This window comes from Theropithecus gelada, chromosome 1 (assembly GCF_003255815.1).
Source record: "Theropithecus gelada isolate Dixy chromosome 1, Tgel_1.0, whole genome shotgun sequence".
Lineage (NCBI taxonomy): Eukaryota > Metazoa > Chordata > Mammalia > Primates > Cercopithecidae > Theropithecus > Theropithecus gelada.
In genome coordinates this window covers 7,256,676-7,328,764 of record NC_037668.1, presented here as the reverse complement: position 1 = coordinate 7,328,764, position 72,089 = coordinate 7,256,676, and the positions used below count along the sequence as shown (strand labels likewise).

Here is a 72,089-nt window from a genome sequence, read left to right as displayed (position 1 = left end):
CAGTAAACATCCTGCCTCAGGTCCTTGTTGCCCATAGAAAGACAGCCTTGTGCTGAGCACTGGACTGGGAACCAAAAGAACTTATCATGGTCCCAATTCTTCCCTTAATTTGATTGGTGTCTGGGCAAATTATTTCCCCTCATCTATATAAGGAGTCAGCCCTTTGTTCTGAGATGAGGCAAGAAATTGAGAGGCCATCGGGCGGAGAAAACAGGGTCCAGGCCTGCCCATGATCTCACATCATATGCGGCAGAAAGGGTAAAATGCACCTCTGTATCTGGCAAAATGACATGAGGCTCCCACAGGAAGCCCACCTTGCTCAGTGCACATTCCCCAGCCCAGCAGCTGTCACAGGACATGTGATCCCAGGGAATTTCTTCTCAAGGCTCCCTGCCGCTCACCAGCCCTGTGCCATTTCAGGAAATATGGTCCCTTGAGCAGGCAAACAGCACCAAGGTCCCTGGGGTTTTGGCCCCAATGGGACCTACATTGTTTACAAAGTGCTGAGCCCCTTAGCCCTAGTTCAAGCATCTAAGGTGTGGCAGTGGGAGGGGACACAAGTCCTACCTTCAAGGAGCTCCCAGTCTGAGGAAGAAATCATCCATTATGATTCTTCTAAACAGGGGGGTTAAGTCCCTGCAGTCAGGCTAGAAGCCTCCCCGAGAAAGTAAGTTCCTGAGTTCAGGCAGGGCCCCTCTGATGGGGGAGATGAGAACAGGGTTGCCAAGTTTACTGAATAAAAATACAGGAAACCCAGTTAACTGTGAATAGAAATTTAGTGAATAAAAATATAGGGCATTCAGTTAAATTTGAACTTCAGATAAACAAGGAATCATTTTTTAAGATGAGCATAACTCATGCAATATTTGGGGCGTACTCAAACTTAAAAAGCAATATTTGGGACATACTTACACTTAAAAAAATGATTCCTTATCTATCTGAAATTCAAATTTAACTGTACATCTTGCGTTTTATCTGGCAACCCTAGGACAAAACAAAGTCACAAGGCGAAAACCTAAGATAACATACGTGAGCAGGTAAAAAAGTCACAAACTGAGTCATAATGCTGATGGGGACAGGAAATAAAGGCTCACTCAATGTCTGCAGAGTGCTGCTGGGGTCTGGCAAGCTGCCCAGGAAAGCACAGGTCGCCTGGAAGGCCTCAGACTCAGCCTCAGCCTCACACTGCTGCTGGCTCCATCTCTGTATGGGTGGCAGAGTCTGGGACCCTGGGAGGGCATTCCAGGGGCTTGGCATTCCAGCTGCAACCTCTCCAGCCAGAGGTGAGGCAAGGCCTACTGTGGGACAGGATCACAGCAGGGCCCATGAGGGAGTGGGTGCCAAGACCTGGGAGTACAGATGGGCACCCAAGGAATGGTGTGTGCTTTCAAAATAGAGTGATGAGACGTTTTCTTTCTTGCCAGGAAATAAACCTCTGTGAGACTGCTGCTAAGGGTGCTGGTGACTGGGGGACCTGAGAACTAGGGAAACTACAAAACAGGGCACGGGTGCAATCCAGAGATGAAGGCCCATATTCCAAAGGTCTCGGCTCCCCAGGAAACTGGAGGACCGAGGCCCAGATCCAGGCTGTCTCGTCCCAGAAGTCTGGCACCAAGAAGTACCCAGACAGCACTTCACCTCCACACCCACGGATTCCCTAGCACCCAGCATGTGAAGGAAGGCTGAGAATGTCTGAACGGCCCAGTACGTTCAGACCAGCTCTCACCACTACTAAGAGGTGGCCAGTGCAGCCCAGCTTTGAGGAGCTTGAGGAGGATGGGGGGGGTGACCCTAACAACAAGAATTACCACTGCTATTCTCACTAGTAACCCAGCTCTAACTGTATGTCAGGCACTGCTAAGCACTCCATACACACTGTCTCATTTAACGCACAAACAGCCCTGTGCAGTGGGCACCGTTGACTTCATTTTACAGACAGGGACTTGGAGCCATGGTTATCTACCAGTCTGGACAGTTAACACTCAGAACAAGTCAGGTAGAGTTAACACTCAGGACAAGTCCCACTGGTAGAGAGCAGTGAGACTAGCCCATATCAGACTTTGGAAATCATGATCCATTGGGGTTAAATCCCTGATTCTTGGGAGCACAGTAAAAGGCTCCCAAGGTCCCAGACCCTGCCACCCACACTAGGAAGCAGCCAGCAGCAGCGTGGGGCTGGGGCACTCAGAGGCATTCCAGATGACCTGTGCTTTCCTGGGCAGCCCACCAAGCCCAGCAATACCCTGAGGACATTGAGCGACCCTTTGTTTTCTGTCCCCATCAGCATCATGATGGTTTGTGAGCCAGGCTCCAAGTCCTTGCAAAGCTGCTGTCTGACAGCAGGGGGCGCCAATGTCTGGGAAAAATCTACCTGCCACAGAAAATCTAGACAATTGGTGCTGAGGAATGTAAATGCCCAAAGGAAAAGGTGGGCAAAGTATGATCCCCTGGGCTTGACAGGCCCCAGGAAAGAAATTCAAAACAAAATTGTCTTGTGGTGCGGGCACTCAGCCCCAGATTTAATCAGTGTTAGATCCTATGTTATTGAGCCTCCTTATCGGCATCCCAGAACTCAGCAAATGTCCCTTGGGGAAAACCTCTTACCTTTAGGGCTCCTCTGATTTCTAGTCTGTCATACCAGCCCCGAAAGACTGCCACAACCTCTATTTCCTCTCTCTCTGTCTTCAGAGTCTCTGCTGGCTTAGGTCAAGCCCTCACCCAAGCTCAGAAAAGGCAAATGCCCCCAGAAAAAAAGTGAGGCGGGATGAGGGCTTAGGAAGGATGCTTCCTTCTCTAGTTCAGTTGTCCTGCTCATTGCTTCCACTGGTCTCCATTGTCTTTAAACATGGGATTTTCACAATTGATCCACTTTTCTCTATTATTGCAGTAGTAGCAGTGGGGGCCTGTTGCAGCTTTCTGTATCCTATCCAGGGGCGACAGTGCAGGCTTTCACTCTAAGCTTCTGTTTCCTCATTTGTGAAATGACGATAATATGTAAACATTAAGTGAGGGGAAGTACGTGTATCAGCCTGCTTAGTGCCCAGAACATAAGAGGCCCTCAGTAAAGTATAACTTTTGGTCTGCCCCGGAAAGGATGTGCAGGGTAAGGGCAACTGTGTGGACCCTGGTGAACAGCGATGCCCTTGGAGTCAGTGGCTTATACTTGAATCCCAGCTCCCCAGTCTGTAAGCTGTGTGGCCTTGAATAAGTCGCTTAACCTCTTCTAGCCTCATTTTGTCCTCAGTCAAATGAGAAAAACTAATGTCAGTTCTATAATATTGCAAGTATCCGTGGAAGCAGCACATGCGAAGCCCTTAGCTCCGTGCCTGGCTCTTGGTAGGTACTCAGGGTAACTAGTAGTACATCTTATTTCACTGAATACCTGAAATAAGTGCAGCTACACTAAAGCACTATAGCATTTGGAGAGTGCCTACCAGAAACCAAATCTTACTATGAATATCAGAAAGGTATTGTCTCAGTACACTCCGGCTCTCAACAAAATATCGTAAACTGTATAGCTTTTAAACAATAGAAATTTATTTCTCGAAGTCCTAGAGGCTGGAAAGTGCAGGATCAAGGTGCTGGCAGATTCAGTGTGTGAGGGCCTGATTTCTGTTTCATGGATGGTGCCTTCTGTGTCTTCACACGGTGAAAGGGAAAGGGGTTTTCTTTCAGACCTCTCTTATATGGGCACTCATCCCATTCGTGAGGGCTCCACCCCATAACCTAATAACCTCCCAAAGGCCCCATCTCCTAATACTATCATCTTGGGGGTTTAGATTTTAACATGTGAATTTTGGGGGGACACAAACATTTAGACCACAGCAGGTGTAAAGTAATGATAAATACTTCTTACATTATATGTTAATTTAGCAACTTTCTGAAGTGCCTTGATATTCATTATCTCTTTGCATTCACAGGTTCAACCTTTTCTTTTAAAAAATGGATGTGTCTGTACCAAACATTTTTTCTTGTCATCATTTCCTAAACAATACAGTGTAACAATTATTTACATAACATTTACATTGTATTAGGTATTTTAAGTAATCTAAAGAGTGTTTGAAGTATACGGGATGATGTGTGTAAGTTATATGCACATACTACACCATTTTACATAAGGGACTTGAGCATCTGTGGGTTGGGGTGTCTGCAGGCAGTCCTGTAGCTGCTCCACCATGGACATCAAGGGACAGCCATATTTAGTGGAACAGATATTATCCCCATTTTTAAAATGAGTAAATTAAGTTTCAGTGAAATTAAATGAATTAGCCAATGTCCACCCAGCTACAATGGGGCAGAACCAGGAAAAGAGTTAGCCTTTAACCCCCTAGTTCTTGCTTTCAAGAATGTAACCATTCTATCACAAAATAGGCCTCAGTAGGAGAACATAATCAAGTGGTAGGAGGTCAACATTAGACAGGAGTACAATAGGAAGCCAGAGAAAGAACTGCAGGAAAGCGTGTTAGCAAAAACCATGCTTATGTATTCTATTAAACTATTCCAGCCGTAAAATGCTAATGCAGACCAGAGCCCTAAAGGCAGCAGAGGAAGCTCAGAAATCTTATTGTGAGAAGGCTGGGAACACAGGTTCATCTCTCAGGTGGTCTGACAAGGTCAGATTCTAAAACGTATTAATTCCACAAAAATTTTTTGGCATTGGGTATACATAGAGATGAGAACAACAGACACTGAGGACTTCAAAAGTAAGGGAAGGAGGCAGGGGGCAAGGGTCTAAAAACTACCTATTGGGTACTATGTTCACTATTTGGGTGACAAGTCCAATTGAAGCCCAAACCTTGCTATCACACAATATATCCATGTAACAAACCTGCATATGTACCCATGAACCTATAATTAAGAAATTTAGGCTGGGCGCAATGGCTCACACCTGTAATCCCAGCACTTTGGGAGACCGAGGTGGGCAGATCACGAGGTCAAGAGATCAAGACCATCCTGGCCAATATGTTGAAACCCCATCTCTACAAAACATACAAAAATTAGCTCAGCGTAGTGGTACGTGCCTGTAGTCCCAGCTACTCAGGAGGCTGAGGGAGGAAAATCGCTCAAATCCGGTAAGCAGAGGTTGCAGTGAGCCGAGATGATGCCACTGCACTCCAGCCTGGTGACAGAGTGAGACTCCGTCTTAAAAAAAAAAAAGAAATTTGAAAGATGTTTTGGGTTTTTCATATGTACATCTGTTGCAAACACCAGAATATAATCATGGACAGAAGCATAGTTCCTGTCCTCATGAAGCTTAGAGTCTACTGAGGGAGATAAGCAATAATCAAATAATCAACATGTAGATATCCAATTACAAATTGAGGTGAGTGCCATGATGCAGGAGTACCAGGTGCATTAAGAAAGCCCCTAACCTAATCAACCCTGCCAAGGGCATGTGGAGGGCATGGGAAGGCAGATTGAAGAGCACTGCAGGCAGAGGGGAGCGGCTGTGAAATCCCTGTGATGAGAGAGCAGGGAGCACCCAAAGAAATGAGAGAAAGTGAGTAGGGTGGAAGAGGGAGCCAAGAAGAAGTCAGGGTGGGAGGGTGGGCAGAGAAGTCCCCATGGGCCAGACAGCCAGACAGGGCTGGGCCTTACAGATTGTGGTTGAGACTTGGGTCTTATTCTCATAGAAATGTGAAGCCATTTTCTGTCATCTGAATATTTGTGTCCCCTCAAAATTCACATATTGAAACCTAATCTCAATGTGATGGTATTCGGAGGGGGACTTTTAGGGGTTGATTAGGCCATGAGGGTTCTGGGTTGTGATGGGATTAGTGCCCTTATAAAAAGAGGCCTGGAAGGCTCCTCTACCCCTTCCTCCACAAGAGGACACAGCTAACAGACTGTCACCGATGAAGCAGGAGGTGGGCCCTCGCTCTTCAATAAATCTGCCAGCACCTTGATTTTGGACTTTCCAGCCTCCAGAACCATGAGAAATAAATTTCTGTTTTTTATAAGGCACTGACTGTATGGTATTTTTTTTATAGCAGCCCAAATGGACTAAGACACCACTAAAGAGTCTTAAGTTGGGAAGAAGCCTAGAAGACGACTAAGAAAACGAGTAGAGGATGGATTTTTCAAGTTTCTTTGATTATAAGCAACAGTAACAAAATCTGTTTTACTTCATTAAAAAAAAAAACTAATTTACTTCAAGAAGACGTGGTAGCATCAAAGGAAAGGCTGAACAACTGGTCCTTGAGATGGAAGGAAGGAAAAAAGGTGCTGCAGATCCGGGTGGCAGGGACTGAGATACACCACCTCAGGATAAATGTGCTCCAGCCATTCTTGAACCCTGTGTCACTCTTCTCAAGATTCAAGATCCACAGAGACAGACTCTGATGGGCCACACTTGGGTCACATGCTCATTTCTTTTTGTTGTTGTTGTTGTTGTTCTTTCTTTTCTTTTCTTTTCTTTTTTTTTTGAGACAGAGTCTTGCTCTGTCACCCAGGCTGGAGTGCAGTGGTGCAATCTCAGCTCACTGCAAGCTCCACCTCCTGGGTTCACACCATTCTCCTGCCTCAGCCTCCTGAGTAGTTGGGACTAAAGGTACCCACCACCATGCCCGGCTATTTTTTTTTTTTTTTTTTTTTTTGTATTTTTAGTAGAGACAGGGTTTCACTGTGTTAGCCCGGATGGTCTCGATCTCCTGACCTCATGATCCGCCCACCTCCGCCTCCCAAAGTGCTGGGATTACAGGTGTGAGCCACCACACCTGGCCCAGTCACATGCTCATTTCTTGCCAGAAGACAACACACCTCAAGTGACAGTTCCTTGAGAAAAAACAGCTTCTGAGGGGGAGGGTTGTTCCCACAGGAAAATCACAAAGAAATTGTGGTGATGTTTCCAAAGAACTGAGAGGGATTCTGGTAAAACAAACAAAATCCATCAGATATCTACTACAGGTTCCAAAGGAAAGGTGGGAGGATCATCAAGGACAAAGTGGATTTACCTGTGGTTTTGCCTAGGCAGCAACTCTTTCAGACACCATCTTTTCAGGAGGCAAGCCATATGGAGGCTTGGGAGATGGGAAGTAGACAAAGAAGCTGCTAGATGGCGCCTCAGATAAGGTCACATGTCATACAACCCTTCCCCACACCCTCTGACTTCTCTGTAGCTTTCAGAGAGATAGGGCATCACTCAACACACAAGCCACCAAAAGTAGTAAGAGGCGGCAGAGGAAACTGAGGAGTGTACTTATTCTGCTAATAAGTATGTCTAAACCTATTCATCTAAGGATGAAGGTTGACCCCGAAGTGTTCCCCTCCTTGGGAGAATGAAGGAAGGAGTAAGTGTTATCTATAGACAAGATTCTGTATGTTCAAAGTGTCAAGAAAACGAATCCATAGGATCTGCCAGCAGAAAGCATCCAAGGCTTTAAGCAGAAAGCGTCCAAGAGGGACCAGAGCCACTTCTCCTGCTCCAAGAGATCCATCCGTTGAAATAGCTACGGTAATTTCCTTCCTGAATAAGCAAGATTTGCTCAAAATGTGCTAATGTAATACATAATTTCTCACAGGAAGAACATTGCAAATGTGGCTTACAGTATCTTAAGAAATCCACAGTTCTTCAAAGAAAGCAGACATCGCAAAAGGACTGAAGGTAAATATTGCACAAGAGTTTGATGTTGGGGTGGGATGAGGAGCCTTTGCTGCCTCTGTACTGCTTAGTTTCATTGGGATAGAGCTCAGGTTTCTGTGCAGTTTTGAGGCACTGGCCTGATAGTTTTTGAAAGTCTTATTTTTACCTTTTTTCCTGGAAGACTTCTCCCATTGCATTCAGATGAAAACTTTTTGATGCAAAAAGAGTGGCATTGATTCCAAGGAAAGGAGTCCAGAAATGAAACTGTGATGTGTAATGTGTCAAATCGTCAAAAGACCACTGCCAAAATCAAGAAATGTCTATTTTTCAGCAAAGCAGCAGGAGAGATTGTGGGCGCTTCTGACAGCAAGTGTCACTTCCATGTGAAACAAGCTGATACATTTACAGTGAGACCTTGAGCAAGTATAGCAACGTGTGAAGGAAAAGTAGCACAGATGCCTTATAAAGGAAACTCTTTCCACTGATGCATACCACAGTTTCCTTACTGGTATCTCTAGCTCAGGCCTCTACTTTTAAAATTTGAATCCATTTTACACCAGCTCTCAGCTTGATCTTTCTAGAGAAGCACCACTCTTTAACACTTACGGTGCCTACCCTCCTACATTTTCCTAAACTCCTTAGCCCAGTTCCCCCAAACGTTCAGTTATTTGCATATTTCCTCAACACTTTTTGTCATATCTGTGCACCATCCATATTACTACTTCCAGTTATTGATTAAATTGCCTCGTTTTCTTGTATAGTCAGAAGCAACATTATCATTTCTTGTTTAAGTACTTTCAGTACATACTAACATAAACACCTAACTAATAAACTTTAAATGTCTACCATGTACCACCGAAAGTCATCTAGGACATCGCCTGAGGTATTGCACTTTGGGAATCATGTTTCAGCTGGTCAATCAAGACCTGGCTTTACACACCAGCGCTCTGGCCGATGTGGATCCCACCTTTCCACACACTCACAACGGTCATTTCTATCACCTAGCTGTGATAGAACGTGTGTCAAGGGGCAAGCCATATTGAAATCATAATAATCATTCAGGACCCAGCCTTCTGATACCAGCCCCACTTCCTGCAACCCTCTGTGGCCTAAAGGAATCTTTCCTGTCTGAACTGTCACTGCACTTAGAGCATTCAGGACTTCTCACATAGGACTCAATGTTCATCTCCTTGAAATACGAGGTTTTGATGGACATCTTTTTCAGAACATGTGTGGGCTTCTCAAGATCTGAGATCGTATCTAGTTATCTGCATAGGGTCTTGTGCAATTAAAATTTATTTGTTAGATGAATGTGTCCACTCTGTCCAGTACTCTATCTCGTGAAACATCAATCTGAGAGGCCAGATATGGTGGCACACACCTGTAATCCCAGCACTTTGGGAGGCCAAGGTGGGTGGATCACCTGAGCCCAAGAGTTGGAGACCAGCCTGGGCAACGTGGCAAAACCCTGTCTCTACAAAAAAAAAATAATAATAATAAATTAGCCCAGTGTAGTGGCGCGCACCAGTAGTCCCAGATACTCTGGAGGCTGAAGTGGGAGAATGCCTTGAGCCTGGGAGGCAGAGACTACAGTGAGCCATGATCGTGCCACAGCACTCCAGCCTGGGTGGCAGAGAGATAACCTGTCTCAAAAAGCAAAACAAAACAAAGCACATAAATCTGATCATGTCATTCTCCTGTTCTTCACAAAATAAAGTTTTTACGACTTAGCAGCTATAGAGACAAGATCCTTTAAATTTGGTCTCAAATGCCATTTTATCCACTACTCCCCACCTCTTCCCACCTGCCCCCCAGCCACCTGCCCCTCCAAATGCACACTCCATGCTCTTGCCACACCCAGCTCCTTGGCATTCCCTGGATAAGACAGACCATCCCTTGGGCTAGTCTCCCTTCCAGCATCCATTAAACACACTCCCTCACTGTCTATCAAACTCCAACTCAGTTCTGACACATTAGCTAAAATGGGATGTCTTCCTGAAGCCTCACACAGCTCCCTAGGTCCCTCCTCTGTATTCCCAGAATCATGGTATACATTCTTCTATTAAAGCACTTGTTGATGACGTAACATTTTGTTTATAACTGTCACTTCCATTAGCCCATAAGCTCCCCAGGAGCAGGTATTTACTCAATATTTTCAGTGCCTAGCACAGTGCCTGACACATAACAGTTATCCAGTGTTTGGTGAATTACTAGTATGGAGTTAAGAATGCAGGCTCTTGGAGCATTCAGGAGAATGTCTGCAGATCTGGAGTGATTAATCTTTTTTAATTCCTGACATGGGTTATTTGTACATTCTCTCTTCTTGATTAGTTTCAACAGAAGTTACTGATATGTTTGGGTATAAATTTATCATCTCACTGTATATTTTTAATTTATCCTGTTTGTTTTATATTTCTTCTGCTCCCTGTGATGGTTAATTTTATATGTCAACTTGACTGGGCCACGGAGAGCCCAGATATTTGGTCAAACATTATTCTAGCCAGACTTCTGAAATTCAAAACCAACCACTGTCATTGTTATCTTGGGCAAGTTACTTAACTCCTCTGTGCTTAAGTTTCACAGTTAAAAAAATGGCAATAATGCATAAGGTTGTTTGGAGAGTTAATAACTATAATGAGATTAGAATAGAGCTCTGCACATTACGTGCTTAACAAATTCTATTATTTACATTATTGCCACAGAAAAGGTACACATTTCTTCAGATCTTTTTGGTTTAGGGCCTTTAGTAACTATTGTAATGGTCCAGGCAAAAGATAATGAGGTGGGGATTGAAAGAGTGGTGTAAAGACAAGAAAGGTGGTAGACACCAGATAGAATCACACTGCGTGACAAAGCCATGTCGGGGGTAAAAACAGAAAAGTCAAGGACTATCAAATTCTCAGGTAGGACCTGGAGAGATCATGGCAGAATCCACGACCACAGCCAGAGCAGGCTCCACCTGCACCAGGAATTAGGGAGTTGGTGCCACTGTGCTCAAAATCCAAGAGAGAGAACTGAACCCCAAGGAGAGTAGGAGCAAGAACCCAGGACGAGATGCCAAATCCAAGGGAAGCTTCAAACCACCAGGAGCTAAGGAGGCAATGAGCAGAGTGAAAGCCTCTGTGACAGATGAATCTCACTCAGGGCTTACATAACTGATCTGGACACCTCAGGGCACCCCAGGAATTCCCCACATCAGCAAGTGATGGTAAATTTGAGTGGCAGTGACCTATTTGCTGCTAAATTGCTAAAAAAATCTTTAGAAGTTGAGTGAGAAAGAAAAAATACAGTCATTGAGATTCAATGTGAGTAGATGAAAATGACAGTTTTTCATTATACAAATCTAAGATGATGAGCTTTCATGAGTTGATAGAACTCTCATGAGAATTCTGGACACCCAGAACCTGGCCCCATCTTAAGTGCTATCTAAACCATAACCTCTTTGGGCCTCAGTTTCCCCAGCTGTTTGATGAAATGATTGCTCTTTGGGATCCTTTCAAGAGCTTATATTATCTTCAAAGGAGTTTTAAAAGGCTTTCTAGTTGGTTCTCTCAAGGACCCATCCCTAAACTTCACTAAGCTACTAGATATATATGTCAGTCAAGTGTCATTTGCTAGAGTTCCTCAGTCAAACTTCCCCCTTAATATTATTTTTAAACCTACTAAGCCTCCATTCCATATTTGGTGGTATAACTTGCACTTTCTCCTCATCACCAGATCCTGCGGAAATTTCGGTACATCTTTCATCATCACCTGTTGCTCTAGTTTCTACAGATGCTTCTATTGCAACTAGCAGAAAGCCAGCTCAAACTGGCTTGAACAATAAAGGAAATTCATTGGTTCATATAACTGAAAGGTACAGTAATTAGAAAAATTTCAGGCATGATCTAATCAAACTGGATTTCATTCCATAATTCTCTTGGCTCTGCCCCTTCCCTTATATACAATTTGTCTTCAGACTGGGTTCCTCATAGTAGCAAACTGGCTGCAGCACTTTCAGGTCATATGTGTGTTTAATATTCAGCAAGAGTCCAGAACTTCAGTCTGATTGAATCAATTTAGGTTATATTGCCATCCATGGCCAAGGAAGTGGGATTACGATGAATGGCTTAGGGCAATCAGGGCTTATCCCTGAAGGTGGATGGAATCAACCCGACTCAAAACATATGGCTGCTATACCCTAAGACATGGTGGAGGTAACCAGCATTTTCACACTGCAGTTGAGTTTATACACTCTATTCTGCCCCTCACCTGCTGCAGTATTCTCTCTGCCCCATAGCAACACAAGGAAGAAGGCAACTGTCCTTTCCTTTCAATCCTCCAGAGAAAACACCACTCTCACAGGCATTGTGGGTCAGATTCACAACAGGGCAGGTAGTTACAGAGCAGCACAGCTCAGCACATATTTTTCAATGTAACATCCGGCATCTTGCTTCTTAAAGGTTCCTGACTATCTCTACAGCTGGTATTTTCTCACTGACATTGTTTTAATCTTGGGCTCTAAGCTACCACTTTGTTGTTGACTTTAATAGACATTTCCCTGGTTTCTGGGATTGAGAACATTATCATATGTTTATTGTCCATTTGAATTTACTCTTTTGCAAAATACTCTTTCAAGTCTTTTTGCTCATTTTTATATGCAACAGGTGCATATAAAAGGTGGATGGGCTTTTATATAAAATGTCAAATTATCTTTTCTTAATTCTGTGTAGGAATTTTTTTTTTGAGACGGAGTCTCGCTGTGTCACCCAGGCTGGAGTGCAGTGGCGCGATCTCGGCTCACTGCAAGCTCCGCCTCCCGGGTTTACGCCATTCTCCTGCCTCAGCCTCCGAGTAGCTGGGACTACAGGCGCCCGCCACCGCGCCCGGCTAGTTTTTTTTTGTATTTTTAGTAGAGACGGGGTTTCACGGTGTTAGCCAGGATGGTCTCGATCTCCTGACCTCGTGATCCACCCGCCTCGGCCTCCCAAAGTGCTGGGATTACAGGCTTGAGCCACCGCGCCCGGCCCTGTGTAGGAATTTTTAAAATATTCTTGATACTGGTTTTTTGCTAAATGGTTGCAAATATCACCTTCCATTTTATGGCAAGCTTCTTTACTCTCTTAATAGTATTTTCTGATAAATGAGGATTCTTGATTTTAACATAAAAACTATTTTTCTTTATGGTGAGCAGGTACTTTTGTGACTACCTTAAAACACATTTGCCTATCTGGAAGTCATATAGCCTATATCACCTTCTAATATTAGTTTATTGCTGCCTAACAAACATACCCAAAGCTCAGTGATGGAAAACAAAAATTAGTTTGTTCTCATTCAGGTGCCTGGGTCAGCTGGTCTAGGATGGGCTCACTTTATCTTGGCTGGGCTTGGCTCCAGGCTGGGTTTGGCTGGGGCAGCTTCACCAGAGAGCTCCACCCATGTGTCTCTGATCTCCCTTTCAGGGTCAGTGGACTGGATCAGGCATATCCTTCTCATGGGAATGGCATAAGTGGAAGAGGGCAAGCAGAGATGTCCAAGGTCCCTTGAGGCCTAGGCTCAGAATGGCACACTGTCACTTCCACCGAAGGACTTAAGCCAAACATATAGAGTCCAGGGAGGAAAAACATATTCTTCCCCTTTTGTGAGAGGAACTGCAAAGTCACCTGGGAAAGGGCATGGGCACAGGGAGGAGAGAAGAATTGGGGCCAATAAAGTAATAAACAATATTCTCTAAACTTTATATTAATAGTTTTACCTACCATTTAAGTACATACCCCAAATGGAGTTAATTTTTGTGTGCGATGTGAGGTTGGGGTTAATTGTTTTTACGTGGGGATACCCAATTGACCTAGTGTCATTTTTTGAGGACATTTTCCCACAGTGCATAGCAGTGGTACTTTCATCATAAACAAACTGTTCACATCCACAAAAGTCAGTCTCTGGGCTCTTTTTCCTTTTAGTTTTTTTGTCTATCCCAGTGCCAATACTACACTGTCTTAAATACTGTACTTGCTTATAAAACTTGATATCTAGTAGAGTGAGTCCAGCCCACCTTGTTCTTCAATGATGTTTCAGCTATTCTTGATCCTTTGAATTTCCATATAAATTTTTCAGCATCACCCTGTCACATGCCACCATGAAAAACCTACAAACAATATCTTTGTGAAGATTTTTTTATTGTAAATGCTCTGAATCTATACATCAAATTGGAGAGAATTGACATTTTTAAAATGTCAGTTTTGCTAATTCAAACATAGCGTATCTCTCCATTCATTAACAGCTTCCTTAACATTACGCAACAAAGACTTTAATTTTTCCCTGTAAAGTTCTTACATGTCTTTTCTAGAGAGTAGATACTTCTTATGCTATTTTAAACTATGTTCTTTTAAATTTTAGTTTCTTATTCATTACTGATATAATGAAAAGATATTCTCACATTTATTTTAATCATCAGAAAATTTAGTAAGCGTTCTTATTAATTCTAGTAACCTATTTTTTATGTAGAAAAGCAAAATAAACACACAATTAGATCATCTGCAAATAATGACAACTTTATTTCTTTCTTTCTAAACCTTATACATTTAATTTATCTTATTAAGCTCTGTGGTACAGTGATGAGTAGAAGTAGTTATAGCAGGAATCTGTCTTGTCACCAAAATTTTATGTTATAGCAATGAATTCCCATCTATACCTAGTTGCTTAGAATTTTTACAACAAATCGATGTTGAATTATCAAAAGATTTTTCTGTATCTACTGAGATGACCATAGAATTTTTCTCCTTTATGAATGTGGTAGATTATACTGATTGAAATGTAAATCAACATTGTATTCCTGCCCTATACAGTCACGATGTATTAGACTTTTTATGTATTACTACATATCTTTTTAAATTTGGGGGAGTACATTGTAGGTGTATATATTTACGGTGTACATGAGATACTTTGATACAGGCATGCAATGTAAAATAAGCACATCATAGAAAAGGGGGTGTCCATCCCTTCAAGCATTTGTTCTTTCAGTTATAAATGATCCAGTTACACTTTTTATTTTAAAATGTACAATTAAGTTATTATTGACTATAGTCACCCTATTGTACTATCAAATAGTTGGTCTTCTTCATTCTTTCTAATTTTTTTTTGTACTTATTAACCATCCCCATCCTCCCCTCCAACTCCCCATTCCCTTTCCCAGCCCCTGGTAACTGTCCTTCTACTCTCTAGGTCCATGAGTTCAATTGTTTTGATTTTTAGATCCCACAAATAAGTGAGATATTACTATTTTGTTGGCTATTACTTCGCTGAAGATTTTTGCATCTATGTTCATAAGTGAAATTGACCTATAATTTTCCTTTTCATTACTGTCCTGTCTTTTTCAGGTTTGGGTTTCAAGATCATGCTATGAGTCTCATAATTTTAGTATTTTTTAAACGCTTCCTCCTTGTCTATTCTCTGGAAGAGTTTGCATAAGATTGGAATTATTTCATACCTAAACATTTGGCAGAATTCACCAATGAAGGACAATCTGGGCTAGACTTTTTCGTTTTTGTGAAAAGATCATATACAATTTTTTTAATGCTTACAAGACTATTCAAACTTCTAATTTTCACTGAGTCCATTCTGATGTTACTTTTCAAAGGAATCAGTCCATTTTACCTAGCTTTCAAATTTATTTGCAGTTGTTTATATTATCCTCTTATTATTATCTAAATGTCTGCAGATCTGGAGTTATTAATCTTTTTTTATTCCTGACATTGGCTATTTGTGCAATCTCTCTTTTTCTTGATTATTTTCATCAGAAGTTACTGATATATGTGGGTATAAATTTACCATCTCATTGTATGTTTTCAATTTGGGCAACTGTTTTACATTTCTTTTGTTCCCTGTGATGGTTAATTTTATATGTCAACTTGACTAGGCCATGGGGACCCCAAATATTTGGTCAAACATTATTCTGGGTATGCCTGTGAGGGTGTTTTTGGATGAGATTTACATTTAAATTGGTAGACCAAGTAAAGCAGATTGCCATTCTTAAAGGGCAGCTCTCATCTGCTCAGTCGAAGGCCTGAATAGAACAAAAAGGGTGACTTTTTGCAAGTAAAAAGGAACTCCTTCCTGAGTGCTTGACCTGGGACAAGATCTTTTCCTGTTTTTGGACTTGAACTGAAATATCAGCTCTCCTTGGATCTGGAGCCTGACAGCATTCAGACTAGAACCCCACTATTGGCCCTCCTGGGTCTCCAGCTTGCTGACTGCAGACCTCAAGACTACCAGCCTCCATAATCACATGAGCCAACTCCTTATAATAAATCTCTTATATAAATACATAATGTCTGGCTAATATAGACAATCTTGCACCTTGCTTTAGATTGTAAAAGTACTTAAGTACCTACAATTTTGCTCTCAGCCTTTGGGGCCTCTGTTCAAACTTAAAGACAACAAGAAAAGTCACATTAAAATTCTGCCAGGCTATTACTCAGTAATTTTTTAAACTCTTTCCTAATTTGGATGATTCAAATGGGGATCATCTGTGAGGCACAATAAATATTCAAACTTAGACCTCAGACCTGGATGAGTTATGTTTCTCTCCTTCCCCCAACTGGCTGCACAAGTGAAAACAAAAATGGGCTAGTTGTTCCCATAGGGTCCTATGGAAACAATCAGTTACCTTTTGAGTTTGCTCTCTTCTCCTGTTTCAAAGTCCCTTCTCTTTCTTCACTCATGTCCCCACAAGCAGGTATAAACTTTCTCTCATTAGCAAATAACAGAAACTGAAAAATGATCAAAGGAAGCTACTGCTGCCTGAATGCTGCTGGGAAAACATTGTAAAAGGAGCACCCAGCAACCTGTGACCATGGAGATGGTTTGTAATCAGCAAGCCAGGGCCCTCGCTTTCCTTCCTTCTCTGGGCATCCAATAAACGGTTGGTTTAGAAACTCTGAGCCCACAGACTATTTTCCAACAACAGCTGCATAGCAACAAGGTTCGTATGCTGTAAACCCAGCAGTCAAAACCTGTTCATGTTTGCTTATCAACACCAAAGTTATGATAGCAGGCACACCAGGCTTCCTTTTCTAGCAGCAGGGCAGATTTGATATCCTGAACTACCTTCTCGACTGAAACTAAGACACTGGATAAAATATGTAAGAATGTAAAAATAAAACCACATTGCTGGGCTAGCACAAAAGGAAGAGAATCTACAAAGGCCAAAATGAAATGAAAGCCAGAACTCGAAGTAAGCAGGCACCAAAGCTACCTTTTGCCCTGGGTTTCTGTTTCGACAGCTGCAACGGCTTGGGGTTTGTGAAGTAAAGCCTCAAATGCCACTAACATAGACAGTGTATTAGGAGACCTCATCCAAACCTGGTACCTCCTCCCAAAGGATACACCCTCAAGGGAAGAGTAGATAAGAAATAAACCCATTGTGCGAAAGAGGACGAAGAAATGTATATGTTTTGATCTTGGTGTTGGAGTGGGGAAAATCTCCCCTGAGACCTTGTAACCACAAGCCAGCCTTCAAATGGATTTGTTGTCTGAATTAACAACACTGTGGTACTGCCTTGAGATGATTTGCAGAAGGCAAAGAAAATCGTCTCTGCAGGAATAAAATCTCAACAAAGGACTTAAAGAATTCCCACAAATTTCCAAGGAAAGTAAACGGTTTACAGCTTTAAAAAAATCACATAATACACAAGGAATAAGACACTAAAATCAATACGTAGAAAAGTCCACAGGCAGCAAAGTCAGATCACAGAGAGTTCAGATACCAGGGTTATGAGATATATAATACAAAATGGTTCTACAACTCCACCCTTGTTTATTTTCCTTGTTTCCAAATGCAAGCCCCCATCAGTGTCTGGTTCTCAGTCCTTTTCTATTTCTTCAGAAACACTCCTCTTGCTTTTCTTCTCCTTCAACCTCTCTCTCCCCAGGCACCTTCTCCCAGAACTATGAACACATTTAAATCTTTCCCCATTAAGAAAGGAAGGAAGAAAAGAAAAAAGAAAAGGAAGCTTGCTTCCACCCATCTTGCTACACCACTCACAACTAAGTCTCTTGAAAGAGCAATTAATTGTTCAAAATGGTATTGCCTAGGTTGTCATCCAGGGTTTCTATAGCTTGGGGTTTTACATTTAAGTCTTTAATCCATCTTGAGTTGATTTTTTTATATGTTGTAAGGAAGGGGTCCAGTTTCAATCTTCTGCATATGGCTAGCCAGTTATCCCAGCACCATTTATTGAATAGGGGAGTCTTTTCCCTATTGCTTGTTTTTGTCAGGTTTGTCAAATAGTTGTCAGATAGTTGCAGGTGTACAGCTTTATTTCTGGGTTCTCTATTTTGTTCCATTTGTCTATGTGTCTACTTTTGTACCAATACTGTGCTGTTTTGGTTACTGTAGCCCTGTAGTGTAGTTGGAAGTTGGGTAATGTGATGCATCCAGCTTTGTTATTTTTGCTTAGGAAAATCTTGACTATTTGGGCTCTTTTTTGGTTCCATATGAACTTTAAAATAATTCTTATAGTTCTGTGTAGAATGTCAATGGTAGTTTAATAGGAATAGTATTGAATATATAAATTATTTTGGGCAGTATAGCCATTTTAACAATGTTGACTTTTCCCATCCATGAGCATGGAATGTTTTCTATTCGTTTGTGTCATCTCTGATTTCTTTGAGCAGTGTTTTGTAGTTCTCCTTACAGAGATATTTCACCTTCTTTGTTAGCTTTATTCCTAGGTATTTTATTTGTTTTGTGTGTGGCAATTGTGAACAGGATTGCATTTCTGATTTGGCTCTCAGCTTGACTGTTGTCAGTTTATAGAAAAGTTAGTGATTTTTGCCCGGGCGTGGTGGCTCATGCCTGTATTCCCAGCACTTTGGGAAGCACTTTGGGAAGCCAAGGCAGGCAGATCATGAGGTCAGGAGTTTGAGACCATCCTGACCAACTTGGTGAAACCCCATCTCTACTAAAAATAAAAAAAAATAAAAAAAATAAATTTAGCTGTGCATGGTGGCACACGCCTGTAGTCCCAGCTGCTCAGGAGCCTGAGGGAGAATTGCTTGAACCTGGGAGGTGGAGGTTGCAGGGAGCCGCGGTAGTGCCATTGCACTGCAGCCTGGGTGACACAGCAAGACTCCATCTAAAAATAATGATAATAAAGAAAAGAAAAGTTAGTGATTTCTGTACATTGATTTTGTATCCTGAGACTTAGCTGAAGTTGTTTATCAGCTTAAGGAGCTTTTGGGCTGAGACAATGGGATTTTGTATATGTAGGGTAATGTTGTCTGCAAGCAGAAAAAGTTTGACTTCCTCTCTTCCTATCTAGATGCCCTTTACTTTTTTCCTCTTGCCTGATTGCTCTGGCCAGGACTTCCAATACTGTGTTGAATAGAAGTGGTGAGAGAGGGCACCCTGGTCTTGTGCCGGTTTTTAAGAGGAATGTTTCCAACTTTTCCCCATCCAGTATGATGTTGGCTCTGGGTTTATCATAGATGGCTCTTTTTATTTGGAGGTATGTTCCTTCAATACCCAGTTTCAATACCTACAGAGTGGGAGAAAATGTTTGCAAACTATGCATCTGACAAAGGTCTCATCTCCAGCATCTATACAGAACTTAAACAAATTTAAAAGAAAAAAACAACCCCATTAAAAAGTGAGTAAAGGACATGAACAGACAGTTTTCAAAAGAAAACATACATGCAGCCAACAAGGATATGAAAAAATACTCACCATCACTGATCACGAGAGAAGTGCAAATCAAAACCACAATGACATACCATCTCACACCAGTCAGAATGGTTATTATTAAGAAGTCAAAAAATAACACATGCTACCAAGGTTGCAGAGAAAAAGGAACATTTATATACTGTCGGTGGGAGTGTAAATTAGTTCAACCATTGTGGAAGGCAATGTGGTGATTCTTCAAAGAACTAAAAATAGAAATATCATTTGACCCAGCAATCTCATTACTGGGTATATCCCAAGGGAATATAAATCATTCTATTATAAAGACACATGCAAGCATATGTTCACTGTAGCACTCTTCACAATAGCAAAAACATGAAATCAACCTAAATGTCCATCAATGGTGAACTGGATAAAGAAAACGTGGTACATACACACCATGGAATACTATGCAGCCATAAAAAAGAACAAGATTATGTCCTTAGCAGGGACACAGATGGAGCTGGAGGGCATTATCCTTAGCAAACTAATGTAGGAACAGGAAACCAAATACCGTATGTTTTCAATTATAAGCTAAATGATGAGAACACATGGACACATAGGGGAGAACAACACACTCTGGGGCCTATAGGAAGATGGAAGGTGGGAAGAGGGAGAGGATCAGGAAAAATAACTAATGGATACTGGGCTTAATACCTGGGTGACAAACAATCTGTACAAATAAAGCCATGGCGCAAGTTTACCTATATCACAAACCTGCACATGTACCCATGAACTTAAAATAAAAGTTAAACAAAAAGCACATTTCTCACTTAAAAAAAAAAAGAGAGAGAGAGAGAGCAATTATTATGACTTCCTCACCACTCGTTCCCTCCTAAGTTGTGTTCCAGCTTACCCAGTCCACCCCCACTTTTCTGCAGTGGCAATAGCTGAGGTTGTCAGTGTCCTAAGGTACCAAATCAGTACTTGCAATGAACTCTTCTCTCACCTCATACTGCTGAGGTATTTTGCACTGTGGACACTGCCTCCATTGAGAAACTCCTCACTCAGCTTCTGTGACACCACTTCTTTCTGATTTTACTCCTATGTCTCTGGTCATTTCTTACCAGTCTCCTTTAACTGTCACATCTCTTTTGCCCACATCTTAAAATGTTGTTGCTCTAAAGTTTCTGTTCTCAACCCTTTTCACACTCTTCCCGGGCATATCATCCATTCTTATGGCTTAAGATAGCCGTATATCTCTGAGGCATGCATGTCCTGGGATACAAGAACTCTTTGCAGAGGTGCTCCAACACAAACAGTTTTAAGAAAATCAGTTTGCCGCTTGTTAATTTCCAGGTGTATTCCTTCCTAGAATCAATCTGCCTGGGAATATGCCTACAACCGAGATATCTTCCACAAGCTACCGCTCACCCATTCTGAATCGGGTATACGTCCCCAGGTTGTAGAAATCTCTTGGTCACCAATTTGCAAAGTTGCTGTAGGTGCTGAGAAAGTAAATAACTATAATATGGGTAATAAATGCCTTTGTAAGTTAGAAGGGTTCCAACTCTATTCTTTCAATAAAATTGAAGAAAGGGCCAGATGAGGTGGCTCACACCTGTAATCCCAGCACTTTGGGAGGCCGAGGCAGGGGGATCACTTGAAACCAGCCTAGGCAACATGGTGAGACCCCATCTCTACCAAAAAAAAAAAAGAAAAATACAAAAAGTAGCCAGATGTGGTGGTACATGGCTGTGGTCCCAGCTACTTGGGAGGCTGAGGTGAGAGGATCACTTAAGCCTGGGAGGCAGAGAGTTTGCAGTGAGTTTTGTTATGCCACTGCACTCCAGCCTGGGTAGCAGAGCGAGACTCTTTCTCAAAAAAAAAAAAAAAAATTATAATAAAAAAATAAAATTGAAGAAAGGCCAAATGGAATTGTCAGCTGATTTAATCATTTAAAATAGTTTAATAGCAAGAATGGCAGCAAGGGTGGGAGGTGCCATGTTCTTTTAAACAACCAGATCTCACACATGAATTCAGAGCAAGAACTCACTCATTATAGGGAGAATGCCATCCAGCCATTCATGAGGCATCCACTCCCATGATCCAATACCTCCCACTAGGTCCCTCCTCCAACACTGGGAATTACCATATAAGCATGTATCAGTGTGTGAATTGGGGCACATAATTCAGAAGAGGTTTAAAGAATTGATTGGCATTGCTATAAAAAGTCTTCCATCTTTATCTACTTATTTGTCTAAACAGAGTTTTTCAATATTCATATCAAAACAATGAAAAACATTAAAGGAATTTATGGTGAGCCTTGTGATTCTAGCAATAATATTCATTCAGAGATATATGAACTAGTAGAAAAAAAATACCAATCCCACCAATATCATTAAGAGATGCATTTCCAGCAATATTTTACCTTTAAGTTTAGTGACTATTTATTTAAAGCTGTATTTTAAATTTAGTATACAATTTTAACCACTTGTATACCAAAAATAATTTTAACAGTAACTTAATCTAGAACAAGTTTGACCAACCCTGGGCTGCATGTGACCCAGGATGGTTTCAAATACTGCCCAACACAAATGCATAAACTTCCTTAAAATATTATGAGTATTTTTGTGATTTTTAAAAATCTCATCAGCTATCATTAGTGTTAGTGTATTTTATGTGTGTCCCAACACAATGATCCTTCTTCTAATGTGGCCCAGGGAAGCCAAAAGATTGGACACCCCTGATCTAGAAGAAATTTGTTAACACTTACAGCCTTATGGTCTCAGGGGAAAAGTTTAATTTCTTTTAATAAACATAGTAAATTTTGTTCAGACAGATATAAAAGGACATTCAAGAAAAATCTTTCAAGCATAAACATGCATTAATTTAGGATGACATTTTGTAAAATGGAAATACAAGTTCAAGAAGCAAAAGGAAAGATTAAAATTTTCACCCTGTTAAAGAGGAACTTGCTTTTTTTTTTTTTTTTTTTTTCCCCAGACATGGTCTCATTCTGCCACCTAGGCTGGAGTACAATGGTGCAATGTCAGCTCACAGCAGCCTAGACCTTCCACGCTCAGGGGATCCTCCTACTTTAGCCTCTGGAGTAGCTGGGACTACAGTGAGCACCAACACACCCGGCTAATTTTGTCCATTTGTTTTGTAGAGATAGAGTCTCACTATGTTTCTCAGGCTGGTCTCAAACTCCTGGACTCAAGTGATCCTCCTGCCTTGGGCCTCCCAAAGTGCTGAGATTACAGGTGTGAGCCACCATTCCCGGCCTTGTTCATGTATTTTTTAAATGGATGATAACAGGTAGCAGATCATACTGGCATTCAGTTTCTATTGGATGTATTAAAATGAGTAATGTGGTCATTTTATTTTAAAAGTCAATATTTAAGACACACCAGAAGTGACATCTCTGAAAATATTCAAACTTATAATAAATAATTTTACATGTAACTTAAAAATGTGTGAGGGTAATACTATACAACGCCATTTATATGAAGGTTTAAAACAGGCAAATGTAATCTATAGTGAAAGAAAATCAGAACAGTGTTTGCCTGTAGGAGGGATGTGGGCAAAGATTGACTGGGAAGGGTTACATGAAAACTTGAAAGCTTTCTGGGGTGACAGTAATATTCTATATCTTAATAGGATTTGGGGTTAGAAAGGCAAAAGCATTTGTCAAGAATTATTAAATAATATACTTAAAATGTACATTTCATTGAGGTAAATTTTAGAATAAAAGTAAATAGATATTTGAACTCTAGGTAATGTTATGCATGCTCAAGAGTTTAGGGGTGAAACATATTGCCTAAAATTTATTTGGAAGTGAATCAAAAAACAAGGTAGATTGAGAAATGGACAAGTGTATAGATAAGTAATGCAACCGAAGCAAAATGTTGATTGTAGAACCTAGATGGTGAGTATATGGTGCTCCTTGCTCAACTATTTCAATTATTTTGTATGTAATAAAATATTGGGAAAAAATGCAAGAGAAAATATTTTTGTAACTATTTTAGGGCATGTGTGGGCAAAAGTTTAAAGACCACTGACTTCTATTTATCACCATTTGCTGAAGAATCTTTACCCTAAACTTACCATCCAAACCTTTCTCCAGAATCTAATCATATTTCCATGTCATCTGGATTTCCCACCATATCTAAAACTCAGCAGATCCAAAAATGAATGTATTGTCTTCCCTCTACCAGTTAGGAATATCTTTAGCTACATGCAACAGAACACAAAGTCAAACAAAAAGAGAGTTATTTTTCCTATATACTGAGAAATCTGGAGTTAGGTGGCTGCTGGTATTGGTTCAGTGGTTCCACGATGTCCTAACTGGAAGGTCTGCAATTGTCTTGCCCTTTCTTCATAGTCACAAAACATTCTAGCACTTCAAGCATCATGTCTGAGTTCAAGACAGGAAAGAAAGAAAAGGGAGCAATGCCAGTGACAGTTGAAAGGCTAACTTTCTTATTATGTCATTTAATGTAGTCCTGTACTTTCTTATAGTAATATACCCTTGAAAATGTATGGGATGCCTTTCAGGCACAATACATACATATATGTTGATAATGGCAATTCCTAATGTTGGAGGTGGAACCTAGTGGGAGGTATTGGATCGGAGTGGATTTCTCATGAATGGCTGGATGCCATCCTCCCTATAATGAGTGAGTTCTCGCTCTGAGTTCACATGTGAGATCTGGTTGTTTAAGAGTGTGGCACTCCCCACTTCTTTTGCTCCCACTCTCGCTATATACACACTGGTTCCCTGTGACCTTCCACCACAGCTGAAAGCTTTCTGAGGCCTCACCAGAAGCAGACACCAGCACTATGCTTCCTGTACAGCCTGTATAACTGTGAACCAATTAAATCTCTTTTCTTTAGAGATTACCCAGTCTCAGAGACTTCTTTATAGCAACACGAGAATGGACTAACACACATGCATCCACACACATACACATACATGTACATAAAAACCTAAACCTCAATTGGCTTCAGAAATGGCTAACTCAGTTATGGTTAATGTCACCTATGACTGGTTTTTTCAGCTTCCTGCTTTGCTGTTTTCAATGTTGGATCTGTCCTCAGGCTGGTATGAAGATGGATATAGCAACTCTATGTATATTATCCAGATCCAACAGCCTCAAGAGGAAGAAGACCATCTGGCCCCTCAGTAGACACTACTCCCATCCCATTAGTCAGAGTGCTTGTCAATTTGTTTCCTGAACTAACTACAAGGCAAATGGGATTACCTTAGCTTACCCTTGTCAAGGGTCAGCTTCCCCTAAGACATATAACTTTGTGAAACGGTGACTGGGCAAGTCTATACTAAAGATCTGAAACTGTTAATGTTGACAGGCAGCCACCATCTGTCTCTAATACATATGTGCTAAAATTGTAGCATAAAAAAACAAACAATAGATGTATATGTTACAATAGGGGTTCTCTTCCCTCTATGTAATTTCTAGAAATATTTTGTCTTAGAGATGCAAAATTCAACGATATATTTAAAGTATAATATCATTATTCATTTCATTGATTTATTGAACGCCTTCTATGTACCAGACACTACTGTTTAACTTCTTTTCCTTTATACTAAAACAGAGGTGACAGATATAGAACTATAAGTGTTTGATTGAAGCTAATGATTCACTTCTCTCTGCATACCTAATGACTTCCATCTTTGTCTTTATTTCATTGTTGGAGACATGTTTATTACTAGAATCAGCACTTTCATTTTTCTGTCTTCTACTCATTTTTATAAATGAGTCGATATTCAAATAAATGTCCAAAGACACAGAGGTAGGCAAAGATGGCAACATGGTAGAAACTGAATGGTTAACTGATAAGAGTGTGATACAATAATACTAACCCTTATGCAGTACTTACTCTGTGCCAGGCACTGTTCTAGGCACTTCACAAATACTAACTCATTAATCTTCACAACTCTATGAGGGGAGTACTATTATCTCCATGTTGCACGTGGGGATACTCGGGGCCAAGGACAGTTTTGCACATTAGTCAGCCGACTGAAAGCTGTGATTTGGCCCTCCTGCCTTCCTGACTCACTCTGCCCCATCAGGCTTCACTCAGGCTAACTGCGGTTCTCAGAACTCCCTTGGAGGCCTTGTTCTCTCCAGCCCTGTGCTTTTGCACATGCCGTCTTCCTGGACTGATCTTTGCCGCCTGGGCTCCCTCTTCTAGACCAGATCAGGCCCCTCTCCTTAGCAATGCCTTTTCTGGTTAAGGCAGTCAGGCCAGGCACAGCTGTCCAGCACCCAGCCCACCTCTTCTCACCTTATTTGCTTACAGATCTGTCTGTACCACCAGAGATGTGGTTCCGGGCCTGGCTGTCTCCTCACTGTTGAGTCCCTGGGGCTTGCTACTATGTCTGGCCTATAATAGGCACTCAAAGTTTTGCTGAATTTATGCATAAGCTCTCCGAATTTTACACTTTCTTGTCTCCCCCATACTGTCTGACACCACATATTGTAGACACTTAGTCAATGGAAGTGGGAGTCTGATTTTCCTGCCAACAACCTAACTTAATAAAAACAAAGCAAAACAAAAACCGCCCCCTTTCTCCCATCTCCACATCGTAATTAAGATCCCGAAAATCTGGGATCCTTCCAAATCTTCCGATCAGCGGAACCTGGCAGGATGTGAGAAGTCAGACTCCCTTCACTGGCCGACCGGGTTGGGGGCAACTCTCAGGACGCAGGGCGCCGCCTCCCGCGCCCTCTCCCAGTTCTTGCCTATTAAGGTAAGAGTCCCCGAGGAGGGGGAGGGGCCGGAGGGAGGGTCCCCTAGAAGCGGCCTGTGCGCTTGCTCCTCACCGCGGAGCCGCAGCCCTGGACACTCAGCCGGGTGCCCCGCCACGGGTCCTGTCAGCTTCGGGGCAACCTCGGACCCCACTTAGTTCTTCTACCCGAGGTCACCTTCCTAGATTTCCATAGCCACGAGACCAAGTGCTGCTTATCCCTCAAGCATCGCCCGGGCCTCAAACCAGTCTCCGCACTGGGCGCTGATTAAATGGGTCCCCAGTCCCCGGTGGGCGCTCACGCCCTGCAGGTGCTCGGATAGCCACCAGCAGCGGTGCGCCCACGGGAGGGAAGGAAGGTGGTCCCTGGGTCCGGGGGAAGAGCGGACATGCTCCCTCGGGCCGCTCGATCTCCATCCCCCGGCGCCCCCACTTGTCGCCAGCCTGGCCGCTTGGGGTCCTCGCGCCCCTCCCCGCCGCGCCCCGCCCCGCCCCCTGGAGGCCCCGCCCCGGTCCTCCCCGCTCCTCCCCCTCCCCGCCGGCGCCTGCCGCTCCCGGCGCTCGCAGCGCCGGCCTGGGGATTGGGGATCCCGCCGCCGGGCCGCAGCATGGGGCGCTTCCGCGGGGGCCTGCGGTGCATCAAGTACCTGCTGCTCGGCTTCAACCTGCTCTTCTGGGTGAGACCAGGAGCCGGGAGGGCCGGGCAGGGCAGGGCAGGGGGCCGGGTGGCGGGCGCGGGGCCGGGGTCCCCGGGGAGCTGACTGCGGCGTCCCAGTCGCGCTCGTGGGGAGGGCAGGGTGCTCAAACGCGGAGGCGAGGAGAAGGCAAACAAAGAGGGAGGGGAGGGCTGGAGGGGAGAGAACGGGAACACAGAAGGTTGATCAATGAGAAATGATGAGAAGGAGAGATACACCGTGTGGCCCTTTCCTGGAAGGAACACCACCTGCCTTGGTTTTTATCTCCCAGCTGGTGACCCCAGGTGCGGGAACCCAGTCTCTCCTCACCCCCGGAGGACTTGGGGCCCTGGCGGTCCCTGTTCCCCTCCAGCCTCCCGTGCACACACCCCCTTTTCACTCTGCCTACCAGCTGGAACCAGGGCCTGGCCAGGGTGTTGGGAGAGAAACGCCTGCCCTGGGGCTGCCTGGGGTGGTGCTCCATTCGAGTGTGTGGACAGAGTACTTGGCTCTGAAGGTTTTGTTTAAGAAATTGGAGATAGGAATGAACATTGTGGTGGTGGGGGGATCATCGTTTTTCTGGGCATCAGAGTAAGGGTACCGCTGGGTGAGAGGAGGTGGTGGGTGCTCTTCTGAGAAGGGGATGGGGAATGGAAGGGCTTCCAAAGGGCAGCAGCATCTCTCCACAACCCCCAGCCGCAGCCTCTGCTAAATACTAATCCTCCCAGAGATGATCTCATTCAACTTTGCAGGGTTTCATTGAACTGACAGCATTCCCAGGATTCATGGTTCACAGAGTGATAGGATCTTGACCCTTGTCTCCTATATTATCGAGACAGGGATACAGCTAGACCAAACCTACATCCCTGGATACCCTGTCCCAGGCCCTGGAGGACTGTGAGACAAGGTCTGGAAATTGTCTTTTCTGCACATTTCCTCTTGGGCTTTCTTAAGAGAATGTCAGTCAGTGTAACTGCTTAGCTAGACCCTGAGGGAAAACGTAGCTCTTGCTTTGGATAAAGAGGTTTGAGAGCAGCCAGGGCCTGGGTGCTTTGAAACTACCAGGCTGGAGAAGGTGGCTGTCCTATCTGCTCTGGGGGAAGTTGTATTCCCATGATTGCAAGTAATTAATTATTGAATGATGGGTTCCGCTTTTGTCTGTCAACCCATTAGCTCAGATGCCTGGATGACTCCAGCAACTCTAAGCTCTTCAGTATCCTTCAGCAGTGGAAGGTGTGAAGGAGGTACCTCCCAGACATCCCCTGAACTTTAAAGAGACACATGGCCTTTGTACACGTGGGGATTTACATTAAGCATACTATGGGGAGAGGGGTTTCTGAAGACCCTTTGTGTTGTATTTTTTAGGAATCTGGCTTAATTTCAGAAGCTGTTAATTATAGATGTCATGCCACAGTGACACCCTTCGTTCTCACTGCTTATGAATTCAAAAGAAGTTTTAAGCCTGAGGAGGAATTCTTCAACTGGGTTCAGTGCTTATTTAGTGCCTGATATTGTATCAGCCTTTCCAGTAATAGTTGGAAGCATTCATTGAATGTTTTCAATGCGTCAGGGACAGTGCTAAGCATATTACATTCATTATTACACATAATCTTCACAAGAGTCCTGATATACATATACTATTATTATCCCCATTTTTTACAGATGAGGAAACAGAGGCTCAAATTGGTTAAGTTACTTGAGATGGAGTCTCGCTCTGTGGCCCAGACTGGAGGGCAGTGGCCCGATCTCCGCTCACTGCAAGCTCTGCCTCCTGGGTTCACGCCATTCACCTGCCTCAGCCTCCCAAGTAGCTGGGACTACAAGTGCCCTCCACCACGCCGGGCTAATTTTTTTGTCTTTTTAGTACAGACAGGATTTTACCGTGTTAGCCAGGATGGTCTTGGTCTTCTGACCTCGTGATCTGGCCACCTCAGCCTCCCAAAGTGCTGAGATTACAGGTATGAGCCACCGCGCCCAGCCGCCTACCTTCTCTTAAGCATTGCGGTACATTCAATTAACCAGTGGTTCTCAAATGTGGTTCCTGGGCCAGCAGCGTCAGCATATCCTGGGAATTTGTCAGAAATACACATTCTCGGGCCAGGCACGGTGGCTCATGCCTGTAATCTCAGCACTTTGGGAGGCCAAGGCAGGCGGATCACCTGAGCGGAGTCCGAGACCAGCCTGGCCAACATGATGAAACCTCATCTCTACTAAAATACAAAAATTAGCCAGGCATGGTGGTGGGTGCGTGTAATCCCAGCTACTTGGGAGACTGAAGCAGAAGAATCTCTTGAACCTGGGGGGCAGAAGTTACAGTGAGCCAAGATGGTGCCACATTGCACTACAGCCCGGGCAACGAGAGCGAAACTCCATCTCAAAAACAAACAAACAAATGAACAAAACATTCTCAGCTCATCCCAGACTTGCTGAATCAGAAACTCTGGGGGAAGGACCCAGCAATCTAATTTAACAAGCCATTCACATAATTCTGATCCATGCTCAAATTTGAGACCCACTCTATTAAACAATGATTAAACAAATAATAATGTATAAATATAAACACAGTTCCCTAAGCTGCTCATCTCACTGAGGAAACGAGACCAAGGAATATGGAACAACACAAAAACAAGACAGTGTGGAATCAAGTGACAAGTATCACACTGTTGACCATAGACACAGTAAGGAAAGGAAGTAGGAGCCATGCAATGTTTGAGTGCCTGAATGTGTTAACCAGTGAGGTTAGATCTGACCTTTTCTATATGTGATCTAAGTAAGAAGTTTAGAGAAAGGATCAGAGTCATCATGAGAAGCCAGAAAAGTTCTCCTTAAGGAGCTATTTAAGCTGAACCTGGAAGGACTGGTAGAATGGAGCTGGGCAAAGGCGAGGGGGTGACTGACCATCCACCAGCAGAGGAGCAGAGCAAGGGGGAGTGTGTGCCACCATCTGACTGTCAAAGCTATCAGGCTGGAGTGCAGAGGTCCCAAGCAGGGTGTGCCTGCACAAACAGGGTGTACTTGAGCAAGTTATTCTTGCTTCTAGGCTTATTTTCTCATCTGTACGACTGGAGTAACAGAAATATTGAGAGGATTAAGAGGGAATATGTAAAGTATGTCACCTCAACTTCCTATGAGCCTAGGACATAGGAAATATGCAAAAAATGTTAACTATTATATTTGTTATCAAGTGCCTGGCACATAGGAAGCATTTAATACATGTTAGCTCTCTTTCTCCTGATTCTTTTCATGTTGGGGAATAGTATATAAGTTTGCCAAGTGACTTGCAATTTGTCTTTATTTGAGGATAACTATACCTTATCTTGTCAATTTGTACTTGTGGATTTTCCCCCACTAGAACTTAAAACACTCTGAGAGCAGGAATTTTGTTTTTTCTGTTTTGCTCATAGCTGTATCCCCAGCGCTAGAATAGTGTGTGGCGTATAGAAGGCATGCAGTGGGAACTGAAGGACCTTCCTCTCCCCCAGTTTCATGGGGGTGGGGGCGGAGGCAGCAACCAGAGCGAAGTGGCAACTGAAACAGGCACCTCATGACTTAAGGGAAAGTAGCTGTGTGGGATAAAGTATCTAGATATTTGCCTTCACTGTAACTGAGGGAACCTGATTCCAGAAAAGCCCCACTCTAGTTTCTGAAGTTGTTTTCTCCTGGTTGGAGGGCTTTGTGGGAAGTTTGGGAAAGGGGTGGGGGATAGTTTTCCTGGAAGGCCAGGCTTTAGCTGTGACTACAGTGTAACATTTACACACACGCCCTTAGAAGCTCACATGCCTGCCCCTCTGAGTTACGGGGTTCCCTGGGTGACAGCACTTCCTTCCAGTCAGAACCTCGCCAGAGGTAAGCACAGAGGCGGGGCAGGGTTCGTTTGGTGATCTGCAATTTAACAGATCAATCTGTAGCCTCCTCTGGCAGCTTGCTTTAAGTTTCCCTAGGCTGTGCTCCTGGTTTCATAAACATCCAACCAGACCCTGCCAGAGCCAGCACAGTACTCCCTGGCCCAGGGCCACTGACTGTACTCACCGCTGAATTTTTAAAAACAAAGTCAAGCCTAGCCATTAACCCCACTACATTAATTTCTCTTATCATGGTTGATGTCTAAGGTGAAACCCCTCCCAACATCTGTCATGTCTAAATTCAGACCCGCGATCAGATAGCACAGCATATTCCTGTGCCTTTCATTGAAATCACCTTTATTTTTTTCCTACGTTGCATAGCAATATAAATAAAACACTACACCCCCACCAAGCCGCATATGTTGGTTTAAAGGAAAACCTGGGCGCTGTTTATTCCTTGGTTTATTGTTGTATGGTCAGCGTTTTCCTATCATTGTGCTGCACTAGCTGCTCAGCAGTACTGACCCACAGGAAGCAGAGCTGTTCATTGTTGAAAAGCAGATTCCATATATGGCAAGTTTGAAGTTGCCCTCCTTTCCTTCTCACCATTATTAATACACCTTTGGGTTTTCACTTGGAGATGCCTAACAGGTGAGTTTAAGAAAGACCGTGTCTTGCAGGCTTGGGAGTCAAAGAAGTTTGACTCACATGAATCTTATAGAGGTCACCTTCCCCTCTTTCCCAAATTTATTTCAAACAGTAACTTCAGAGCAATCACTTGTCAGAGAGGTTGGTTTAGGAAAAAATACCTCAAGAAAGTGTCCTTTGGAGACCAGCCCATAAGGCAGATAGGAATGTTCTCAGCTTCGCTGTAGGAGAATCTTCATTTCTGATTTTTGTTAAGGTGGAAAGAGAGCAACAGGGGCCAGTGTCCCCTAGTGTGGACCTAGAGAGGGACCTAGCATTGCTGGGAGGAACAGGGAGTCTACCAGAGGGGACAGTCTGAAGAAGCCACAGCTATGGTCCCAGGGTTCTGGTAGACCTCGGTCAGACCTATGCAGTGTGGCAGTTCAAATCCAGGAATCGAAAACCTGGGCAGTGGATACTGGCATCACACTGCCTGACTTTATTCCTGCCTCCATTATTTACTACCTAGGGGACTTTGGGCAAGTTGTGTAACCTCTTTGAGCCTCCATTCTCTCATCTGTATGATGGACATATTAAAGTACTAATATCAATCTATGAACTTTGTGCAGATACAATGAGTTAATATATGTAAGGTTATAAGTATGGTTCATGCATACAGTAAATAATAACATAAGATAGTAGTAGTTATTGTTTTTAAATACTAGGAGTACAAATGGGAAAGTAGAATCTAGAATCCAAGAGGTTCATAAAGGCACGATGAAGCAGGCAGGTGTTTTACATCCAACTAAGCAAGCAAGGTGGCAAGAGTCGGAGTTTATCAAGGGCGTGGAGTCAAAAGGGGAGATCACTTCCTCTACAATTCCCTGCCAAGTGCTGGGAATTCAAAGATGATTAAGACACAGTCCTTGATCTTGAGGCACTCATGCCTTTATTTAGCCTCCATTTTGCCTTTGATTAGAATTTATTCCCTGTTTAGTCTTTGCTCCTTGAGGGCAGGGACTATGTCCTTTTGGCATCCCCTTTCTCCCAGTCCCTCAGCACCTAATAGAGTTCAGCATGGCTCCAGCTAAGGGAGTTGTGTGCACTGACCTTGGAGCAGGATCTGTTTATTTCCTTTCCTGCTTCTGTGCTACTAAGTGGAGGCCAAGGAAGAGCAATGGGAAAACCTTTGGTGATCAGTGCCTCTCAGACTTGAACGTGCGCGTACAGATCACCTAGGGAGCTCATTCAGCTCTATTCAGATTCAGTGGGTCTGCATTTCTAACAAGCCCCCAGGTGATGCTTGTGTTGCTGGTCTGGGCACATGCTTTGAGAACCCCTGTTTTAGATGTGGTCTGAAGAGATCAGAGATTCAGCAGTGGCACTTGTTTCTGACTGAAGCAGGGTGTGCCCTACTTCTTGGCTTACTCACTTGGCTTGTTTTTGGCCGTTCTTTTAATTTCAGTTACCACTTTACCTTTATTAAGTCTCTTTTTTATGTGAATACTTGATGCTTTCATCAAGGAATTACTGGGAGGCCACCCGTCCATTGTTCATTGCATCTCACCGTGTTATTCTAGAACGTCAGCCATGAAGTATCTTTGGGTCTTCAACCATGTGTGGCAAAAGAGAACGTAACCTCTATCCCCCAACCTTGACAGTTAATATTGCGAAGCTGCTCCCTTAAAACAAGTGATGCTATACTGAGCACTGAAACAAATCATGTCATGGTTGCTAAGGAATTAAAGAGAGAATGCTGCCAGTAAGATGGAAATACCAGCTGGGCTGGGAGCACGTCTTACAGATGAATTACCTCGGGTTACCTTGGCCTGCCTTTTTCATCCTCTTTGAATTTGATTGGGAACAAAAATAACAATGCTAATTAACATTCATACGATGTTTCAGTTTACAAAGTGCTTTCATATGCATTATCCCACCTGATCATGAATCACAACAATCTCGTGAAATAGTGTAATTATTCCCATTTTACAGTTGTGAAAGCTGAAAGTCAGGCACAGTAGGTGGTATGCCCCAGGTCTTCTGACTTTAAACCCCATGCTCTTTTCATTGTTTTAATTTATTAAACATGTAGAATATAAGGTATAAGAAATGCTACCAACTTGGAAAATGTGAAGTCTGTGATCAGGGAGATTATATTCAGTGTCAGATTTAGTCTTGATGCATTCCAGAAACACAGGTACAAAGAGATGCCTAAAATACTAAGGCATATGGGAGAAGAAGCAGGAGAGAGGTTGGGAACACTGCTGATCAGTTTCAGGCAGAGGAAAAGTAAGATGGAAATTGAGAAAGGGTATATATCAAGAGACAGTTTAAAAAATTAATTTCAGGAGCAAAAATTTGAAGAACAGTAAGCACTATATAAACACTATGTGCCGGCTGCTTTCCCAGGCACATTTTATTATTAACTAATTTAATCCTCACGACAACCCTATGAAATAGTAGCAGTTATCATCCCCAGGTTACATATGAGAAAACAGGGGTCTGAAGCATTGAAGAGACTTGCCCAGGTCTCAGAGCTGGCCAGTGGCAGAGCTGTGTCTCTGTGTGTGTCCCCAGAGTCTATACTCGTAACCACTCGAAGTTTACAGACGATCAGAGAGGAAGGTTGAAGCTCTGACGAGCTTGTGAATTCTAGACCTGCACTGTCCAATGTGAGGACTATGCTACCGATCACATGTAGCTATTTAAATTAATTAAAACTAAATGAAATGTAACCTTCATTTTCTCAGTCCCACTAGCTACATTTCAGAGCTCCATAGCCATAGGTGCCTAATGGCCACAATGCTGGACAGCACAGATATAGGACATTTACATCATTGGAGAAAGTTCTACTTGACAGCCCTAGCCTAAATATAGTTATTCTTTCACTCATAAATACATCTATTCATATTTTTCTCTTATGAGGCCTTAAAACCATTAGAGAGAGAAGACATAGTTTCCACAAAAGGCCACTGACTTTCTAGTATAGAAGATTTAAAAAACCGAAAGGAATTCCAGCTGTCATGGAAAGAGGGAGTGTAGATCTAAAATGAAAATGAGTAGAGGACGGCTGCAGCAGACCACATTATTGGAACCGTGGGAGCGATGTTTCCTGTCTTGAAGATTAAGCTTTCAGTTTGAAGGTAACATTAGCAAGTCTACCAACATAATAACACGAAGTGTGAGGCACTCACTGCTCTCAGTGTGTAACATGAACTCATTTAGTCTCTTTAGGAGGCACTATTAGTACCTTCACTTTGCAGATGAGGAAGCTGGGGTTAGAGAGGTTAAGTGGCTTGCCCAAGATTATAGGACCAGTAAGTGCCAGAGCCTGATTCAAACCCAAATGCCTAGAACCCCCATTTTTATCCACTATAACTCCTTTACACTTAAGTACTGTATGTGCGCATGTGTTTATTACCCTAAGGGCATCGTTATGCACTCTGAACACCCAGAAGAGGTGAATTTCTAGAAGAGCAGTTGGCAGATATTCCAGGATGTGTACCAAGCTCTGTCCCCCACGTTATAATGGTGATTGGGAGTCAGCTGATTAACAGAGGTGGCAGAGCAAGGCTGAGCAGGGCCAGGGGTGCATCGGAGGCTGCTGTCACTCATCCAGGGAGCTGACTTTGTCTCCCTGCTCACGCCAGAGTCTATCTAGCCCTGTGTGAACGGACCAGTGCTGCACCTTCCTGACCTCAAACAGGTCCTCGTAAAATGGCTTTTAAGAAAAATCTCTATAGCGCACCAAGCTAGACTTTCACAATTTCTGCTAGATTCCACCCATGCTAACTTCTTACTAAACAAATTGTTTTGGCTTTTCTAATCTAGCCTTAGTTCTACTTGAAACATCTTTTTAACCATTGTCATTCTGTAACAACTAAAACTGGATGAAGATCATATTTATTGATCAATAATTAAGAATTCTGTTTATCTGCTCCAAAGTAGTTCTCCCAACCACTATACATAAATTGTGTTTAATGTATTGTCTTTGCTTATGTAAAGCTCTAGATAGATGAGATGTCACAGTAGTCACTGTGGCCTCCAAGAGAAGTGATTATATATGCAGAGGGCAGGCCTAGGATGAGAGCCAGCTGGGTGTTCCAAGGAGGAAGTCCAGAGAACCTAGAAAAGACTATTTTTTCCTCCCTGGGCTTATCCCCTTGATGAGGTAAGTAAGGCGGACATTGAGTTCAGTTCACTTCTGTGACTTGGTAGGCTGGATTTTAGCTCTGTACATATTTGATCTTCATTTGAGTAAGCCATCTGCTCCCTGGAATCCTTAGCCAGTAGTCTATGACATTCACTTTGCTGTATAAAGAAGACTACACAGGCTGGGCATGGTGGCTCACACCTGGAATCCCAGCACTTTGGGAGGCTGAGGCAGGAGGATCACTTGGGCCCAGGAGTTCGAGACCAGTCCGGACAACAAAGTAAGGCCCCATCTCTACAAAAAAAATATTAAAAAATTAGCTGGATATGGTTGCACATGCCTGTAGTGGGAGGAGGAGGTGGGAGGATCGCTTGAGCCTGGGAGGTCAAGACTGCAGTGAGCCGTGATCAGGCCACTGCACTCCAGCCTGGGCAACAGAGTAAGACCCTGTCTCAAAAAAATAAAAAGCAAGAAAACTACACAGCCATCATCTTTCTCCTAATTCTTGATGTTCCCTAATCTCCTCCTCCTTCCCCCTATATTTTTAAGAGAAAAGACATTATGTATAATCACTGAATAAACAACACACTTTCCACTGTCTATGTGTAAATTATCTGCTATATCATTTGCAGCAAGCTTTTCATCCCAAGTTAGTTTCCTTCCCCTGAGCTTATATTTCTCCAGCACTTATAAACTGCCCCCAGCAATGTTGGTTGACCCATGCAAGTTAACTTTATAACAATTTAAACAAACTGAAGGTACATCTGGCACAAATGTGTTGCCCACTGTTCTTTCCAGAAATGAATGGAACGCTCCTGATTTTATTGTGGCCTGAATTGCAGCACCCTTCCATCAGTGCAGAGAATTAAGCATTGGTTGATTGTAAAATATACTCTTACCTGAACGAAGTCTTTCTTAGAGTGAGCTTTTTCTTAGGAAATTGTATGAGGAAAATAATGGGGAGATCAGAAACACTAGTACCTAAAGAAGCTGCCATGCATTTCCAAACTAACACAGCCTTATCATCACATGCTGCCACAGTCCTGCCTCTCAGTTCCCACTCACCTGGTCCTGATGAAGGCTAAGGTAGCAAGGTCCCTCGGAGACTATTTGATGTGGATGTCGTATGGCATTCAATTCTCACACTTTTTCTGATAAAACCCTTGATTTTGAAGAAGTGCCATCTGAATCCTTGCCTTGCTTTCACTGCGTAACGGAATAAAAATCTTGGGAGCCGGTTTTCCTATTTGAGAAAATTCAGATCATCTTCCAGAGCAAATGTGCTTCTGACTTTTGCCTGCTAAGAGGGTGAGACTTCATTATCCTTATGGGGTATCATAATGGGGTTTACAATCAGATCAAGAATCGTAAGTGCTCATTATGTGATTCCAACGCGGATGAGAATTGCCACCAAGAGCAAGTATTAGCTTAAAAGCATTTAATGAAAATTCTAGGGTTGAAGCATCATTTCCAATTTTGTGACTTCATCCCAAAGAAGAGAATTGCAAATGAGTTGGTATTCACCCTGGAGAAGCCAGAATACAGAACTGATTTTGTTCATTCTTTCATTTGAGTGCAGCATGTACGTGTGTGTGTGTGTGTGTGTGTGTGTCACCATAATTGTATTGTGTTCATATGCCCCTGCCAGTGGAAGGCATATATACATTGTGTAGATTTACTTTGTGTAGACTTTTTCTTTATGTCCACGGATGGTGCACAACACACATTTCTGCAGGCTTAGGAAAACACAGAACTGATACTACGTGCTCTAGTTTTGTTTTCTGTTTCTGGGGCAAGTGTTTTGCTGAACATATTCGACAATGTGTTCACACAGTGCCTTCCAAGGTATCTGCAGTGTTTCCCAGGTGCAGACGACTTTGAAAATAGCACTTTGTGAAGTATTCCCTTGGAGACTTGTGAAGGAGGTTGTTCGCAATTGCTCCTGTCAGCCTGTCTTAATCAGCTCAAGCTGACATTAAAAAAAAAAATACCACAGAGTGGGGTAGCTGAAGCAGAAATTTATTTTTCGCAGTTCTGGAGACTAGAAGTCAAAGGTCAGATGCTAGAGGTCGGAGGTCAGGTTGGGTTCTGGCGAGGGCTCCCTGGCGAGGGCTTGTGGACAGCTACCTTCTTGCCATGTCCTCATGTGGTGGAGAGAGAGAGAGCAAGCTTTCTGGTGTCTCTTCTTATAAGGGCACTAGTCCCTCATGAGGGCTCCACCGTCGTGACCTCATTTAAACCTAATTACCTCCCAAAGCCCCATCCCCACATACCCTCACACTGGGGATTAGGCCTCAACCTGTTAATTTTGCACGTTGGTGGGCTACAATTCAGTCCATAGCATCTTTGTGAAGGTCCTCCATTCACTCATTTAGCAAATGTCTATTGGGAGCCTACTCTGCAGGGCAAAGGGGATTATGTTTGGGAAATAGCAATATAGACCCTGTCCCCGCCTTCACAGAGCTTAGACCTTAATTTACAAAAAATGGAGATATTTAAGTAGAAAACATGATGTGAGATATAAAGGAAGGTACCTATCTAGGCCATGGTAGGCTTCCCTGAGGAACTGATGTTAGAGCTGTGAATGGGTGTCAGCTAGGGGGAGGGGGAGGAGGGAACAGCAAGAACAGAGACCTCCACAGGGGCAGGAAGGATCTGAAACTGTAGCTGGAGCATCTGAGGGCCAGGACCTGTGATTCCCACTTAGGTATAAGTGCACATGCTATCTAGAACTTCCCTAAATTATGTTTCTTACCCCAAAAGTGGGCTTTTTTTTTGCTGGGTTTAGTCACTAGAAAGTGGATAGCAGGTATTTGCTCTTGGTGGTCTGGTTGGCTAACTTCAGGGAAAAGGAGGACAGCTGGGCAGACTGGGGGAGCCCAGAATGGGGAATGATCTTTGCATTCCTGCATCTCAGCACCACCCACTCCAACCAGAGCGCCTCCCTAGGAACCATGTTTGTAATTCGTGAAACTTGTCTTTTTTAAAAATGAAAAAATATGTCCTCAAGATAGGACATCTCATCAGCAATCCCAGGAAAATGGAAGTAAGTACAGTAAAACAAAATTGAAATCTATTAGCAAGCTCTGCTTCATGCACGATGACTTGTTTTAGGCAGATAGCCATTATTAAAGAAAACTTTTTGTCCATCCACTTTGCTTGAAATGCTTTCTAATCAGGTTTTCAGTCCTTCTTCTGTTTCTGTAGTTTTAGAACACACATTGTTTTCACTAAAGACATATGCTTACAATTTGCAATTTTGTGTCCTCCAAACTCTCTGAAATATGGTTAGCTACTGAAAGAACTTGCCCATGACAATACATACTATAACCATATCTGATGATCCCCTATTTAATGACTCGGAATTATTGTCACTATCTGTTCCTTTCCCTGCATTCTTATCTCTCTTTTTTTTTTTTTAACTATTTTTCTCATCCTCTTTTTAATAGTTGGCACACTCTTGCCCTTAAATACTATTTTATCACATTCTCTGAGTACCTCACATACAACCGGTCCTCAGAAAAGGAATGATGAAGCTGGGCGCGGTGGCTCATGCCTGTAATCCTAGTACTTTGAGAGGCTGAGGTGGGCAGATCACTTGAGTCCAGGAGTTCGAGACTAGCTTAGGCAACATGGTGAAACCCTGTCTCTACAAAAAATACAAAAATTAACTGGTGTGGTGGTGTGCGCCTGTATTCCCAGCTATTTGGAAGGCTGAGGTGGAGGATTGCTAGAGCCCAGGAAGTTGGGGCTGCAGTGAGCTGTGATGGCACCACTGTACTCCAGCCTGGGTGACAAAGTGAGACCTTGTCAAAAAAAAGGGAGGGAGGACTCAAAAAATGATGCTCTCTGGCATCTTCTCACGTGCATTCTGGTGGGCTGCTTCTCGATTGACTTCCCACCCGCAGGGTTGGATCCCCTCCTGGGCCACCCAGTGGGGATTAGCGTCTCCTTGAGCCCCAGGAGAAGGACTGGACTTTCCTCATCTCTGAAACCCTGGCTTCTGACTCATAATGGGTGTTCAATACATGTCTTTTAAAGGATTAACATCAAAGTCCAACTTTTGCTTCTGTATGAAAAAGTCCGTTTCTGAAAAACAACAACGTTTCTAGTTGTAATTGTTCCAAAGGCACGGGGATTGGCACTGGTCCTGGAAGCAGGCCAACCCTCAGCAAAGTTCTTCAATGGGTACAGTGACCTCATCGTTCTCACAGCTCTCCACATCCACTCCCCTGGTGTCCTGTCTCTGGTCCTCAGCCATTCAAGCCTTTGCCTTTGGCTCCTTGCTATGTCTAACATCCAGGTAGTATTCATGTTCCTGATGGTTTCCATCCAAATGTGGCCTTCTGTTCCTCCTCCCCTCAGGCAGACCTTGCTATGGGCTTTCCAAGATGGTAGCAAGCAAAGTAGAAGCTGAGTCATGGTCTGCCCCACACGCTCTTAAACCCGAACCTCCGACCTCCCCCAGACTCTCCTTAACAAACACAGCATCGAGGTAAGGAAATGCACGTCTGTGCTGCCATTTCTGCCTGGAGTTTGCCTCTGCTGCCAGTCCTTCCTTGCCCAGTGACTTCTCACTCATTCTTCAAGATGTAAATCAAAATTTAATGACTCCTCCTGCATGCCAGTGGCTACAGTTTGCTCCAGTCCCTTGGCAGTGTGCACGCTGTTTCTCTTCAGCACACTTCCTGCATTATAGTGCACCCAGTACTTTATGTGACTATCTACCACATTAGACTGTGAACCGTTTCTTTTTCTTCATCGTTTCCCTAACACTGAGCACAGTACCTGGCCTGGACCATAGTTTATTCTTAGTAAACATGCAAAGAACAAAGACAGGGAAAGGTGTGGCTAGGGGCAGAAGAAGGAACCATTAAAAAAATGGTAGCCTCTCATTTCTTATTTGTTTTAACATTGGCTGAGGTGCAATGTTATGTCTGAATGCAAAAGAGTGGTTGAGATTAAAGGGAGAAGAGGGAAATGTGGGCATGAGGCAGTTTTGGCCTCATTGGGTTAACATTTAGGATTACAGAGGTTCGAAGACTTTCTTCAGGTCACTGGGGAGACCATTTCCTCCAGCTCTATGGAATACAGGGAGTGTTGAGAACTTAGTGACACTGACATGCTCACTTTGTTCCTGACTGGACTGGAACTGGTGTGAATTTTTTTCAAGCAAATTCTAGTGTGTGATAGACCAACCAAAGCCCAGTGAACACAGAGCATTCCATGAATCTTACAGGAATGGTGAGTTAAGAAGGACCAAACGGCTGTGTGGTCTGTGCCGATGCCACTTTCCAAAGCAGTGATCACCCTGTCTCTTGTCACAAGCAGCATCAGCCCTGGCCAGGTCCTTACCCACAGCATCCCTGACACAGCCGGCAGCAGCCTGCTGGGAGGATTCCCTTCCACACAGTGATGACGTTCAGCTAAGCCACAGTTTCCTCGACCCAGGAGGAAACCCGTGTGGTTTGGGGTTAGGGGCATGGATGAGCAAGCGCAGATTTTTTCCCATTGCCCTATGGCTTTAAATTGCAACCTCTCTTTTAATTTTCCATTATGCATCAAACACATCTGTGCCAGAACTGGACACATGTATTCCGTCTGGGAGGATAATCCCAGACAGCTATAAATTAAAGTTTGTGTACAGAGATTCCAAAACTGTGGCCTCGCGGTAGGGTGTCCCTGGGACCAGTCACCTCCTCCACAGTCTGCTCGGTGGCTGCTGGCTTTGGCCCGATGCCTCTGTCAATAGGTTTTGCTTTGTATTTGGAAACTCTGTCTTTCCATCAAGTCGCCACAGAGATGAGGGCGTGCAGGGCTGCCTGAGACACTTTGCTGGGCAGACTTGTCCCAGGCACCTCCAAGTGCTCCTAGGAGGAACCTACGTGCTTGACCAGGGGCATTGCTCTCTTTCCTGCACAGGAACAGCGAGGACCTCAAAGCTGGTGTCCTCTCAGGTTAAAACATGGCCCAAGAAGACTCTCCCCACTTTTTCTGGATTGAATATAGAAACTACCATGTAACACTTTAAAAATATATTTTTAAAGCCACAAGAGAAATACACACTTAATGCAGAGAACTTAGAAAATATACTGAGAAGGAAAAAAGTCACCTGAAATCCTGCCCTAAAAAGATATTGTTAGTGTTTTAGCAAGACTCCTTTCAGTATGTTTCCATGCCATGCCAGCCTTTTTTTAACGCACACGTCTTTCAAAAGCTGATTGATCCCGGTTCCTTTAGCTGCCCCTCACATTATCCAATTAGTGCTTTCCTCTAAGTGCCAGAAACTGTTAGTTACTCCACAAGGGAGAGTCCAGCTGGTAGAATTCTGCCCCTCTGACTCCTCCTCACTGAAATCACACTTCTTTTCTGAAGAAACTGGCCGCAAAGGGAATTGGCCTTGGGGGATAGAAGGAGAAGAGGGATAGAGTCCTCATAGAAATCCAACCAGATCGTCCAGAAGGCTAGTTCCGGGTGCTTTATAAGCTGCCTGGCAAGATAGAAGTCTCCTGTGTAAAAAGAACTATGCTGTGTCTGGTGTGATTTTGCCTTTTAGACCTCTGCTCCTCTGATTTGCATCCTCCGTGCTCCTGTTCCCAGCATCTGTGTGTGCTCTGCTCTGTTTGGGCAGGGGAAGCCTCTAAATTGTTCATTTAGTGGTAGGCGAGGGCAGCCCAACAGCAACTAGATGGGCCAGCAGAATTAGGAGGCTATTTTTATATCTCTGCTTACTTTCCCATGGTGCCCTGAGCCCAGAAGGTGCCCAGTAAATATCTGTTGATGGATTGATACTGTGAAATTTGAGAGCAGTGTTTGTGGGGAGGGAACACCGTGGCTAGAGCCTGCTGGCACGCAGCAGTGACAGTCCTGAGATGGCAGAAAGGGCTTCCAACTTCCATGCTGAGCCTCACAAAAGCCTTCAGAGTAGGGAAGCAAAGGAAGCCGGATGATGACTCTACCAGCCGCCAGCCTGCCCAGCCACTGCTTGCGCCAGCCACTCAGCCTCTCCATGAGCCACACAGCACACAGACCATGCTTTTTCAGAAAATTATTTTTTCCTTTCTCACTTTCCATGGAAACTCAAAATAGCAACCAAAAAAAAAAAAAAAAAAAAAAGACTGGGCTATCTCCCTACCGGCAAAACCATCCCCAGTCAGGGCAGTGACCATACAGGATAGGGGGAGAGGGTTACGGGTGCCCCTAAAACAGCTTTCTATTTGGAGACTGTGCACTCACGAGGTGTGGGTGGGTTCTGAGGTTGAGGTTGCTGTATTGTCTTCCCATTTAGAAAAGTGGATTTCCCTGAGGTCTTGGAGTTCATCTTGTTCTTGGTGACCTGGCAGCTGAGACGTAGTCGCCTCTCGTTGTGGTGTGGGTGAAGAGATCCGATGTGCCCAGCAAGGGACAAAAAGGCAGGGGGCAGATGCCTTCCAGAGGGAATGTTACTGGAATATTGCTTTTGAGACACCTCCCTGGCTGTGCTGAGTGTGCCCCATAACCACAGCGCAGCCTGGCATCATGGAAAATCCCTGCTCTCAGAATCAGAAAAACCCAGTCCAATGTCACATCAGGGGCCTGAGGGACTTTGTGCAAGTCACTTCACCTCTCTGAGCCTTCATTTTCTCCCCTATAAAATGGGAAGGGTGGTCTAAGTGAGTTCTAAAGGGGTGACCTCGTCAGCATCCTGTGCCTGGAGCCTGCTCTCGGATCTGTGCATGCTCGTTCCCCTTCCACTGTAAACACAGTGTTGTTTGCCTTCCAGCTGGCTGGATCGGCCGTCATTGCTTTTGGACTATGGTTTCGGTTCGGAGGTGCCATAAAGGAGTTATCATCAGAGGACAAGTCCCCAGAGTATTTCTATGTGGGTGAGTGACTCCAGCTTCCCTAAGTTCCAGCTCAGAGTAGATGGGGCTGTGCAAAGGCTTAGAGCAGAAGCAGCACTTAAACTTTGGTGGGAGCGGGAGGGAAGAGGGGCAGGGAAAGAGGCTGAAAGGAGCCCCCACAAGCCCCTGTGCACTGGTTGTGTGCTGAAGAGAGGTAGAGAAGCTGTTGTGACCCCTTCCCCTTGCCTTCACGCGGCCTGTTCCTCCACTCTCCAAAATCAAGGGAGGCTGGAGCCAGTAAGAGCAGCCTGTTGTGCTTCATTTCAGGGAAAGAAGTCTCAAGGAAATGCAATTAAAATTTATTTCAAAGAATGAGAAAAGTCCCTATTGCCCCTGGAGTAAAGTGGTTACACCACAAGTGTGTCATTCACTAGCCCATCTGGGGTGACACAGGACCCCTGCAGGACTTTATTTTCTGATCTTATGTTTTAAATTGTGTAGGAAAAAACATAACTCAAAATACAGGTTTGAAGGGGCTAATCTCAGTCTCTCCATGACTAGGGACTGCAGAGAGGAGGAGAGGAGAGAGAAGAAGGAGGGAAGGGAGAGATGGAGGGAGAGGAGATGAGAGGGCTACCCCTGGGAAGAGGCTCCAGCGGGAAGGGGCAATAGCTCCGCCCCTGCCACAGTAGGAAGGGGTGAGGAGTGTAGGGTAAGGTACAGCCTCCACCCGCAAGGCAGTGCTCTTAGTAGGGGCTGAGCATTATTGCCCTGGGATTAGTTGACCTACTTCTAGCATTTCCTGTGGCCTTTTCTCCTTCTCCAGCTAAATGGACTAAGACTGTAAATTTCAAAAAGCCCAAGACCATCATCATTATAGGGGACACCCCCATATGACTGGCTCTTTTAGGATCTGCACCAGCCATAGAGTAAGCTTCAGTGGCTGTGGTGACCTCTATGGCGGGGAGGAGGAGCATCCTGCACAGGTCATTTGCTCTAAATCACAAGAAGAGTAGAGTCTCTTCCAGGACAGAGAGAGTGCAGGCCCCACTCAGAGCAGGGACATCCTCCAGAAGGGCCAGCCTGCAGCTGTGCTGCCTCTTGTTACAAACACTCTTCCCACACAGCATCCTCCTGCGAGGAGAAGAGCTGTGTCAGTTAGGATACTTTTAGAGGAGAGTAGCAGAAAACCTACTAAAGATGGATAACAATAAGGACATTCCACATTTCAGGAAATCTTAGATGTGGCTCTTTGTAAAACACTCAATTATTTTAGGTTCCACTAAGAAAGGAAAAAATGCTACCAGTTTAGCTATGACATACCATAAAAGATGCATTCTAATTTCAGCATGTTAAGATATACCAAAAAATAAACCATCTCAACAGTGATGAAATATAGTAAAAGAAGTCTGGAGATGGGGATTTTCCAGAATTTGTTCAAGGCTGAACAAAGTCATCAAGGGCCCAGGTTCTTTCCCCGTCTCTGCTGTCCTCAGTGTCCTTAGACATCTCCCCTTAAAAGATAGCTGCAGTGGCTCCAAGCATCATATTCTCATACAGCAACATCCAAAAGAGAACATAGAAAATTTCGCTTCATATTGTCCCTTTTTTGAAGGAGTAAAACCTTTTTCAGAATCTGCCAACACATTTCCCCTTGCAGCTTCTTAGTCAAAATCGCATTCTATATTCATGCCTAAGCCAATCATGGCCAAGAAGCGAATTACTATGATTGGATCTCTGACTAATTGATATTCACACCCTCCCCTGGGCCTGGGGAGGGGCCTGGGCCCCCCACAGGGCCTGTGACACTTGGACAAGATTGGGATTTTGTGACAATGAAAAAGCAGAGGAATCTGCCGTAGACATAAAACTGAAATGCTCCTTTCTACCCACATGGTTTCCAGGAAGTATGCACAGGACAAGGACATTTGAGACAAGAAAATATAACCTATCAGTATAACCTCAATATAATCCATTGGCCAGCCGTCACAGTCCTGGGCTCTGCCGTCACTCAAAATGTATAAGAATTCTGTAACTGCCCCCATGTAACTTGTAATATAAATGAAAAGACTCATAGACCTCACAATTTAAATTACAATAAAAATTAGCATGTGACTAAATGCCAACTAAGTGGTATTTGCAGTGGGTGCATTAGAGGTCATTCTAAACTGGTAAGGAAAGAAGAATTTAAGTTAGGTTTTAAAGACCAGGCTGTAATCAATGGAGAAGAGGAAAAATGGGGACTGGGAAGGCATGCACAAAGCATGACTGTGGGGAGGGATTAGCAAGCTGGGCGGGGCAGGGGGCTGTGATGGAGTCTGAGGACTGGGGCATGGTGGGCAGTAGGATTCGGACTGTTGGGGAGGGAGAGGGGACAAGTATAGAGGCCTTTGAATGTCAGGGTTAAGTTGGTAAACAGTCGAAGGATGATTTGAGGCCAGGGGTAAGGTATGATCTGCACTGCATTTTAAAGAGATTATTATGGCAGAAGTAGAATGAGAGGGGAATCCCAGGACAGGAAAAAAAAGGCAAATTATTGATACAATCAGGCCTGAGAAATTAGGATATAACCCACAGTGGTTGCAGAAGGAATTAAGAAGAAAGAAACAGACAGACAAGAAACATTATTAAACATTTTTAAGCCTGCCTAATCAAACTCAGGGACAGAAGAAATCAAAATGGCAAAAGAGATGAGTGAGAGGCAGAGTCAAGCCTCTCAGTAATAATTCATGACTTTCTGATGGAAACCTGAGTTACAGGTGTGAGGAAGGGGTCCCTGCTCCGTCCGATGGAGGGGCCGTTGCGTGGAGCTACAGATGGAAACCTCCCCGGCGGCAGCCTCAGTCTGTGTTTCTCCAGAAACAAAAGGCTGATAGCCATTTCACAGCTGTAGATGTCAGTTCCACATACAAACCTTCATGATTGGATACATCAAAAGGTTAAATAGACTTCCACAGATGAAAGTGAGCCGTCCTTCATGTCATATTTAACCGCTATCGTGGCAAGAATCAGAATTGTGTGTTTTATTCAGGAGATTCCTGTGCTGAGCCAGAGGCTGAACTGGCTCCGCACACACATTCCTGATTTTGTTTCTAATCTAAACCAAACAATACACACACTGCCTGAGATATGAGGAATTATTCATTATGTCCTATCTTTATGGACATGTCTATCAGGACTCTTCGTATTGCAAATCACAGACACCTACTCAAATTGACTGAAGCAACACAGACCTTTATTGAGTAACATACTTGAAAGGTCAAGGGTTAATACTGGTCTCAGGGACTCAGGTGATGTGACCAGAGTTCAATCTGGAGCCATCTCTTGGCCCTGCTTTCCTTTGGCTCCATTCTTAGGCAGGTTTCTTCTCCATGTGATAAAATGGCTGCCAGTGGCTCTAGGCTCCGTTTCCAGAGTGACTCCAGAAATAGAACATGCTTCTTTCATTCCAACAGATCCATCTAACGCCCCGGGCCTAACTCTTATTGGCAATATTGGACCTCGTGCCCATCCTTGAACTTGTCATTGTGGACAGCTGCTTGTGGGCATATGCCTGGGCTTCATGCCCACCGTGGAGCTGGAGGTGAGTCAGCCCTCTCAAACCGCATGGGCTGAGAATGGAGGAGTTCCCTTTACCCAATAGAGAAAAAGAAGTGGATTCTGGGCAGGGAAAACAGCAGGCCACAGCAGGGCCTGAATCCTCCTGCTTGCCCTTGGTGTCACAGGGCATGATATGGGTTTACCCACCCTTCGTTCCTCGTCCACCACATCTCCCTTCCCTAAGGCAGCCCAGAGTGGTTGGTGGTAAAGGCACTTACGATCCATGCTCAAAGTTCAGGGAAGTGGGTCATCATAGAAACTTAGCACCATGCAGAATAAGGAAACTACAGACCGTGGATAAGCACCTGGGGCTGGCAGTCAGCCAGGGCTTCTCAGCTCCTCCTGGTGGGGTTCGGCCTGGAACCCAGGTTTGCCGACAGCCAGGTCTGTCTCCCAGTGCTGCCTCTCTGGATAGTGGCAACAAGAAGTCTTTGTGAAGTCAGGTACCTTTTTTCTCCTTCAAATATGTCTTATAATATAAATAGAAAGAGCAATAGACATGTTTGTAGAAATTGACATTTTTTCCTTAGTGAATAATTTTCCAAATAAGAAAGACACCTGCTCTCCAGCAATAAAACAAGAAAAATACACTAGGATACTGTTTATGGATTTGCACTGCACACAGTGTCAGGTGATAGCACTTTAGGAAACAAGCAGGCCCAGTGTTTGGAAAATCTCGCTCCATTGTCACAGGGCACCGTTCATTGGTCTGGGTATTTCCTTTTCAGAATAGGTTCCAGATAAATCAGTCCATTGAACTCTTATCACCCCTTTGTTAAGGAGTGTCCTAAACTAGCGTGGCACATTCAGGTGGTTCTTAAAGAAGTAAGCCCTTCCAGCCTTGACTCTCCTCTCTGAGAGGAACCCCAGGAAGACACATTGTTTAGGTCCCTGCTTCGGGGTAGATGACTGCCAGACTTTGTAAGGGAAATTGTCCCATCTTCTGGGGGAAGCTTTCCTTTCTGGCATCCTTGGTTCTCTCTCTCTTTGAGGATGGAGCGAGTTTCCCTCCCTGTGATAAAGATCAGACATAACCTCCAAGCCAGGGGGTTGGTCAATCCCAGGCCAGGGCAGGAGGATCCAACTGCGGGAAGTGAGGACAGGGCAAGAGGGTGGTCTGACTGACTGCCACCTGTGTCTCTTCTCAGGGCCCTCTGCATCCAGGCCAAGGCCTGGAGGCCCTTCCAAGGTCTCTGTGTCCACTGGTTGCTTAGGGTAAAAGAGAGGACCTGGCCGGAGTGATGCTGGCAGAGGAGGGCTTGAGTTGCTCAGTGTTTCCTACACCCTGTCCATGCTAGTCTCTTTCAGGGCACTCTTGGGAGAAGCCCCGTGTCTTCTAAACTCCAGCAACCTGCCCATCTGACTTCCTGTTACAGTCCCTCTCTGGAGTGGGCAGACACCCCAGGGGCTTCTTTCTAGAGTTACAGAGTAGGGAGTGAGCCCCTCAGCCCTTGGAACACTGGAGAGACTGTGTGCTTGGGGCATGAAGTCATGTCTGTGAGCAGAGAATATTAACAGGTTTTCTCCAAGAAGGGGTTGCCCACACACACAGGAGCCACTGGGCTCTCCAGGATCGCAGCCTGACTGCAGCTGTCGCTCCCTGTGGAACTCAGAGTCTCCAAGCCTGGCTCTGATTGTGGCTGAATGTTACGTATAAGGAAAGCATTCCAGTGCTGAACACCAAGGGGGTGGCTTGGCTTGTTAAAAACTCTGACTCACGCTGGTCGTATTTTTTTACTTTGTTTTCACTTGTACCTGACATCCATGGTAACTGGATACCAGAGAGGTGTTGTAGCTTACATTGTTGAGCCAGTTTCTGCAGAGCATTTTTATAAGAAGTTGGAATAGACAATCATTTCCATATTGCAGCTAACAAAACTGAAGAGTAGGAGGACTTACCTAAAGCCATAGTTGGCAGGCCTGGATTTCTGGCTCCCAGCCCTGTACTTTCAGAGGAAAAACCAGGAACCGTCAATTCTAGATATCTCAAGTACTTTTCTCAAGGAAGAGGAAAAATAACTGTACTGCCATTTATAAATTGCAAAATGAACTAATTTCTAACTAAGAGCATTATTGTCCTTCAGAGTTACTGCTAAAAGGAAAGCATAGGGGTTCAGGGGGTACACTTTGGACTAGGCTCCCCGGGTTCAATTCCAATTTTTCCCCTCACTAGCTATGCAATCTCATATAAATTTTTTAATTTCTTGGTGTCTCAGATTCTTCAGCTGTGAAATATGAACATATTTAAGCATAGTATCTGTTTTGTGGTGAGCCCTCAGTAAATATTGGCTATTGTTACTACAGATCAAGCAACCCTAATCTGAAAATCCAAAATCCAAAATTCCCCCATATCCAAAACCTTTTGAGCACTAGTCTGACTCTCAAAGGAAATGCTCATTGGATAATTTCAGATTTTGGATTTTGGGATTAGGAATGCTCGACCAGTGTAATGCAAACATTTCAAAATGTGAAAACATCCTAAAGCTGAAACACTTGCCCTTCCCAAAAACTAAGTTGCATTCAATATTCTAGATATTTGCATTATTATATGCATTCAGGGGATACTGGAAGGGAGAGAGAGGGACATAAATGTAGGGACATAAAAATTTTTTTAGATAAAAAATAGTCATTAGCAGATTATGTAAAACCATCTGCTGCTAGAAAGCCATTAAAATTGATGACCACATCCAGTCCCTAAAAGGGGGGAACCTTTTTAAAATGAGTTTGTCCCAGTAGGCCGTTAGAAGGCTCTCTCTCATTTTTATGTTAACTAAAATGATGTTTCTAGCTTAAAAGAAGACTCTGAAACCTAAGAAAAGAGTGATGGAATTGCCTGGGAACATGTTCCAAATCTTACCCCAGCTAGAATGACTATTATCAAAGCAAGAAAGAATAACAAATGCTGGTGAGGATATGGAGAGAGGGGAAGCCTCATACACTATTGGTGGGAATGTAAAGTAGTACAGCCACTATGGAGAACAGTATGGCAGTTCCTCAAAAAATAAATTTAGAGCTATCATCCAGCATTCCCACCACTGGGTATATATCCAAAAGAAAGGAAATCAGTAAATCGGAGAGACATCTGCACTCCCATGTTTATTTCAGCACTTTTCACAATAGCCAAGATATGGAGTCAACATAAGTGTCCATCAGCAGATGGATGGATGAAGAAAATGTGGTACATGTACACAATGGAATATTACTCAGCCATAAAAAAATGAAATCCTGTCATTTGTAGCAACATGGATGGAACTAGAGGCCATTATGTTAAGTGAAATAAGCCAAGCACAGAAAGTCAGATATCACATGATCTCACTCATGTGGGAGCTAAAGAAGTGGATCTCATGGAGGCCGAGGGTAGATTGATGGTTACTGGAAGCTGCGGAGGGTAGGGGGGTGGGGAGATAAAGAGAAGCTGCTTAATGGGTACAAAAGTACGGTTAAATAGAAGGAAGAAATTCTTGTATTCTATAGAACAGTAGGGAAATTATATTTAACAATAATTTTTATGTATTTCAAAGTAGCTAGATGAGAAGAATTTTTTTAGATTTTAACTTTCCAACACAAAGATAAATGTTTGAGGTGATGGATATCCCAATGACACTGATTTGATCCTTACACATTGTATACATGCATTGAAATAGCACACGTACCACCAAAATATGTATAAATATTATCAGTAAGATATTAATAAAAAACATTTTTAATACTTTTTAAATTTTTAAAAAAGAAGGTGTCCCAGGGAAAGTACTTGTGGTAGCATGTCCCAAGATCACTGGCATCCCAAAGCTCAGCTATTCATGATGAAAATGTAATTTCAAAGTGTTTTCTATTTTTCAAATCAAAGGCAATAGGACTCGGAAAGCGTGAGGGATTCGGGAAGTAGGTCATACGTTTGTCACACCTGCTCCTGTGGGAAGGAGAGTGCTCTACAGTCACCATCTTGGAATTTAAAATGTGGCTGTAAATTAATTACATTTAGCAGCTATTTTTTGAGGGGCACACCATAAGAAGGATAAAGTATCCTTGGAAGCCACAGGTGGCCTTATGGCATGCAGAGTATTATAGCCAGATTTGGAACTGGATCCAGCGGGCCCAGGGAACCTCTCCTCTTGCAGATTTTTTCTGCTTTTCCCTTCAACTCCAGTAAGCAATGCTCATTTGGAGCTGGGCTGAGTCACAGGCCCACAGATACAAAACAGAGGCTGGCTGAGAAGAGGCCTAAAAGTTGAAGCTGCTAGGGCAGCTTCAGGTTGTTTTTGCCATGAGCTCTGGGATTCTGATGGCCTAAGAATGAAATATTGTTCACATAAGCACATTTTCCTGAAGAGCTCATTATTTCAGCAGGATAAGCATTGTTGCCTGAGGGAGCAGACAGTTTCCTTTACAGTAGGGAGCAACTCTGGCCTCCCTCAAACCTCTGTGCCCCTGTGCAGTGAGCCTCCCGCCTCCTCAGGAGCCTCCCTCTTTCCTATATTCCAGGGGTTCTCGGGGTGTGAAGCAACCATCCTCCTGTGCTTGGCTTTGGAGAGCCCAGCTATGTAGTTCCTCTGTGGATGTTTGCTAAGACGTGTTTCCAGCATGTATCTCTAAGCAAAGATGGGTGATGACAGCCAGCCAGCCTGGAACTGATTTGATTTTCTCTGTCTTATCTACTCATGCAATGCACACTGACCGAGAATTCTGCCTTGTGCAAGGCATTCTCTAGAGAGGATGAATAAGGTTTGTTTGTCGACTTGAAATCTATAATGAGAGACTAATATGAGAACCTGCAAAAGCACAAAATGGAAAAGAGCAGGTCATGGTCAGATTGTGGTGAATTCCCAGGTGGCTGGAGCATAGGATGGATAAGGATTTGGGGGGCAACTGGTCTGCAGGCTGTGACTTCATGATAGATCTGCAAATGGCATCATGTAGCAATTGTGGCAGTAGCAATGGGAGGCAGTGGCATGTTCTGTAGCAAGGTGGTCCACCAGGAGACATTCGTGAAGGAGCTGAATATGGTGGTGTTGCTGCCGCCCTGCCAGGGCATCCTGCCTGCAGCCATCTTGTCTCTCAGACCTCCATTTATAAAACAGAAATAACAGTCCTTGCTTACCTAACCAGGTTGTTTTGAGAAGCCAATAAGATGATGGAAGTGAAAGAGCTTTGAAAACTTTGCAACACAGTGAATGACTTTTTTTTTTTCTTTTTCAACTTTCATTTTAGAATCGGGGTACATGGGCAAGTTTGTTACAAAGGTATATTGGGAGATGCCGAGATTGGGGGTGTGACTGAATCTGTCACCCAGGTAATGAATACAGTACCCAATAGTTAGTTTTTCAACCCCTGTGCCCCTCTAATAGTCCCCAGTATCTATCGTTCCCATCTTTATGTCCATGTGTACCCAATATTTAGCTCCTACTTATAAGTGAGAACATGTAGTATTTGATGTTCTGTTCCTGTGACAGTTTGCTTAGGATAATGGCCTCCAGCTGCATTCATGTTGCTGCAAAGGACATGATTTTGTTCTTTTTTAGGGCTGCATAGTATTCCATGCTGTATACGTACCACATTTTCTTTATCCAATCTACCATTGATGGGCATCTGGGTTGATTCCATACCTTTGCTATTGTGAATAGTGCTGCAGTGAACATGTGCCCTTTTGGTAGAATGATTTATTTTCCTTTGGGTATTTACCCAGCAATGGGATTGCTGGGTCGCGTGGTAGTTCAACTCAGTTGTTTGAATCATCTCCAAACTGCCCTCCACAGTGGCTGTACTGATTTACATTCGCAGTGGTGTATAAAGTGTCCTCTTTTCTCCTAGCCTTGCCAACATCCGTTATTTTTGACTTTTCAGCAAAAGCCATTCTGACTGTTATGAGATGGTATCTCATTGTGGTTTTGATGTGCATTTCTCTGATGATTACAGATGACGAGCATTATTTCATGTTTGTTGCTCGCTTGCGTGTCTTCTTTGGAGAATTGTCTGTTTATGTCTTTTGCCCACTTTTTAATGGAGTTATTTGCTTTTTGCTTGTTGATTTAAGTTCCTTATAGATTCTGGATATTAAATCTTTGGTGAAAGACATTTTTAAAAACAATAAAGTGTTTAAGCAGTGGGGCCAACAACACTATTATTTTTAATATGATATCGTTTCTCGCATTACCACATCCATTCCCTCATGAAATTATTCTTTGAGAGAAAAGGGAAAGGGAGGAGGTGCCAGAGCTGGAACAGCAGGAAATAAATACCCGCCTCAGGGCTACAGAGCAGCAGGGCCTCAGGGCCCTGAAAAGAACCCTGCGGCCAGGCCCGGGTGGGGCAGGAAGCAGAGCAGCCTCGCCTGTGGCTCCTAGTAGGTCTGTGAACTGTCAGATCTGCCCACAAACCACCATCAGCAACCCAGAGGAGCCCCAGGAAGCACCCTGAATGCCAGGCCCAGGGGTTCCCCATGGAGGTGGGGCACCAGCCCCCACCCTCCCTGTTAATGGGCGTGGTTTCCAGGTGACTCATATGAGTAAAACGCAAAAAATGAAATAGAGACCATTAATATGATTCCAAGTAAGACAAGTGCCAGGTCGCACATTGTATTCTAACTTATCTCAGAATCAGAGAAGGAAATACAAAAAGGCTTGGCTTTAGTTCTCTCAGAACCAGAGCACTTCTGCCCTTTTCTTTCTCTGTCAGAAATGTACCTGGGGCTTGACTAAGTAGTAAGTGAAATCCCCAGCTGAATGATGGCTGCCTCCATCACTGGAGAGGCAGGACAGAGTCGGGATGTGGGCAGCCTTTTGAGACTCACGGCTATTTTTCTCCCGGCTCTGCCAAGCACCAGCTCTATGACCTGATGCGAACTGCTTAACCTTCTGGGACTCAGTTCCTCCGTGTTAAACACGGCAGTAAGGATAGTACCTGTGGTACTATTAGAATGCTCTGCAGTGCCCAGAGTCTTAAGCCTAGTTGGTCATGGAGGCATTCGGTTGGCTGTCAATGGTCTCCTCTGATCTCTTCCCCACAGGGCTCTATGTTCTGGTTGGAGCCGGGGCCCTGATGATGGCCGTGGGTTTCTTCGGGTGCTGTGGAGCCATGAGGGAGTCGCAATGTGTGCTTGGATCAGTAAGTGGGGCGTGGGAGTAAATGGTGGGATGGGAGTGATGGAGCCGCCTGCATCTGAAGGGAGTCAGTGCCTCTGGCCCCTGGCTGCAGCTCCTCCATGGACTCTCTGAACCCTTGGCATGCACTTTTCCTCCCTCAGTCTTGGTTTCTCCATCTCTTATATATGAATAATATTACCTAGGGCCAGGTGCCGTGACTCACACCTGTAATCACTTTGGGAGGCCGAGGCAGGAGGATCTCTGGAGCCCAGGAGTTCAAGACTAGCTTGGGCAACACAGGGAGACCCAGTCTCTACCGGGTGTGATGGCACACACCTGTGGTCCCAGCTACTCAGGAGGCTGAGGCGGGAGGATGACTTAAGCCCAGGAGTTGGGAGGCTGCAGTGAGCCATGACTGTACCACTGCACTCCAACCTGGGCGACAGAGCAAGACCTTGTCTTGAAAAAAGAAAAAAGAAAAAAAATATTATCTTTGCTACTGCCTCATATGAGAAGTGTGAAAAGAAATGAGGTCATTGGTGTAAAGATGTTTTGGGAGTAAAAGTACTTAGTAATTGTAAGGGGTGACTATGATTGTTCTTAAAAATATGTATGTATGTGTGTGTATATATATGTATGTATACATATATGTGTATATACACATATACATATATGTACATATATACATATATAGGTATACATTATGCGTGTGTGTGTGTGTATATATATATTTCACAGTGGATGACACAGCTAAAAGGTTTCTATAGCCAGGGCAGCACTGTTATCTACGAGGAAAACATTTATGTTTGAGATCAATAACTTAACCAAAATCCCTCTTGTGGCTTATTTTAACAAGCAACCTCTGTTTAAAAAAAATCAAATAATTTCAATTAACTGCTATACATTCAATGCCAGTGTAGCCTAAGAGAAACGGAAGGGAAGAAGAGGGGCAGGAGGAGAGAAAGTGTTGATATTTCTCCACAGGGAGTCAGAAACAGCAGTTTTAAGAGGCAGCCTCTCATCTCATTACTCATTGTGATCTATGGATTTTTAACTCTGGCCACAGCCTCTGATCTCTTGCTACATGAAATGTCTAACTTTTTTCTTTGCCATTCATTCTTTCTCTTTCTCCTACTGCTGAGCACATTTCTGTCTTGTTTATCACTGAACTAGGTTTGATCAGAGCAAATCCATAGACCAGAACAGAAATCCATCCAGAAGGACACGCCCTCACCTCTACTCCCGTCTCCTCAAAGAAGACTTTCCAGACCACAGAGTCTCAAGTCACCCCCTTCCCCATGCCCAAGTTGCATCAGTGACTCTCTCTCTCCTGGCCTTATTTTATATCTTTCTAGGTCTTTTGTGTTTGTCAAGTATTTACTGAGCACATAGGTGCCAGGTGGTGTTCTAGGTGATGGGATTTTTACATCACTATCTGAACTTACCGTATTCACTTTCTAATTTCTTTACTCAGTTATCATATATTCACCTGTCCAATCCAAGGTCTGTGGTAGCAGAGACACTGGAATATTATCTTGTTCACCACTGAATACTCAGCACCAAGGACAGTACCTGGTGCAGAATAGATGCCCAATAAACAATTGCTGAATGAATGAGTGAATGAATGAATGAATGAATGAACCACATGAAAGCGACTCAGCCATTACATAAGGAAACTAAGGTGCAAAATATATAAATTAAGAAGGTATTAAATTAATGAAATTAGTATTTTCTCTCCTCTACAGTTTTTTACCTGCCTCCTGGTGATATTTGCTGCTGAAGTAACCACTGGAGTATTTGCTTTTATAGGCAAGGGGGTAGTAAGTAAATTACTTATAATGTTTTTCTGTGATGGTTAAAAGTGTTAGAATATTGATACCCACAATATTGTTAAGAAACCAAATAATCTCCATTATTATAGTTTAAACAGAACTTTTTAACTTAGAAGCGGTGTGCAGAACTGAGCATATGTGTGTATGAGTGTGCAGGCATATATACATGCTCACATTTTTTTGGAGAGATAGTTCATATCTTCCATTAGACTTATGAAGTGGTCTATAATAAAACCAAAAAAACAAACAAAAAAAGGATCTCTAGTTTAAGATTCTTCCCCAGTTTGAAATGGGGTAAGAGTTAGAGTACAGACTTGAGAAAGAATCTAGATTCTCATCCCCTGTCAGACTGTCATTTCTTCTTAAGGATTGACCTGGACAGGGCCGTTTCATTCTCAAAGACCAGAGCCTGCCCTGCTGTGGGCTAGTGAAGCCAGTTTATATTTGCTGCCCAACTCTACATGTCCAGAATAGCTTATCAGGAGGACACACAGAGGAAGTAGCCTTTCTAGAAGGGTAAAACACACTGTGGGGTAGAAGAAAATGGAATGGAAAAGGAGAAAGAATGGAAACTTAAGTTTGCTGTATTTCACATTAACTCCTGTGTCATTAATATTATGTTTATGAACTTATTTTAGACTATAAAAACAGTAAACATGTAGAATAGTAAATGTCACCTCATTTTGAATTTTTCTAAAGTAGCTGGCTGTGTTCATAGGTTAGTTTAAATTCAGCTATATACAGAAGTAGAATGGGATCTTAGGACCTTTTGAGATTTCTGTGGATTTGAAATCACAAGCTTTTATACTAGAAAAAGCATTCTCTAAGCTTTATATGATATTTGAATGTAGAAAGTTTTCCTTGGTGATGAATATCTTTTAAACCATGTCATAAAAAGATTTGAATGCTTTTAACCAATGGGGTAACAGGAATGTATAAGTCCCGATTCTAGCTATGCATCCGAATCACCTGGGTGGAGCCCCGGAATCTGGGGCCCAGTTGATGCTGAAGCCCAACTGGGTTTGGGAACTGTCAGAAATCTTTCTAGTCCATGAAAATTGTTCTGGTTAGTCTATCCTTCCATCCTCAAAAGCATCTTAGAGACTCCAGAAACTATAATCTTCTCCATATGTGCAGAATTATCCTAAAATACCTATGGAAAGGCAGTATTTTTTTTATTTCGACAGGTTTTGTGGGGAACAGGTGGTGTTTGGTTACACGAGTAAGTTCTTTAGTGGTGATTTCAGAGATTTCAGTGCACCCATCACCTGAGCAGTGTACGCTGTACCCATGTGCAGTCTTTTATCCCTCACCCCACTCCTACCCTTTCCCTCAGGTCCCCAGAGTCCACTGTATCATTCTTATGAGAAAGGCAGTATTTTTGAAAGATGTGGAAGCAGGGATTTTCCTTGATGAAAGGAGAATGTTTGAAACTTCCCACTCAGTAGTCCCTCATTTTTCCTGGTATTTTTTCAGGCTATCCGCCATGTTCAGACCATGTATGAAGAGGCTTATAATGATTACCTTAAAGACAGGGGAAAAGGCAATGGGACGCTCATCACCTTCCACTCAACAGTGAGTAACTTCACTTCTTCCTTCAAATCGCAGCTTCTGAAGATTATGTCTGAGCCAGGTTCTCACCAATCACCAGGATGAAAAATAAAAATAAATTCAGTAAAGCCAAGTAGCACCCCCTATTTTAGCCCTTTCGAGGGCCATAGTTTGCATTATGTGTGGATTAGTTTGCATTATCTTTCCCTTGAAGGGAAAGATGCCTGTCACACAGAGTTCACAAGAGGGACAGAAGAGCATGAACCCAAAAGACACATGCCCCAAAGAGACAAAAGAGCACAAACAAGGTTACGGAGAAAGGAGCCCAAATAAATAGCAGGCTGTGTCAGAGGGCAGCATTGTGGTGTAACAGAAACAAGTGTGATCTTTAAGTCAGAAAAGCTAATTTCTAGCTGCCGCTCTGCCACTTCACAGCCTCGTGACCTTGAGTGAGTTACTTGGCCTCCCTGATACCCACTCAACTCTCTCATTTGGAAAATGAAGGGTCATGGGAGATAGCTACACTCCCTTCTGGAACATTCAGTGGGACTGTGCTGTCCATGGAGTGGTCAGAGCTACATGCAGTTAATCACGGAAGGCTTGCAGAGGAGATGGGCCAGGCCAGAGTCATTCTCATTTTTTAGACACTGTGATATGGAGAAGTAGCTGTGAATTCCTGGGTCAGGTGTTTTCAGGTACCTAGTTCTCGTCTAGGACAGGTTATGTCCTGGAAAGTGGCTACCATTTATACATTTACACAGTTTCACCTCAGCTGCCCTCCGGACCTGAGGCAGCACACAGGTTCTTTTGTCTTAAAGGGCCAGCTAGCCTAAGGCAGGATACCTGTTTGCTGGCCAATCTTCAAATCTGGTCTTTCGGACCCTGGAATTTCCTGCAGCCACTTCTCCCCTCTTTCCCAGACTATTCCCAGCTAATGAGTCCTTCCTGAAGCTCATAAAACTTGAGCTCCTCAGCAGGTTAAATGACCCCCAGTCTGAAAGAAGGAATCTAAAGCCCCAACCCCTTTCTAAAAAGCAACAATTTACACAGACACTGTCAATTAGCTTCTTGCCTTGTTTGGGTTGCCTTGAGTCACTTCCCATCATAAACTCAGATGGCTTTAGCGAAGTCATTTTCTTGTTTTGCCAGCATGATTGTGTGATTCTTCGCTCTCCTTCCAGAAATAGCAGTCTGGGTTGCAGTGACTGGGCTTCGGAGCTGCTTTGCCACCTTGGCACCCCAGTCCTTAGCAGGGTGCCCAGACTTGTAGCTGCTGCTCCTCCTTCCTGGCCCTGAAGTCTCTTTTCTGACTCTCTAGTTTCAGTGCTGTGGGAAGGAAAGCTCCGAAAAGGTTCAGCCTACATGCCCAAAGGAGCTTCTAGGACACAAGGTAAGCTTCTACCAAGGTTCCTGCTCTACCTGTAGTGTGAGGTGTTTTTGCCTTCAGGGTAGGGCTAGGGGCTCAGTTCCTACCTCAGGGATTCTGGGAAGCCCTCTCTCAGTGGCTTCTGTGGCTTGGCCTCATTCCATGTGAAATAAGTGAAGCAATGCGGTGTCACAGTCCCCCGATGCCCTGGGGAAAGATGGTATGCCAACTTCCAGTAGTGATGCCACCTGCTTATGGTATTAATTAAGGTCACCAGGGCTGAAGTTTGTGCCCAAGAATGTTGTCCCACACCTCTCCAAGCACTGATAAATGCTTCCTTTATTCAGTTATGTGCATCAGACACTATGCCAGTTTCTGGGAACTCTGAGATGAAAAAGACATGGTCCCTGTGCTCAGTGGCCTCACAGACTTAGTCAAGGGCAGTAGTGCTATGTAAGAAGTCTGAACAGGGAGCCCTAAAGCAGCGGATTTAGGAAAGGTTCATAGAGGAGTGGGTCCCCGAGCTGAGTTCTAACAAAGGAAGGTCATTCCAAGCCCAGGAAGCAGCAGGAACACAGACACGGCCACCTGAAAAACTCCAGGACTGCAGGAGAACAGGGAGCCCACAGAGAGCACTGGGTAACATGTTGAGAAAAGCAGGCAAAGGCAGGATTTTACACCTGGAAGTTTGAGGAAGCCATTGATTTTAGTAGAGAATGAGCAAATCCGCTTTGAGTTGTAGAGAGTATTTTCAGGCCGCTGGGGTGTGAAGGATAGAATAGGGTTGGAGAGTAATGGAGGAAGACCGCTTAGGTGGCACTTGTGGTCACCCTGATAAGAGAGGATGAGCGGCCACAGCAAGTCAGAAACAGTAGGGATGGAAAGGACGTGACAGTTGAAGAGACGTTCAGGAGGCAAAATCAACAGGCCTGGGTGACTTAGTGGGTGTAAGTGGTGAGTGAATGGAAGGAAGGGGACTAAGATTTCCAGACCTCGGCTTGGGTGGCTGGGTGGGTAGAGGTTCCACTCCCTGAATATAGGGAAAGGGGCAGATCCTGGAGACAGATGACAACTCTGGTTTTGGTCAAGTTTGTACTTTAGGTGCCTGTCGACTTACGGGTAGGCTGAGATGAAGACACGGTGTGGGAAACTGAGCAGTTTGGCCGTAGCCGAAGCCCTCGGAGTGAACGAGAGCACCAGGGAGAGTGAACAGAACAAGGAAGGAGCAGGGGCTCCCTCATTTCAGGGACAGACTGAGGCCAAGAAGCCAGCACAAGAGACTTGAAGGAGGAGTCAGAGTCTACTTGGGAAGCCAAGGTGGAGATGGTTCACCCATAAAGTCAAATGCTGGGAAGAGACAAGTAAATGAAGACCAAAAATAGTTTGTTGGATTTGTTGGTTAGAATATCATTAATGACTTTTGTCATACAGTGTCAGCAAAGTAATTGGGGAAAAATACAATGTGGGAACGAGAGAGGGAACTATGAGACTATGGAGACAATAATGTAGATGTTCTTAGATCCTCGGCTGTGAATGGGGTGGATGAGATTTTAGCTCCAGCTTGTGTCCCGAATTGCCCATTTAACACTGGTTGGGTCTTTCTGAGTTGGATGAAATGAACAAGACAGCACTGCCCTCAAAGTGCTCACGTCTGGCAGGGGAGACCCGCACAGGACCCATGTACAGCACATGGGCTGAGTTAAGGCTATGCAGGACAGTGCAGCAGACAAACCTGGCATAGGATTCCAGGGTCCACAGGCACTTCCCTGATGTGATTCTCAGGATGAATTTTGAAGGATGACTAGGAGTTCAGTAAGCAAGCAAAAAATATTTTTTGGGGGGATGGGATATTTCTGGCAGAAACACAGGGCAAAGGCATGGAGGAGAGAAAAGGTAGCTGTCTGCAGGCGAGTGCCAGCAGCAGAAGTGTCTGAAAGCCCAGGTTGCCTGTGGGACATGAGTACTTCAGAAAGGAGGGACCCGTACTCAAAGGGCCAAGGGCACTCTTGTGAGACCAAAAGTCTAGCCTTCATGCTACTAGCTTAGGAAGCCATTGAAGGTAGAATCTGGGATGGGATCTGCATTTTACCAAATTTGCTCTAGTGGCAGCATAGAGGATTGATGGAAAATGAATAGCGTTGAGCTGAGAGACCCATTGGGAAGGCTGCTGCCCTTGTTGTTAGCAAGAGATGTTAAAGAGGGTCTTTTAGAAAGTGACGTCTATAGGAGTGGTGACCAGTTAAAAATCAGAGAAGAGAGGAGAATCCACCACTGGGTTTTTGGCTTCACCACCTACGTAGATGATGGTGTCATTTACGGAGCTGAGGGAGAGAGGAAAAGGAGCCAGTTGTGGAGAAAAATGAGCTTGGTGTTTAACATGGTGATTTTGAGGAACCAGTGGCACTTCCAAGTGGAAATATCCAGTAGGCAGTTGGAAAATCTGGTTTGTCGCTCAGGAAAGAGGTCTGAGTGTCAGCACTTGATGGGAAACTTAAAGCTATAAATACGGATTTGATTCATTAGACTTGGAAGAAAAGAAGGATGAGGATAGAGCACTGGGGAACAACCACATTTAAGGGTGGGCAAAAGAAGAGGTGCCAAAGAAGGAAACTGGGAGGGGCAGCCAGACACAAGTGAGGAGACACTGCAGGAAGGAGAGGGAATGGTCACCAGGCCCATATGCTGCTGTTGAGGGCAATTCAGTATTGATCAGCTGCCTACCTTATGTTCGGCACTGTGGGTGCAAAGGGGAAGGAGAAAAGGTTCCTACTCCCAAGGAGCTTGCATTGCAGTCTAGTAGGAGGGATGAACATGAAGTCCGTACAGTGCAGTGATTAGGCATGCATGGAATGTGCATCGTGCTCCGAAAGCACAGAGGGAAACACACTTAGGAGAGGCCAGAGGCTGGGGGATGGGGAAGGCTGACTGGAGGTAATGCTGTCTCAGCTAAATCTTCAAGAATGGAAAGTAATTATGCTAACATTGGGCAGGAAGCAGGAGGGGGAGGCCTGCCTGCAGAGAGACCAGGGTAAACAACAGCACAGAGGTAGAAATGCCATGGTTTGTGTGGGGAACTAAAAGCCTAAGAAGGTCCACTAATAACTACTGAAAAGCTGGCAGGATTTAGCATGTAAGGAACCAACTGGTGCGTGCTCTGAGGGATGGAGTGAGGACAGAGCCCAGGTTTCAGAGAGCAAGATGTGAGGAGAGAGAGCATCCTTTCAAGAAGTTTGGATTTGAGCCAAGGACACAAAAAGAAAGTTTACAAAAGCCAAAGTCCACATTACCATTAAACATATAGAAAATATAGGAAATTAAAAGTAATATATAAAATTAATAGCACATTAAAATGAAGAGATGCTGTTGTTTAACCTATGAAATTGACCAAGTTTTTTTTTTCCCCTTAATAATACACAGTTTTGGTAAGAGTGATGTGATGAGCATGTTCAGAGAAATTAGTAAATAGTTTTAAAGATCAGTATGACTGTGTAAGACTGGAGGATGAAATGTGTTTATGCCCTTCTATCCAGAAATTCCACTTCTCGGAGTTTATTCTAAGGAAAACGAATCAGAAATGCAGACAGACATTTTTGTGCAAACCATTTTGTTCATTACATGTTATTCATAAGAACAAAATGCTGGATAGGCTGTTAATATATGGCAGTAGGGGATTGTTTAGATAAATTGTGGTCTATTCATATGATGAAATGTTTTACCACCATTAAGGATCATGATTTTGTCTGTAATCCCAGCATTTAGGGAGGCAGAGGGAGGTGAATTGCCTGAGCTGAGGAGTTCAAGACCACCCTGGGCAACACGGTGAAATCCCGTCTCTACTAAAAATACAAAAATTAGCCGGGCATGGTGGCATGTGCCTGTAATCCCAGCTACTCAGGAGGCTGAGGCAGGAGAATCACTTGAACCTGGGAGGCAGAGGTTGCAGTGAGCTGAGATTGCGCCACTGCACTACAGCCTGGGTGACAGAGCAAGACTCTGTCTCCAAAAAAAAAGAATCATGATTTCGAAGAATTTTTTAGTGAAACAAGGCATTTTTGAAGTTGTTAAGTTAAAAAAGCACACTGTTAATATAAAGAATGACCTAAGGGTGTAGGTGTGTTTGTGTGTGTAAGTATCACCAACAAATTTATTACCTTTTGTGGTGAGAGTACAGATGCTTCTTTTTTTAAAAAAAATCTCTTTTCTAGATTTCTACAAGAAGCATGTATTCCTTTTGTGACTAAAGCCAATATATCTTTTGTACATTTGGTTTTTACAAAAAGAAACTGGCAATGAAGGGAAGGAGGGCCTAATGGCAGAACTAGAGGAGGACAATCTTGAGTGTTGTTTTGTTTGTTTTGATTGAAGAACTTGAGCATGGTAATAGGATAAGTGGAAATGTCAATGGATAAGGAGAGGCTGAATGTATAGGAAGGAAAAAAAGTAACTGGCAGCACAGGCTTCCTGAGGAGCTGAGGGAGAGACCCAAAGCAGGATATGAGGTTAACTTTATTTTATTTTTATTTATGTATTTGTTTATTGAGACGGAGTCTCAGTCTGCTGCCCAGGCTGGAGTGTAGTGGCAAGATCTTGGCTTACCGCAACCTCCACCTCCCAGGTTCCAGTGATCCTCCTGCCTCAGCCCCACTAGTAGCTGGGATTACAGGCAGGTGCCACCATGCCAAGCTAATTTTTGTATTTTTAGTAGAGATGGGGTTTTGCCATGTTGACCAGGCTGATCTCGAACTCCTGACCTCAGGTGAACCACCCACCTCGGCCTCCCAAAGTTCTGGGATTACAGGTGTAAGCCACCACACCCAGCCACGAGGTTAACTTTCAACAGAGAAGGGTACCTCTTTGGCTCTGATTAGAGAAAAAGGAGTCAGGAGTGTGCTTGCTACCTACAGCAATGCCTGGCACTGAAGGAAGGGAGCATCTAAGTGTATAGGAGAAGGAGAGGAAGAGTGAAAGAATTGCTATAGGTTGACTCTTATTTTTTCTACTAAGTAAGGGAGCCACTCTATAGAACAGTAGTTTTCATACTTTTGTCAGAATGTATTATAGCTTTCTCTTGTGGATCTGTGTCCTTCTCTAAACTGTGAATTCCCAGAAAGCAGGAGAAACCATATCCTATTGTCTCTGCATCTGCCACCCCTCTTCCAGTGACTAACGCAAGGTAGATGCTCAAGAAATGTTTGTTGAATGAATGAAGTGTGATCGGAAATACAAAGAGAGAAGTGAGGGTTTCACATAGCTCAGATGGTATCAGAAGGAACCAACCAGTGACAAGCGAACAGATCTGAACAGTAACCCGGGGATACTGTTGGATTGAGAGCATCCGGCTATTTAAGAGCACTCCAAATAGGAGTGTTTGAAGTTGGGGAAACTAATAATAGTTACAGGTGATCTATTTGGCTTTCTGTCTAAGTTTCCCCACATCCATGAAAGCCCTTTGAATCTATGCTACACAGGTCTCTTATGGGCACAGATGAAAGGATAGGAACCCACCCAGCCCAGCCCAGCCACCACAGAAAAGAATGGTCTTTTAGCTCCCAAGACTTGGCTTTTCTAATTCTTGGCTTTCCTTTGTTTAACTTGAACCTGTTAAGACTTTTTAGTTTCTTAATAGGTCATGCCTACCTTGCATAGTAAATTGGATCAAAGACATAGAAAGTATTTTAAACTGTAAATGACAATATGAAAACAAAGAGTTATTGTTTTAAGGGCATTTTACTTATTTGCTACAAGTAAGAAGTGGCTCCAAATTTTTGGATTCCTTGGAACCAGACAAATAGCTTCCTCCAGTTAGATTTCAGGGCTCTGAAGAAGCCAATGTCCTAAACATGAAAATCTCACCCAAAAGAGAGACTTCTGTTTTTTTCCCCAAACTGCATTTTTGCATTAAGTTTATCAAGATGATGTTACCAACGATGAATTGTTGAAACACGAGTAGAAGCTGGCGTGGATTGACTCTCATAGAATGAACTGTAGGGATGGAAAGGATTGGATCAGGGTAATGATTGACACATACAAACAGTTTTTATTCCTGGCTTTTTTTCCTCAAAACAGAATTGCATCGATGAAATTGAGACCATAATCAGTGTTAAGCTCCAGCTCATTGGAATTGTCGGTATTGGAATTGCAGGTCTCACGGTGAGAAAGTTCTAGAACTTACCTTTTTTGCCCTCTAAAAGCCTTGAAACTTTGCATCTTATTTCTCTTCAAGTGTGATAGTATCTTAAGAGAGAATTCTCATAAAGAAAAAAGACCTTTGTTCACAATGTGTTATATCTTCTAAGAACAAAGCTCATTAAATATATTAATAGTTTGTCCTCTAAAATATAATACAAATTTCAACTTTAACTCATTATGACCTTGAGTGTACTATTGTTATTAACTTCCCATTTTAAGGCTACCATCCGTAACCCAGATAAGTGATTTTCAGTTCTGGGTCTCTTTCTACTGTTACAAATTCAATGCAACATATCAGGTTAATCTCTCTCATCTATGATTTTAAGAGGCAGCAGAGCATAGAGATTAATAGGGCGAGCTCTGGCATCACATAGTTTGGATTTAACTCTAGACTCCACCACTTGCAAACTCTGGGATCATAGGAAAGTTTCTTAACTTCTCTACACCTCAATTTCCTCATCTTGTTCATATATAAACCTCATAAGACTGCCGTGAAAATTAAATGGGATACTACATATAAAGTAGTATTACAAATTATTACAGGTAAAGTGTCTGGGACATATAGCACTCAACAAATGCCAGCTCTCTGAATAATCTACCAGGCAAAGGCAATGCCATAGAAGGTATTAAGCGTAGTGCATCCAGGCCACCACCAGGTGGCTCTGTACTTCTAAAGTACAAAAGAAGAGTGTGTGGGAAGAACGGAGAGCAGGGGACAGGTATGGCAGGAGTTGCGAGAGATGGTAATGGAGAGAGTGTTGCGTCCACATCATTGAGGTCTTTGCATGCCCCTTTGAAAGGGCGGGCTTCATCCTTAAGGAGAGGGGAGTCACCAAGGGTTGGAAGAACCTGTAGTAGAGGATAGAGGAAAGGTTGGAGGGAGGCAAGATTGGATTTGGGAGGCTGGTTAAAGGGTGATTTCCATTTTCCAGGGGTTGGGTGATAATAGCTAATACTGAGATGGCACTTAGTCTCTAGCCCTCTATGTAGATTAATTCATGGCCTAAACTAAGGCCAGGGCTGTGGGAATTGTGAGGAAATCAGTGAATTTGCAGTTATCAGGGGACACACAAGCGCCTTCCCCTTTTCTGTATTTAGAGCACAGAGGGGTGGGGAAGTGGCTGGAAATACTCGGCTGAGGCCCTCCAAATCAAGGGACAGCTCTCAGGTCCTCCCCACCTGCTCTGGGGATAGCCTGGCTGCAGTTCCGCAGCTCCCCAAAGGACAATCCTGAGGCAGGTCTGAGCATGTGCTACATAATGGAGAGTTTCACAATCTCAGCAAATGAGCAGCCTAGAAGCATTCACCCCTGACTCGTGTCAGCAGTAGGCTGAGACTGAAGAAGTCTCACTGAAGCCAGGATGGGGTAGAGATTACATCCAACCTTATGGCAGTGGTAAAAGGGAAATGCCCATAGCAAGTCTATCTTGAGTCGGCACCTCCAGGTTTCTTCGTTAGTTCTTTTCTCTGTAAAGTGAGAGTTGCACAATGTAATCAGTTAACTAAATGTCCATTGGGTGTCTCCTGTGCTACATACTGGTACTTAGTCCTGTTATCCAGAAGCTTGAAATCCTGTTCCTGGCCATACCCTTACCTGCTTCTGTCCCTCCCTTTTCAAAACAACTGATCATTCATCTTATTGAATTTAACATTTACAGATCTTAGTCTGACTTAGGATGGAATTGAGGAGAGAACCAGAAAGTTATAGTACCCATTTTTTAAAATAAGCATTGACAGTAGTTTATAGAATGGTGCCTACAGATAGGGTTTCATGGGCTCTACAAAATTGTAGGGGAAATAACTGCAGACAAGAAGAATCTTTGGCATTCTTCTATTTAAACCATGGAAGTGGATATTGATTTCAATCAAGTATTTGACTTCTCAGAGAACTATCCAAAAGGTAAAAGTCAATAATATCATAGTATAAACACTAGTTTATGCTTTGCTAAAACTGTTGAATTAAACAGTGAAGCATCATTTGCCCTTAAAAATGGACCAAAAATGAAGTGATGCTCCACTTTTTTTTTCTTTTTTTGTGAGACAGGTTCTCTGTCACCAGGGAGTGAATTGGTGCGATCATAGCTCACTGCAGCCTCGACCTCCTGGGCTCAAGCGATCCTCCCACCTCAGCTCGCCAAGCACCTGGGACTGTAGGGACACACTACCGTGCTCGGCTAATTTTTGTATTTTTTGTAGTGACAGGGTTTCACCATGTTTCCCAGGCTGGTCTAGAACTCTTGAGCTCAAGCGATCCTCCCACCACAGCCTCCCAAAGTGCTGGGATTACAGGCATGAGCCACTGCACCCAGCTGATACTCCATTTTTTTATATACAGACACTGTTGTAAAAAATCAGAGCTTTTCCAACAATAGAAAATTATTTAGACCACAAGCATATCTAAACAACAAATGGTTATGAACACAATTTTCAAAATAAACTTATAAAAGAGATCTGGGATTAACCTGAAATATAAGATTCCAAAGCCAGTATTGTATCTGTCTTTCACAAGTATTCAGAACGGTTCTATAATTCTGAAGCAGGGTAGGTTCCTTTAAAGCAGAGTCTTGTTACTTGTTAACAATAATCATATACATTTAAACAGTTAATCTGGAAATCTTTACCCCATAGCCAACCTTAAGTAACATACTAAAATGTCATTTGTAACTGGTAATAATTGGTTATAATTATTTGTTAACTTGAGTTAGACACACAGAAAATCTGCTGAACATTTTACCAATCAGTACCCATTTCAAAGTCACTGATGAGTGTTTCCTTCTGTTTCAGATCTTTGGCATGATATTCAGTATGGTCCTCTGCTGTGCGATACGAAACTCACGAGATGTGATATGAAGCTACTTCTACATGAAAACTGCAATCTAAAGCTTTCATACCAAATGTCACAGGAGCTGTCTCCCAGCTCATTTTTTAATACTGAAATGACATTAGTATCTAAAATAATTTGCTGTCAATTGTACATTTGCATGAGTACATATGTTTGACTCATTACTGGTTTACCCCTTGAGTGAATGCCTGTGAATGTTGACTGAGAGCATATTCATGTGTGGTCTGTGTGTTTCTGAAATATGCTTTATACATAATGAAATCTGTTTGCTGGGAATTCCTGATTCTTGTTATATAAGAGAAACAACCTATTTCACTCCCAGAAAAAAAGATCAAAGAGCTTTCAGAAACTCTGAGAACTTGGTTATTTAGAAAAAGTGATAATGGGTCAGTTTCTCAGACTGTAGCCATTGAAAATTAGATGCAGAGAATTCAGAGATTTCTTCTTAATGGAAGCAATAAGCTGTAAGAATTGAGAGATCACAGTGGAGTGTTAAAACTGACTGTATCTAAGTTGGTTGTAAGAGTGTCCTGGGTTTTTTTTTATATACATGCTCTCCCCAGAATACAGTAAACCACAGTTTTAGAACTAAACACATCTGTAAAACTAAATATAGCATGGAAAATCTAATTTGAATAAGTCATGCTTTCCTAGAATTTAAAAATAAAAAAGTCTTCCTCTGGAAAGAGAAGTCACACAGACAATCATGTGCCCTATAAAAGTGAGTGTTTATAGGACTAAAAACCTTTTAACAACTTTTTAAGGAAATATTTTTGTTCTTATACAAAAACACGTAAATATTGCTTTATTACTTTCCTTTTCTGACCCTGCTGTAAACTACTGCAACCCTCACATCCTCAAAGGGACTTTTATCTCAAACTCTTCTGTTTCTCCAAATATAAGGACAAAAAGACTAAAGCAAGAGATCTGGCAGTTGAAAATTGTGGGAAAAAGAATTTTTACTGGCACTGTATCTTTGAAATACCTCATAACTTATGTTTACATGTTTTCCCAATTTTTTGTATTTTTCTTATATCTCCACCTGGATAATTCTTTATAGATTAAGAACTACAGTTTTCACCACTTAAAATAAGTAAAACAAAGTCCTTCATAATTTAACCATTAGCATCTTTGGCCAAACCAAAATAAAGAAAAGCATCTTCTAGTTGTGTGCAGACAACAGAAACAAGTTAAGGAAAGAAAAATGCTTATATACACACAGGACAAAAATATGTTCTTTTTGTGCAAATCCCCTGTGAAAATAAAATTTTCAATTTTTTTTTTTTTGGTCTTAATGCTTCATTTTAAGTTAGTAAACCTAAATTTAGGATTTACATTGGCAAATTTTTCAGTAATTTTTAACATGTTACATTTAGTAAACCATAGATTTTTTTAAAACTGCGTTTTATAAGACCACACTTAAGTGAAAATACGGGAGGCTTTGGAAACCCCCAAGTGAACTTCTATACATGTGAAAACACAAGTCTTTGAGTGTGCACTAAAAGTGTCACACTCCCAAAAAACCTCACAAAACATTTTGCTAAAAAGATATAACTGCTTGAAATAGTCTCTCTCCCATGGAGAACCACATTTCTCTTTCTGCCATACTTGCTACTGCTACTGATTTTGGAGGAAACTTTTCCAGAAGAACAAAGGTCATATTTGAGGCAAGCTAAAAACTTAATTATACGTAGCTACTTTACTGTGTCTATAGCTAAAGAAAAATTATTTTACAAAAATTACTTCATGAAATATAGTTTGTACCCCAGTAGTTGAGAAATGTGACCGTTTAGGCAAAGAACAGACAGTCCATCTCTCTTAGCTTTAGTTTACCTCTTTGCCTGAAGACAGGAAACAGGCCCAAGTGCATACTCGGGTTCTTTCCAACTCAGAATTATCTCTGATTCCACAAAAGTGAGTTTAATTTCCTATCTGAATTAACAACTTGAAAGGAGGCTGCAATAGTTGAAAGTGGAAGAATAGAAATAAATAAATTTAAAAAGAAATGAATTAAAGTAGAAGAGAAGGGTTCTGTTCCATGTACGGTTAATGTGCCCCTTTGGGGGTAAGCTTTCCAAAATATGTGTGTGAGAAAAATTAGAAAATTCCACCACTAAGCTACAATAGATTTTATATGTGTGTGTCTGTGTATATAGTGTATACACATGTATATACATGTATATATACAGATACACACAGGAAGATACATATATCTGTATAAATAGACACATATAGTATATCTATATATAGATATATAATCCCTATATATCTTGATTCTACAAATATCTTTATACATATATAATTTGAATATATACATGTATATATAGATATGTGTGTGTATATATATATACACACACACATATACATAAATTTTCAGTTATTTCTGTTCCCCTGAACTAATTTGAGATTAGACCCCAATATGCTTTTAAACGTCTCATGCCAAGGCACTGAACTAAAACTTCTTAATGTTGAAATATTTTAAGTGATTTCATATTAAATTTTCTATATACTGAAATTGCTTGCTTGATTTATCTTAAAGTCCTATAGTATCTTTCTACAAACCTTCACCCAACTCATCTAAATGTCTAACTACCAATCAAATAATGTGATTAAAAAAAAAACAGAGTGGTAACCCTTCTATAATTTGCTATTGATAGTTGACTTAAAAGCAACACCCTAAGGACTGTTATTGCATATACAGTCATCTCTCAGTATTCATAGGACAATGGTTCCAGGATCCCCTGTGGATACCAAAATCCACAGATGTCCAAGCCCCTTATATAAAATTGTGTGGTATTTGCATATAACCTATGCATATCCTCTCATATACTTTATTTTTTTAATTTTTATTTTTTATTACATAATAGTTGTACATATTTATGGGATACATGTGATATTTTGATATTAGCATACAATGTGTAATAATCACATCAGGGTAATTGGGAAATCTATTACATGAAATATTTATCATTTCTTTGTGTTGGGAACATTCCAGATCTCCTAGGCCTTTTAAAATATATAATAAATTATTGTTAACTATAGTCACCTTATTGTGCTACCAAATATTAGAACTTATTCATTTTATCTAACTGTATTTTTGTACCCAGTAATCAACCCCTCTTCATCCCTCCCTGCCTGCTTTCGTTTCCAGCTTCTGGTAAGCACCATTGTATTTACTACCTCCATGAGATCAATTTTTATAGCTCCCACGTGTGACTGAGAACATGATTTATCTTGATGATATTTGTCTTTCTGTGCCTGGTTTATCTCACTTAATATCCTCCAATTCTATCCATGTTGCTGCAATTGACAGGATTTTATTCATTAATCAGCCATTGTCATGGCTGAGTAATATTTCATCGTGTGTATATAGCACATTTTCTTTATCCATCTGTTGATGGACACTTGGATTAATTCTGCATCTTGGCTATTGTGAATAGTGCTGTAATAAATATGAACATGCAGACATCTCTTTGATATACTGATTTTCTATCTTTTGGATATATACTCAGCAGTAGGATTGCTGAGTCATATGGTAGTACTATTTTTAGTTTTTTGAGGAACCTTCAAACTGTTTTGCATAGTGACTGTTGATTGCTTCCTGTGTTGTGCAGAAACTTTTTAGCTTGATGTAATCCCATTTGTCAATTTTTACTTTGGTTGCCTGTGCTTTTGAGGTTTTACCCCAAAAATATTTGCCCACACCAGTGTCCTGAAGCATTTTCCCAGTGTTTTCTTCTAGTAGTTTCATAGTTTCAGGTCTTACATTTAAGTCTTTAATACATTTGAATTTTGTGTAGGGTGAGAAATAGGGGTCTGGTCTCATTTTTCTGCATGTAGATAACCAGTTTTCTCAGCACTATTTGTTGAAGAGACTGTTCTTTTCCCAGTGTAAGTTCTTGGTGCCTTTGTCAAAAAAATAAATGCATGGATTTATTTCTGGGTTCTCTGTTCTGTTCCATTGGTCTATGTGTTTGTTTTTATGCCAATACCATTCTCTTTTGGTTACTATAGCTTTGCAGTATATTTTGAAGATAGGTAGTGTGATGCCTTCAGCTTTTATTCTTTCTGCTGAGGATTGCTTTGACTATTTGGGTTTTTTTGTGTGTGTGTGGTTCCACGTGAATTTTAGCATTTTTTTTTTTTTATTTTTGTGAAAAAAAGTCATTGGTATTTTGATAGGGATTGCATTGAATCTGTGGAACACTTTGGGTAGTATGGTCATTTTAACAATATCAAGTCTTCCAACCATGAACATGGAATATTTTTTCATTTTTTTCTGTCCTCTTCAATTTATTTCATTAGCATTTCATAGCTTTCATTATAGAGACCTTTCACTTCTTTGGTTAAATTTATTCCTACTTTTTTTTGTAGTTATTGTAAATGGGATTCCTTTCTTGATTTCTTTTTCAGATTGTTCACTGCTGGCATATAAAAATACTACTGATTTTTTTATTTTGATTTTATATCCTGCAACTCTACTGAATTCATTTATCAGTTCTAACAATTTTTTTGG

General features: G+C 42.9%; 1 protein-coding gene across 3 annotated transcripts; it reads left to right on the top strand.

Moving 5' to 3' along the window:
- Positions 1-26,539: 26,539 nt before the first annotated feature.
- On the top strand, positions 26,540-68,853 carry TSPAN2 (tetraspanin 2). Of its 3 annotated transcripts, XM_025370300.1 has the most exons (8): positions 26,545-26,672; positions 43,054-43,156; positions 53,718-53,815; positions 55,539-55,613; positions 57,102-57,200; positions 58,495-58,566; positions 64,609-64,692; positions 67,516-68,853. In XM_025370300.1, exons 1-8 carry the CDS (start codon positions 26,604-26,606, stop codon positions 67,579-67,581), a joined length of 666 nt encoding a protein of 221 aa, XP_025226085.1. In that variant the 5' UTR covers positions 26,545-26,603; the 3' UTR covers positions 67,582-68,853. The 3 variants fall into 3 exon arrangements, with proteins under 3 accessions (XP_025226095.1, XP_025226085.1, XP_025226105.1); XM_025370310.1 differs by lacking the exon at positions 55,539-55,613 and having other exon boundaries at positions 26,540-26,672; XM_025370320.1 differs by lacking the exon at positions 64,609-64,692.
- The last annotated feature ends 3,236 nt before the right edge of the window (positions 68,854-72,089 follow it).

What these genes read in the sequence shown, in the direction of transcription:
- TSPAN2 (XM_025370300.1), top strand. Translation starts at nt 26,604, where the DNA reads ATGGGGCGCTTCCGCGGGGGCCTGCGGTGCATCAAGTACCTGCTGCTC. An exon ending in TCATCACCTTCCACTCAACA is followed by an intron (nt 57,201 to 58,494) that starts GTGAGTAACTTC and finishes CTGACTCTCTAG; the next exon opens with TTTCAGTGCTGTGGGAAGGA. An exon ending in AGGAGCTTCTAGGACACAAG is followed by an intron (nt 58,567 to 64,608) that starts GTAAGCTTCTAC and finishes TCCTCAAAACAG; the next exon opens with AATTGCATCGATGAAATTGA.